Source organism: Sycon ciliatum, chromosome 1, assembly GCF_964019385.1.
Source record: "Sycon ciliatum chromosome 1, ocSycCili1.1, whole genome shotgun sequence".
Lineage (NCBI taxonomy): Eukaryota > Metazoa > Porifera > Calcarea > Leucosolenida > Sycettidae > Sycon > Sycon ciliatum.
The window spans coordinates 53,748,889-53,820,732 of record NC_088643.1 but is presented as its reverse complement, the minus strand read 5'-3'; the positions used below and the strand labels follow the sequence as shown (position 1 = coordinate 53,820,732).

The window sequence follows — 71,844 nt, the reverse complement described above, 5'->3', positions numbered from 1 at the left end:
CAGAATGAACCGGTGCCAAATAGCAAAGCACTAAAATAGTAGTGTTGCACTGATACTAGTCCAATACATGTGTATGTGCTCTAAGATACTGTATGACACACAGAATAGGAAAGACTTTGCTCCTGCTGCTGCTGCTGCTGCTGCTGCTGCCACAGGCAGTTGTCAACAACAGCCCTTCCCCTGCACTGTAGACCATGTTGGAAGAGGCTATGGTGGAGCATAAGGACTGTCATAGAGTGACTGAACAAAGTGAACATTATGCTGATCCACACGCAACAGAACTGAGCAATGAAATGTATAACTTTGAAAAACACTTACTCTCCTGAGTCTAGATTTGGATCACTTCTACCATTCAACCTCTAAAACATGATGCCAGTATCAGCTAATCAAAAATGCACAAGGGGTGAGGCATATCGTCCGGACAATACTAACAGACTTACGTTTGCAAGTTGGAACTGGAGCACTCCAAGAGCCGTTCAAAAGACAGTTCACTGTTACGGATGTCACAGAGAAATTCGCTGCTGAAGATATAAAGAATCCATGTTGACATATGTATGTCCTGTTGCTAGTATATTCCAGACCAAACGACAGCACGCTGCCATTCTGCAGGGTATTGGGTAGGTCGTGACACATGATTGCTGCAACGGGGATCAGGACGGCAAACAGGTTGTAACCAAGTCACACAAAATCTTGGGTACAATGAGTACATGTAGGTTGATTGACTCGTTCACCAAATTCATCGATCACCTTGTATTTGGCTCACTGCAAAAGGAGGACCTGGTCTACATCAAAATTTCACCAGTTGTAGTCTTCGGGGTGGCGAGTCGACTGGTCTTTGTTGAAGGAAGCTGAGATGCTCTCTCCTCCTTTATTCCCAATAAAACTCGCGCACTTCCACCGAAACTAGGTGAGTATGCTCTCTCGTCCTTTATTCCCAATCGAACTCGTGCACTTCAAACCAAAACCAGGTGAGTATGCTCTCTCGTCCTTTATTCCCAATCGAACTCGTGCACTTCCACCAAAACCAGGTGAGTATGCTCTCTCGTCCTTTATTCCCAATCGAACTCGTGCACTTCCACCAAAACCAGGTGAGTATGCTCTCTCGTCCTTTATTCCCAATCGAACTCGTGCACTTCCACCAAAACCAGGTGAGTATGCTCCCCTACTAAATACCCTACTAGACAGGAATTTGTGCGGAAAATTCACTGAAAGCCAAGCACCTATGCTCTTATGTTCTTATGGGAGCACGGATGCACGTGAAACTTCCAGAACAATGTAGTATTCTGGATTCTGAATTGAAAAATCTTGTTCCAAGTAGACTGGGATACAGCGTTCAGCCCTTATTCCCAATCGAACGCGACCAAAGACAGTCCTGTGTGCGACTCTGTATTGATGTGATCACATTCATCCATGCTTTTTTATAAGAACGAATCGGTAGTAAGGCACGCTCGCCCGAGTTTGGTGGAAGTGCGTGAGTTTTATTGGGAATGAAGAAGGAGGGAGCGTCTCAGCTTCCTTCAACAAAGACCAGTCGACTCGCCACCCCGAAGACTACAACTGGTGAAATTTTGATGTAGAGTATACTTCCCCTTTAATTCCATAATCAATTTACAAAATGGTCATGCTTATCCCCCCCCCCCTCCATATGTCTTAGTATATCTGTGAATTAGCTTCTCAGTCTAATAAAACCTTGCTCTTTATGCTTCTGAAGTATGCACACTGTAACTCCTTTCTTCTTTTAAAGTCTTTATTTTAGTTGGAAGCACTCATAACGCTGCTGATGCCACATATCGCCAAGAAGCTTCTAATAATACAGGGTATGCTTGGCTCATGCCACCAGTGATACCCAATGCATTTCGGAAGCGACAAAAAAGAGTAAACCTGCTTGAGCTTATGCATTTCTAACTGCATCGCAACAAGTGGAGCCCACAGTGACTGCATCAAGCTTCTACTACATATTATTTATTATCACAATTCAAATAATTCACACAAATTGAGTGTCAGCATACACACATAACAACCATTTCTATAATAATAATTATACCGCTTGCATGTCTTTATTTCTATACATTTCCTCATATAATTTATAATAGCTATAAAGAGAACAAATTCTGCTGTCGTCGCCACACTACAACAAAGTCATGAAGGTTTACCAAAATCGATTTTCTTGTCACAATCATCAGTGGAAAGCCGTGACTGAAGAATAACCATGCTCATATAATTTACTTCATCTTTCTGTGAGAACCGTACCTATGGGACGGTGAGAAGGCAATCATGCCTGGGCAATTGGTGAAGTAAAACATCAACTCGGAGTAAAAGCATTTTTTCATCCTCTTACTATCGTTTGAGCTAGCTGTGCCTTTCGGTATTGAGCACTGTATTGGACAGCCTGGAACCTCTCTGTTTTATGTGTCAATCCTGAGCTTGACTTACGTAGGCATGTCGGTGCGGTTCCAATCCATGTTCCATTTGGTGCACATTGCACTGTTGCATTGCTGACATTCTGTTCAGCATAACCAGCTACATAATACCCCACATCACATTGGTATGTCACTATACCAGGGTACACCAGCTCTTGGCTCAATATGGAACTATTTGCCAGGGCAGGTGGTGGAGCCATACATGTTATACCTGAAGAAAAAAATAACAGGAGTAGGAGCAAACGAAAACGATAATATGAGCCAGAGTACACTAAAATATGACCACAGTTCAAAAAATTCGATTTTCTGTTTTTTATAAGAAGAAATGGAGACCAAGGGACTACAAGTTTCTAGTACGCTATAATGTCCACTAACACCACCAGTTAGTGGAAATGATAGCGTAACTTGTAGTTCATTGGTCTTCATTTCAGTTTTTGTTCAAAATTGATCAAACACACCTAATGTTCACTGTCTGAAAGTTTTGGATTGATCTGACATGTCTAAGTGTTGCTACGGTGGTATTATATATGATGTGTTGAAATTATGAATTTCTATGTACAGCAACGGGATTGTCATGTTTGTGTACAGTTGATATATCCCTTGGTTCATCCTTTCCGGGTCAGTTCCTCTGTCCAGGGTCTTGTAGCATGAGCTGACAGGTACTCGGCCACATCCAAAGTTTCTATATGCAGCTGAGCTAGGTATCTGAAATACCTCCTGGTTGGAGCACCACTGGAGAGCTGCCAGCGAAAACACGGTCAACACCAGATCCTGTAGACGTCTCCTTTGTCGCCTGCGGTGTGCACCCACATTCCAGTTGATGATGTTAGAGCGTGCTGCATAATGTGAGACTGATCGGGCGTGGAGCACATTGACACCTGTCCTCTTCATAAGAACAGGAAAACTGCAGTTGGTAAGTGTGCATTCACACTTTGAAGAAATTCTCTTTGAGCAAGGTCATCACACGGTTATGTCAACTCCACTACCAGTTGAATATGATAAGTGAATTTTCACTAGCAGCCCAGCCAAACCTAGTCACTGTTATTATTATTATTATTGTTATTATTATTATTGTTATTATTATTATTTGAACAAACGGCGAGGAGACAACAATTTGATAACCGCAATCAGTAATACAAGCTGGATTGACATTTGTGTACACTTTATTCATGTAATGTAGAACTGTGGGGACAATGTGCAATAAAACGATGAAAATGTGAAGAAATTGTGAAGACAAAAAAGGGATTCAAACAAGTTTTCGTACAACACTCATCAGGAATCTTCGTTGTACTAAAGGACACTGAAAACAAAATTGAACTACTATAGAAAATCTAAGTTAGAGAAATAACACTAAGAACAACAGCAGTGAAATTTACAAGTGTGAATTTTAAAAATGAAAGTGAGAGCAATAACGAATGTGTGTACTAACACTAAACTTGCAACTGAAAAATGAACAAAGAAGAGAAAGAAAGAAGGAAGGAAGGACAAAGTGATAACAAATAACAGCAGTACATTACACCTAGAACGTTAATAGCCAAGCTTGGCCGTACAAACATGACGCTTTACTTGAACAATTTCAACCCAATTACACTATCTTTCTGTACACACAAATTAGGCGTATACAGACACTGACAGATGGCTTCCAAAACTTTTAACTGTAGTCCATAACCATGACGACCACTGCACAATACAGTGAAAGAAGAGTCGGAATACGAACTGCAACAATCAGGACTAGCCAACAGATGATTGGACACTGAAGACTTGCTACCACGAAACATACGTACAACACTAACATTCTCACCGGCACTCTCACGATCACTACAATCGTCGCTCTCCGACTCATTGCTCCCTTCACCGCCCGTCCCATCATCTGCTTCCTCTGCGCTCTCTCTGTTATCCCGCCTGACTTGGTCCGTTGAACAGGACTCGGCCGTCACCCTGCTGTCACGTCCCTCCTTATGCCCTTGTCCGTTGAGTGCGTAGTTTCTGTTGTAATTGGCTGTTGATCGTCTTGGTCTTTCAATAGTGGGCTTGGATGGTGGATTAGTTGTGGTTGCTGTAGATTGCATTGTTGGTGATGGTGTGGGAGCTGCTGATACGCAAGGTGGGTCTTTTTGGGTTGGCAATTGTAGTGTTCATCGTTTTATTGCACATTGTCTCCACAGTTCTACATTACATGAATAAAGTGTACACAAATGTCGATCCAGCTTGTATTACTGATTGCGGTTATTATTATTATTATTATTATTATTATTTCAGAACTAAATATTGCGACAGAGCTTTCGGCCATATTTTCAATTCATTGCATTCCCAACTCATCACAACCACGCGCTCTTCAGCCGAACCATACAGACACCAGCAAGGACACTTCCGTTGAGAGATAATAATTATTGCTCCACGCCTCTAGACAGCTGTTTCGCTCCCTGTCGGAGCTCATCAGTAGAGGATGATAATGATGATAATGGAGGAATGATCATTCTTATACACCAGAAATGGCGCAAGTGCGCGCTTTCCACATATATCAATGGCATATGCAAGCTGCTAAAATGGTAAAGTGTGAGAACAGCGATAAATAATCATAGTACGCGCTCATTGGTGGAGAAACACACCACACAGGCGACGAAAATCTTACGCGGAATACTGATGCCAAAGGAAAGTACATGTATGTTGTTTATTATTATGATGTTGCAATGTCCATGTATGCAGGCCAGGCGAGACTCACCGCCGAGATCCCCCAACGCGACAGGCTCGGTTGCCGTTCAGGATTCACACCGACCTGTCCGCCCGTCAACAGGATCGACAGCGGGAGGCCCCACTGATGCCGATGTCGATGCACACCAGGAAACTTGTAGTCGTGAGTCTCGCCTGGCCTGCATACATGGACATTGCAACATCATAATAATAAACAACATACATGTACTTTCCTTTGGCATCAGTATTCCGCGTAAGATTTTCGTCGCCTGTGTGGTGTGTTTCTCCACCAATGAGCGCGTACTATGATTATTTATCGCTGTTCTCACACTTTACCATTTTAGCAGCTTGCATATGCCATTGATATATGTGGAAAGCGCGCACTTGCGCCATTTCTGGTGTATAAGAATGATCATTCCTCCATTATCATCATTATCATCCTCTACTGATGAGCTCTGACAGGGAGCGAAACAGCTGTCTAGAGGCGTGGAGCAATAATTATTATCTCTCAACGGAAGTGTCCTTGCTGGTGTCTGTATGGTTCGGCTGAAGAGCGCGTGGTTGTGATGAGTTGGGAATGCAATGAATTATTATTATTATTATTATTATTATTATTTCGGCTGCATTGCACACCGGACATAACAGGCTCTCAGCTGCAGCTGAGAGCCTGTTATGTACGGTGTGCAATGGAGATATTTTCCGATGTGAAAACTACGCTGCAATGGAGTCTGAGAGTTTTACGGAAACATTATTATTATTATTATTCTCTTTCCCTCAAACCAGTTAATAATAATAATTAATATTATTATCAGCCTTTTCGCGTTGACATCGCCAAGCAAGCTTGGCTAGTCTTCGCTTAGGCCAAATGGAATGAAGAATGAGGAACGAGCGGGGTCAATGAGGTTATGGAGTACTACTGTAGCTTACCTACACATGTTGGCTCTGGAGTAGACCAGTGTCCACTGATGAGACATAGTGATGTGTGACTGGTGATACTCTGATTGCTCTGTCCAGAGATGTAGTATCCCGGATTACATTGGTATGTGATATTGCCAGGGGAAACTACACTGTAATGACTTGTGTATCCGTTGACCAGACTACTGTTGCTACGTGTTGAACATCTTACTAGAGATGCAGAATATAATAGAGAGACAAAGGACATCCAGTCAAGTTGTGACCACCCATCCAGCAGCAACATAGGTCGATCAACAACAATACCGTATGCCAGAGCGAACCACTGAATGACATCATTGTGGAATGACATCATTGTGGAGTGACATCATTGTGCTCACTGAAATCCGACCCGAAGTGCAAAACTGGCGACCTGGACCAGTTTCAATCACATCACTATACGTGTAGATGTGTACGTTCAGCAGCATTCGTACCACTTCCAGGGCATCAAGGGGGTTGCAAGTTGAGGGTGTAGAATATGCACTTTGGGTCGGATTTCATCGAGCACAACTGGATTCTGGTTTCCGGTTTTATACATTGGATGTGCAAGCTCTCTTTTTCAAGATCATTTTGTATTTATTTGCCCAGCCACAGATACCACTTGCTGATCGTAAAGTCACCCGTGGGCAGCTCCATAATTTACTCCGCATCCCGTTCCCACCCAATTCTGCTGGGAGATGTTTTATCCAATTTCTGGGCAGCACAACGTGTGACTCTCTACCCGATGCTCACCGCTCTATAACAAACCTTGTTCATTTCAAAAAAATATCTTTCAAATCATGATCTCACTTCCCGCCATTAACTATTGGCACATTGTTACCTTCTGTCCCCCAGTCCATCATGCACTGTCTATCTCCCATACTATCTACAACCGCAACACACATAAAATACACTGCTGCATGGTATTTTTATTGTAACTGCTGATAGTCATCATGACATCTTATTATTTCCCATACTGTTCATACTTATCGGTATGGTAAAAAAGGAGAAGGGCAAAATGTTACGAGTTATGACTAGATCATAATCATACAGTCAGCGAGTGCGACAAAATGGCACAAAACTGACAAGGAGTACTGAGACATTCGGTGACCTGACACTAGCTTAGCTCCAACACCATCAAACACAGCTGGCCACATACAGCTGGCCACAATATTCAAATAGGGCTTTCAAACGCAAGATCATAACGTGAAGCAACTTTGAAGAATGAGTATGAATGCGAAGTGTATGGGGGATGCATGTAGGGCGATAGTGCGGGTTCGAATCCCAGGTAATGCCTGAAAAAAATAGGAAAATTAAAAAATTTATAACATCCCTATTCTTTTTTTGTCGTCATCAAGGCGGTAGATGGTGTCGTATTACCCTTGACCGTACCTGTCCCGTGCCTGTCCCGTACTGTACCGTACAATCAAAGACGGCTGGCCACAATGCATAATTATTCAAATAGGGCTTTCAAATACAAGATCATAACGTGAAGCAACTTGGAAGAATTAGTATGTATACGAAGTGTATCGGGGGATGCATGCAGGGCGATAGTGCGGGTTCGAATCCCAGGTTATGTCTAAAAACAAAAAGTAGAAATTTATAAGAATTTTTACATCCCTATGCTTTTGTTGTCTAGGTCATCAAGGCAAAAAAGCATAGCGTAGGGCCCTGAGCTTCCAAGCTCTCTCGTCAATCGTACCATTTTATTTTTTCATCATAGCCTACAGTCCATTCAGAAAAAAATGAACTTCTAGCTTTTGGCCATAAATGGGTCAAACGTTGAGTTTTTTAGAATTTTTTCTGCAATCCCATATGGAATCCTCTTCCAATTATGTTTCTGAAGTTTTTTTGTCCAAAAAGCAAGCCATAGCAAGAATAGGATTTCGGCCAGGTTTTGCCCCAAAAGCACTGAATTGGGAAAAACCATCAAAATCCAGGCCGTTTGACCCCGCCTGCAACAGTGCATTCTGCGGTTCGAACCCCAGTTCAGGCACCCTTTTTGGACCCTTTTTCAAATTTCAAAGTTCGCAGCACTGCACTGTGTACGATGAAATCACGAAAAATCGCCAAATACGGGAGCTCGCCAGAGCCAGGACCCATCTTTTTATGAATGGACTGTAGGAGCTGTGGCATCATTCATGATCCACAGCAAGAATGCAGCAATGCCTATAGTAAGGTGAAGTGAAATAAAGTCAAGATAGCATAACATTACATAGCATCAACACACAGTACATTACCTACATCAACACACAGTACATTACCTACATCAACACACAGTACACTGAACTACATCAACACACAGGACACTAACTACATCAACACACAGGACACTGAACTACATCAACACACAGTACATTACCTACATCAACACACAGTACACTGAACTACATCAACACACAGTACATTACCTACATCAACACACAGTACATTACCTACATCAACACACAGTACACTAACTACATCAACACACAGTACACTAACTACATCAACACACAGGACACTAACTACAGTCGTGGCAAGCGAAATCCGACACTTGCCATAGGGGACAGCGCCACAAATGGACATCAATGATGTAATGAGCTGTACCTAATTTGTACATTAGAGCCGCATGCATCGCAAACAGGTCGAAAGGTCACAGCGTAGACACGCACAGTTCAGAGACATGGTACGCATGAGGAGTAGTGGCATCCAGTCCCCATTCATTTTGCCAGCACCTTTGAACCTTTCTTGTGAACCTTGACTGTGATGAGTACGAGTTCTGTCATGAGACAGATAAAAGTAGTTGTATGTAACACATGTACTACGTATGCAGGGCTGCAGGGCTGCAGGGCCTAGGCCAGGGGCTGCACACCAGGGAGCCCTACACATACCATGGTATGTGTAGGGCTCCCTGCTGCACACTGCACGGTACGCGGTGTAGTCTCTTAGGGGCCTATTATATGTGCAACTCCAGCCCGGGCTAGCGAGCGGGCCAGCCCGCCAAGGGTGTTTACATCAGGGAGCCCTACACATGGTATGTGTAGGGCTCCCTGGTTTACATGTGCAAGGCTGAGCTGGTCGCTGAGCACACGCCAGCCCGTTGTGAGTATGCAGCAAACACACTACGACTGTAGTGTGCTGCCCCGGGCTGAAACGCAGTGCTGCAAGCCATACTAGACTCAGGTTATAAACCTAAAAACTTTTTTTCTCACACAATGTAATCTTCTGCTGATTTCTTTTCGCGCTGTAGCACATGTTTGGTGTGTTATAACACCTCGTTTTTCTTCCTGTTTTTCACATTTTTAGCTGTCCATATCAAAGTATTTTGCAAGTAGTTCCCCTTCCATTTTAATGTAAATCATGCATGTCGACAAATAGCCCTTTCCCAAAGATGCTCGCCCTTTTGGCCCTTTTCGGAAAAGCCCGTTTCTTTCGCCCTAAATTTCGGTTTTTTGTGAATATCGCCCTTTTTGAGCTTTTTTAGCGGAAAAAGTGCTAAAATCTGTTTGCTCATGCATGCGATCACAGTTTCCGAGTGCTCGATGCCAACGATGGGCCTTGGCACGCCGCTTTTTTTTGGGGGGGGGGGGGGCAACAAGTTGGTGAAGCTTGTACCCGGTATACAGAATACTGTAAAAAGTGGGTTTTTTGAACTTTATTTCCTGTTTTGCCTTTCGTGGACCCATAAATGGAAGAGCGCGTACTCATTTCTCAGCTTGGGTTCATATCAGAACATGTATCATGGCTATCCTTCACTGCCAAAAGAGCACTTTTTGCCTGTTTTCACTGAAAAAAGAGCACTTTTTCAGCATATTTTGAGGGACGCGAAAAGCACTAAGTGGGAATTAAAAGAGCACCTTTGGGAAAGGGCTATCGGCAAATAAACAGTGCTCACTGCACGTCCTTCTTGTTGCTGTACAAAAAGCTTCATAGATTTTCAAGACAATATCGGGAATCCTCTTTATAACTTCCCTCAAAAGGTAAAAGTACCTATTTTGTAGTATGAACGCAGTGTCGACACCATAATAATACAACTCTGGCCCGGGCTGGTCTGTTTATATGTGCTTTTTCTGGCCCGCCTAGCCGGGATCCCGGGTGCCTCGAGGCGGGATCCCGCCTCGCCGGGCCAGCCCGCTTGCCATGTAAACGCACCACAGGTTTTGTGTGGATTTGTGTACAACCCCGAGATCCCGTTGCAGGCGGGCTGGCCCGCCTGTCGACCAGCCCGGGCTGGAGCTGCACATATAATCACCCCCTAAGGCCCTCTTCAGACTAGGTACAAAACAGCCTATAAGTCACATTTACATAGAAGTTTCCAAGACAACATCAAGAATCTGCGGGAAGCCTAAGAAGCTGCCCAATCCTTTCAGGCAGGGCGCGAACCCTTGTACAAGGCAACTTTCCTGCATTTATCGTACTTTCTCACCAGGTAGTTGTACAAACGTACAGACTTTGAACCCGGGTACGACTGGCGGCTGCTTTCACACATCCCAGGTCCATTGCGCAATAACGTAGGGTCAAAGGTTGCCTGTATATTGCATGTAAAATGTGGAGTCTGAATGCAGGCTTGGAAAAATGTTGCCTTTTAGGTTTTATGTGATTTTGTACTGCATGTTCTATGTACGTAGTCAGCAAAAGTGAAGTGTGGTTGCGTACCGGCTTGTACTGAGATATGCACGAAAATGTGTACTGTGATTTTTACGTAGTGTAGTCGGCCTAAGGCCAAGTGTCAGATTCCGCTTGCCACGACTGTACACCAACACACAGTTCACTGACCTACACCAACACACAGTTCACTGCCTCGGACCTACACCAATACACAGTAGATAGAGGATATTGACCGAGATGAGGTCAACAGGAAATAATTATACCGTATTATCTCTAATATAAGCACGGTCCTTTATTTTTTCAATGTACCTCCGCCCCGTGCTATTAATGGAAACGTTCCTTTATAGAGACTGTTCCATTATTATTTCAACCTTATTTCAGAGGTATGTTGCCATGCCAAATTCATGTCCGACACACACATTTCACGGTTTTTTCGCCGGTACAGATAATGAATTTACACAGTGTGCTTATAATGGAGACTGAGCACTTTATTTTTTGAATGCCGCCCCAAGGTGTTCTATTATTGGAGACGTGCTATTATTGGAGACTGTGCTTATATTAGAGATAATACGGTAGGCCAAGTAAAAGACCTCGGCAGACCTCGATCCTTTACTCAGCCCATACCTAGTGATCCGGGTATGGACAACCTTAATTTTACAGCCAGCAAAAGGAAAATCGTCTAGCAGTGTGCAGCTAGTTTGTACTGTGTCAGAACCTTAGCCCTAAGGTGAATCAGGGTTCTAGCCAGGTCAAGATAGTAGGGGGGGGGGGGGGGGGGGCATGGGAGACAGTTACTGGCCCCGTAATCCTTTTTTTTTTCAATTTCCGAAATTGTCTTGCCATCCAAAATGCAACATATGCCCCCCCCCCCCCCCCCGGACTTCACCCTAGACAAATGTGCCTTTATGAATTCTCCAGTAGTGACTATCGACTGCATTTTTCATTGAATGACATGAAAAACACAAAAATCGACTAATGAGTAGGGGCACCATTCTTCCAGAAGGGGGGGGGGGGGGTTCAATCAGAGTATGAGGGTGCCGTGCCCCCCCCCCCCCCTGCCCTTGTTTAGCTAGAACCATGATAGATTAATCGAGTACGGACTGACTGCACAGAGTGCAATGTGTGCACGAGGTATGTGTCGGCTGAGCTACAGGCAGGACATCGCTCCCCCCCCCCCCCCCACGGCATGACCATGAAATGACGAGTTTGTCGGGCGCCATGGCGGTACTTCACGGTACTAGACGCAACGGTTCCATAGGGAACTCAGATATGTATGCATGAAAGCGTTAACACAGGACTATACATCTTCTATAAACTAGACTAGATATGCTAGGGTAGTTCTATGTTCCTGACCTTGCCTTTGACAAATAAAGCGTCTTAATGTTCCGCAATTTAGATCGTCCCATTTGTCTCCATATGCACGCGGAGGGTAATACCACATTGAAACACAAGTCTGATTGGTTTGGGCGTCAAAACTGGGCTCGCCAGCTTCGAAGTTGGTGTAGCTGAGAGGTAGATTGGTTTCACTCTCTATCCATGAACGATTACGTTCTTCTTCGATGCCAAGCCATACAGAAGTTCGACGTACTAGTCCGGATATGCACGAATTCTCCAAATCATTGCGCGGGACAGCAAGGTACGCTCCTGCATAGTGGCTCTTGCAGAAAGACACTGCCGAGTCATGTGTCAAAAAATCTGAGCCGTGGTACTGATACTCATACATATTGCCGGGACACGTTTTCCAAGCTGCAATAAAAGTGATCACAAAAGTACACACATGTACACCCCCACCATGCACGGACGTACACAGAAGGTACAATAACTTGCCTGCTCACGTTGGTGAAGTAAAATACATATAAACATACAGACAAACATGACACCCACATATGTGCCACATACCCATGCACAAACATGCACACACAACACATGCACACACGCATGCACGCGCGCATGCGTGCGCACACACACACACACACACACACACACACACACACACACACACACACACACACACACACACACACACACTAGGCCCTGGCGGATAATGCCGGCAGAATTTCGAGCAGAATATGGGTTATTTTAGAAAAGGAGCAGAATGAGCAGAATTCGGCAGAAAAGTGCAGAAGAAGGAGCAGATACTCTGCAGAACCAGCTGCAAAGTGCGGAGACTCGGAGAGGGATGCTGGCGCCTATTTACGGCTCTATTATGGTCAAAAGCACGTGAACTCACTTGTACATGGTCCCTTTTTGATACCTTATGCAGTGCTGCCAAACCGTCCAATTTTTCGGACAGTGTCCGATTTTTGAAGGCTCTTCCGAAAACCGGTCCGAAAAAGGAAACGTCCGAAAAACAGCCAAAAGTGTCAGGGATCAGTACCTTCCTATGCAGAAGTCCTGCATTTTCACTTTTCAGCGCAACTGAAGGCACAAATCACTGTACTACATGAAATTATACAATCATGTACATGTACATGTACATGATTGTACAATTTCATGTAAAAAGGCTAGGGCTTGGCCGGCGGCTGTGGAAGTGCAAAAGTAACATGCCTGGGTGGCATGTACAGTGTACAGTGTAGAGGTGAAACGGTTCGGGTTACGAACCGGTTTTGGAACCGCCAGCTGAAAAGAATCGGGTACCCGTTCCGTCAAATTTCGAACCGAAACTCGAAAAATCTTGCTCTCGTGCAAATACGTGTACTGGTACACGTCGGATCTACTCAAGATTTTAATGTCTTTATATATATATATGATCCCTACTCTTCCAAAGGGTTCTCCTGGTCATTATCTTCTTCGCACATGGACTCTCTGATGTCTCCTTCTTGCTTGTAAAAATGTTTTCTAAAAAATAATTGTCACGAATGCATTTTGTCGGTCTGGAGAAAAGACTGCATGGAACCGATACCCGAACCGTGGGAACTATGCTGGCATTAGGGTACCCGAACATGAAAAACCTGGAACCGTTTCACCCATTGTACACTGTACAGTGTGTGACCACACTCATGCATTACAAAATTCATGACAACTTCGGGGTGCCATACCGGTTACCATGGCAACGGAGGGAATTTTCATGGTATTTTGGGCGATATTGTGAATTCTCTGGAAAAAATTTGCTGAGGAGAAAATTTCGCACCCTCGGAGGTACCGGTGAAGGGTGTCCGATTTCGGGCAAAAATTATTTGGCAGCACTGCTTATGGCCGCATTTGATAATTTCGCGTCGTCCACTTCGCGAAAGGGATCTTACTTCACTAGTCTCAGAAAGTCTTGCCGAAAAAGAGTGAGTCCATATGCCGGCGTGCTGTGCGCACACGGATATTATCAAACTGCATGCTCTATGTTGCCCTGATTGCCCTAGTAAAATAATAAATACTACTACAACTACTACTACTACTACTATTACTACTACTCTGCACGTGCGCTTTGCTACAAGTGCGAACCAGGAGTAGTAAAATATCGGTATTTAACTCCTCTATCCGGCAGAATACGAGCAGATCGGGGCAGAATACCGGCAGAATACGAGCAGAATGTCGAGCAGAAAACGCTACTTTTCCGAGCATTATCCATCAGGGCCTAATGGGGTATTCACACGACAGGCAAATCCACGTGCACCGGAAAGTTGCTATGATATTTTACCTGTGAACGAGAAAAGTGGCTGAAAGTGGCTGAAAAGTGCAAGCGAGCTGGGGGCCCATTTTCACGATAATCGTGGCGTGCGCGAGTACATGTACACCAAAAAACGCGAAACAAGACTTGATTTTTTACGCGATAATTATGATAATTATTGTATGTTTCTCTCTCTCTCTTTTTCTCTTTCTCTCTCTCTGTTTCTCTCTCTCTCTCTCTTTCTTTCTCTTCCTCTCTCTCTCTCTATCTATCTCTCTCTCTCTCTCTCTCTCTCTCTCTCTCTCTCTCTCTCTCTCTCTCTCTCTTCTATTGGCGCGCCTGGTTGTGATGAAGCCGAGACCCAAGGTCGGCAGAGCATCCCAGACCACGCCACCACTCCCCTTATTCATGGCTCACACGTGACGGGTTTACGTGGCTCAAGTAAAAAAATGCATGTTTTGAAATTTTGAAATACCCATAAGTGTGTGTGTGTGTGTGTGTGTGTGTGTGTGTGTGTGTGTGTGTGTGTGTGTGTGTGTGTGTGTGTGTGTGTGTGTGTTATAGGGTATTCACACGACAGGCATTTGCACGTTTTACAGAGAGTGACATACGAGAAAAGTGACTGCGTGGATTCACACAGCTGCACTTGACGACAGGCACGTTTGCATTTTTGAATGCTTGACCAGTGTTCACCGACCAGTAGCCATATATAATGAATCCACGCAGTCACTTTTCTCGTATGTCACTCTCTGTAAAACGTGCAAATGCCTGTCGTGTGAATACCCTATAACATACACACACTAACACTTGTACTTGTACTTGTTGATCACTGCCAAAACTGGTCACGTGGGTCTCCCCGGGAGAGGGGAGAGAGACTCAAAAGGAATCTTGGAAAGATGACTCAATTGGCTATTGAACCGCCCAACGTCCGACACCCCCTGAAATCCCCAAAACTCTGGGAGGACTTGATAATGACCCCACTCATGGGCTCACCACACCTCAGCAAGTGGGTGAGGACAAGGTGCAGAAAAGGGATTGACGGCATCAGGGTATCCGTCCAGGGATCCAACTGCAGTTACCCCTGCCCCCAGTGAAGGTAATACTTTACAATCTAGTGTGGGTGACTAAATCAGAGTGGATCTGATATAAGCTTCACTAGCACCATGGATTAAACAAGAGTTAATATAGCCAGAAGCAGTCCGTGGTTAACAGGTATGCATACTTCAAATAGAAAGTATAAGAACCCTGGAACCAACAAAGGTGGCAGGTACAACATTGCACCTTCAAGCAGCCGACACACACACACACACATACGCACGCACATGCACACGAACACACACACACACACACACACACACACACACGCACACACGCACATACACGCACGCACGCATTGGCCTTCTTTAAAATATCAAAATGACTTCCATTGCTTCAGCTAGCGTAGCCTTAAAACGTGGAACCTTACTGAGCCTGGGGGTACAACGTGCACTCTACACTCTACAGAACTGATGGGAGACTATGATTTTTAGCCAGTCCGTGTAGGATACAATTTTCTGGAATAATTATATTCGAGAAATTCACTCTAGGAAAAGCCAAAGAATATACAGTGGAGATTGGATATAACGAAGACTCCCTCGATTTAGGCTAAGGCCTGTGCAGAATCCATAAATGCAAAAACAACAAATACAACGACACTCCTTCGGGAGAAAACAAAATGTCGCTATATTCGATCTGTCACTAAACCCGATCTTCATATTTAGTATTATTACTCAATCTGTGGACATTTTAGTATTATTATGAATGAATTAGGAATGTAGCTATGAATAGGATGAAGGATGCAGGCATCACGCAACTACGTTACTTGTTTGACGTGTATGTGTATTTTATAACAATAATATTATTGAAACCCAGAGTCGATTTTCTCGTTTCTATCATCAGTGGGAAAAATACGGAACTAAAGGATACAAACCAATGAAACTGAAGTTAAGTACTGTAATAGAAAGGTGTTAGAAATACCATGACATAACATCATGATACAAGTGCAATTAGGGATGTGTAACTAGAACAAGCAGATACGATGTTGCATCCTCCCAAGGCACTGAAATCAGGCATGGGAAAATGATCGGCCCTATAGACCTTATTTCTTTAACGTGATTTTTGGACTCGCCTCCAGGGATTTGTCATAAGCTAGGGCACGCGTACGAGAAACGAGTGGCAAGAAAGGCCCATTTCGTTCAAAGGAGTAGTAAAATACCGGTATTTTCTACTCCCATGAGTTCGCACACAGAGTCCACTGTGCACTGAGCGCAGATCTCTTGCCACTCCCTGGTTCCCGGGACCCCGGTTCACGTGATTGTGACGTTTATCCGGAATAAAGTCTATAGGCCATAGGCAACCTGGGGCCGTACCACCCCTCATGGACTCCCTCCGGGCCGGAAATGACGTTCTCTACGTTGTGGAACACGCAGAGAAAACGCGTACTGATCTGCATGAATATCATCAAAATGCAGGCAGAAAACTGCTAAATAACACTCCACGTGATTTCTCTACGTGAACTTAGAGCAGGACAGATTTCCTTTACGTTACGGGAAAGCACAGAGTGTTCCCGGGATTCTTCACGTCCCGCACCCGCAACCCTGGTAACGCAGAGCAGAACAGCACCATTAGACACCCTTACTCGCCTTAACAAACAACGGTAACGCTATTTTTATGGTACTCGTGCCTTGATCACCCATATAGCATTGAAGCTGCAGCATAAAGCAGTTATGGGAGCTGATTTGTCGTTGGTGTTTGGTAAGGTGTTTGGCCAAATATTACGTAGTGCCTACCCATTTCATCGTGTATCGCATATATGGCGCCATAAATCTTAAAATGGTTGTTTCGCAGGAAACAAAACCTATTCTCATGGCAACAGCGTACTAAAAATAGCGTGCATCTAAAGGTCGGACACAAATCTCGGTGTGTTTCCCTTTTACGGTAATAGGGAGGTTCTGCTCTACGTTATGGGAACGCGACGCAAAGAATCACGCGAACTCTCTTCGCGTTCCCGTAACGTAAAGAAATCCTGTTCTGCTCTATGTTCACGTAGAGTAGTCACGTGGAATGTGTACTGGGAATTTCCCCTTCCATATTTGGCAGTTTTCTGCCTGCACTCGAATGATATGATACTAGGGATCTCAGCGCGTGAACTGCGCAGCCAGTCTGCGCAGGTGAGATTTTCGATCCCAAACGCGTCCAGTGCAGAAATCGTGGAAAAGAACATTTTTTTCGAAATAAATCAAGTTGAAGAAGACAGTAGAAATGGCTGAATATTGCGTCCAGGAAAGCACGTTCTACGGCCATTTCCAAGCTACCTATCTCCCAGACACTCTCTCAGAGGAACTATGGAGGGTCAAAGAGCACAATCTTTCACTCTTGGACGCAGCGTGAACACCTCTTCTACTGAGCGCGATGTCTTCTCTCCGAGTGATAATGGCGGCGATGTTCACGATGGCTGATGCACTGAAAATCGAAGTTAGGACAATCTAACCGGAGAAAACGTCTGAATTTTTGACTGAATCCTCTCTGAAGTGGTTTCTTGCCGCATGGAAAATTATAGGAAAATCGACCGGGGCAATATCGCCTTGGCCACGCTGTCCTTCGGCGGGAATTACAAAGTATGTTCGAACGACGATGAAGATGACGATTCCGCTAGTGTCCACCGCGTCCCCTAGTGTCGAAAATCGACCGTCGCCATTTTTCTGCTGTGTCCGCGAGCTGCACTCAAAACTCGATGACGCAATGTATGCGCAAACACCCTGCGCACTGCACGCGCTGAGATCCCTAATGATACCCAGCAGATCCGTACACACTTTTTTATATTTTTAAATGGCAATAAATAAGATAAATTGTGCACTCATAACAACAGCAAAAAATGAAGAAAGTCAAGTTCCACAACGTTTTCTTGTGACTAGGCTCCGTCGGATTATGCTCGCGAAATCATGGAATTATGCTTTCATGGATTCTCTCATTATGCTCGTAAAATCCTCATATTATGCTTTGGCACCCGGGGGATATATATTCACTTTGTTGTACTTATGGAGCCTCAAAGTTCGGAAAATTGTGCCTTTTTCGTACTTGCTTGTTGCAAGTGGCCCATAAGTACAACAAAATACATGAGTATCCCCATACCAAGCTGCAAGGTGTCCATGCATGTTAGAGATCAACATGGAAAAGAGAATACATTAATTCTTCTATTCATCACTTGATTTCTTTTGTACTTCAGTAAAAATATTATTTCATTGCCAAATTAGTTTGAGTTACCATTCAAAATTATCATGTTCAACTCACGGTCTTCATAATCATCATACTCGTCCAACCGATGTCACCCTCACCCTGCGAATAATCAGCTCATCTCTCCCGTAGCTCCACTTCTCCTTCCATCATGACCGAACATCAACTATACATCAATTTCGAGCAATATCCATAGCCTGCAGTCATATCATGGCTGCTAAAATCCAGACTACCAGAGGTCATGACGTCGTAACATGAATAATGTACAAATGTAATGTACATGTACATTTACAGTGTGTGTACATGGAGTTTTGCGGACTACCCGCCACTATCTCGTCCGCTACGTGATACCTATACAGGTCGTCCCCCGTTAATACGAGTCCGGTTAGTACATAAACCCCGTTAGTACATCAGAAATCTCAAGTCCCGGACGAAACGTGGTCACTTCCATACAAATTTTGTCGGTTAGTACATAATTCGTTAGTACATAAACCCCGTTAGTACATAACATTTCTCCGGACCCGCACGCCACCTACCTCAATAATACAGTAGTAGTTTGTTGGTCTTTCAGCCTTCCAGTGGAGGCACATTGTGTTCTAGTTTCTACTTGTGGACGCAATTAGCTCAGAAATCAGAGCGCACATCACAAGCCGAGAAAGCTCTGTTTTTTTTTCGAGTGACTATACAGGCGCGGCTGGCATGCTATCATGTAAACTGTAGAATCTTCGCTGACTGTGACCGTTATAACATAATTTTTATGTTATACTGAGGGAATCAAGAATATCTCGCTCCCTAGTCATGGTAGCAAGAAACACTCAGAAAAGTTGAAAAAAGTGAAAAATTCTGGTACACAATCAAGTTATGTACACTTTCGTTTAGTACATAAACCCCGCTAATACATAACATTTGTCAAGTCCCAGAGATTATGTATTAACAAGGGACGACCTGTATAATGAAGGCTGATTCACTCGCATCTTCTGCTACATGTACTGTATCAGTGTGAGAAAGAACTTTGAAGAAGACGAGTTCGAGCATACAATACCGTGACTGTATTGCCATGATTTCTACCCTGCTTTTCATTGAAAACACTATCTGCATGACCTCCGAACCCTTTGCCATGCATACCACCAGTACTGATCAGGTGCATTGTACACAATTGTATAGCCTACATACTAGAACTGTGGTATAATCGTGTAGTTATGCTCCTACCTCCGAGAGGATGCCAAATTATGCTCCAAATTTTCAACCACCAAATTATGCCAATAATTATGCCGGCATAATCCGCCGGTGCCTACTTGTGACTGTCATCAGTGGAATGCCGTCGCATAAAAATGTAATAACTAAAACACACACTTACATGTAGCTAATATGGTTTCAGGTAGAAATACAGCAGCCAGCAAGTACATAACGTGTTTTGCTACGGGTGTCTATCGTATTATTATACCGGTAATTATAACACTTACCTTGTCTCCTAGCAATTGGCTGTGCTTCGGCACATGTTGTTATACGCATCCCATATAACAATGTGATATACGACAGTAGATTGACGGCTAGGATGTCTACTGCGACCAAGACAAGAGCCGTGCACCTAGCGCGTCGCATTGTCAGTGCTGTTGCCGTCAACTACGTACGGCACTGCTTCCCCTCACTAGGTATTTGAGTTTTCCGAACTAATGCTGTAGTACTAGAAATTGCGTTTCAGCACACTTTGGATATACGCCTGTCGCTCCAAAAGTACACTTCTCCTGCCTCTTTTCGAAGCCGTACAGGATTCAACGTCAGGTCACAAGCAATGAGCAGCGCGATAAGCAGGAGAAAAGAGATTACTGACCAAGCTTGCAAGGGGGCTAAAGATATTTGGCAAGACGTGGAGAATGCGGAAATACAGCTGCGGACATTGACAAAGGAAACCCAATGCTCTGATGACCTGGGCAGCGCCCGAAATGAGACCTTGACTTGAGAGTCCACACAACAAACACCTATTAAATGGCACACCGTAGGTCTACATCATGTACCAAAGCAAGAATATCACCTTACAAATGCGTACCAGATGTACCCAAACCCGGGTAGGGTACGTTTGGTTGGTACGATCTAGAACAGGATCGAACAGCTATAACTGCTGAGGTGCCTCGTGCTGTGGCACTATACCACACCTTGGTCCGCCCTGCGTTGATCCGGCATCGTACTCTCGTACTCTGCTCATGCTGTTGCATGCGCGTTGTGGCCTCGTGGGTACGTCTTACGCTATTTTGCGCTTGCCACGTGCTTATGCGGCTATGGTCCTTTCGTGCCATGAAAGGAACTGCTTCCTACAATAGTAATAATAATAATAGAGATTACAATTGTAGGCGCCATGACGGCATGAGCCCTGCTTGTAGTAAACATTGCATTCCCGTATGTCACGTGATTGTCGCCTTGGAGTTGACCAATGACAGATGAAACAGCGCGGGCTGGAAAGCGCGGTCCTGCCTGCTCAAAGGACATTAGGTGATGGAACTGAATCACTGCCCGTCGTCAAGTGACGACGGGCAGGAACGGATTCCACTGCCCGTCGTCAAGTGACGACGGGCAGGAACGGATTCAGGAACGGAATCCACTGCGTTCATTGGCCAAGTTCGAGCCAATGAACGCAGTGGATTCCGTTCCTGAATCCGTTCCTGCCCGTCGTCACTTGACGACGGGCAGTGGAATCGCTGCAACTGGGCCATATTATGTAGATCTACGACTCGTAGACTTCTGCCACTGGCCTGCCATTCAAGGCTGCTACCTTCCGCAAAGTAACAGTTCCGGCCACATTTGGTGGATGGATGGACTGCGTGTCGAAGAACACGGCAAATCTGCTGCAAAAGCAGAACGTCGCACGCCAATTCCGTGGTAACTGTCATTTGACATGGTAGAGAATGCTTTTTCAGCCCCCGTTCTGCCGAAATATGCTCGACCCCCCAAACAGGCATTTTCTGCCGAAAATTCTGCCGGCATTATCCGCCAAGCCCTAATGAGCTCCTCCGAAAAGTTGAGGGAGAGACTGAAACTTGTATTGCGGAGTCGCTCGCGAAGGAGATCTTGGACGAGCCGGATGAGCCTCAACCAAAGCGCGCAATGCTCAGCAACCTGCAGGATCCGCGCAATTTGCCGAGGTTTCCGATCAAGACGTGGGAAAAATCCGTAGGAACAGAACAGCCAGAATGCCCGATGCCCAGTCGACAATGTCAATAGCACCGCGAGAAAAAAAGCACTATGGTGCAGTATGGACTACTACAAAAAACTGTACCAGAAAACAATCACAAAACACAATGCAGGTGTGTCTGTCATGTATCTCTTTATTTGGCTTGGGTGCACACGGGAAACACGTTCCAGTCACTCATACTCGGCCAGTACCGCTGTTCATCCAGCCCTTGCCGCTATCGCGGCGCGGGCTGGATTCCGCGGTACTGCCCTCGTACTCGTGCAGGAACCTGTACTTCCCGTATGTCACGTGATTGTCGCCTTGGAGTTGACCAATGACAGATCAAACAGCGCGGGCTGGAAAGCGCCGTCCTGCCTGCTCAAAGGTGATGGACCTGGATCCACTGCCCGTCGTCAAGTGACGACGGGCAGGAACGGATTCTACTGCCCGTCGTCAAGTGACGACGGGCAGGAACGGATTCCACTGCCCGTCGTCAAGTGACGACGGGCAGGAACGGATTCCACTGCCCGTCGTCACTTGACGACGGGCAGGAACGGACTGACTCTCTAGTCTAGACACTGGACTGACTCTCTACTTCAAGGTCTTTCATTGGTTACTAATAAAATAACTAAAGCAGAAGAGCGACTGTTTGCAACCACAACTGTCATCATGGCGCTCCAACATTTGATCTGGAACTGGGAGAAAAGAAGCCCCTTTGTTGAACGATATTGGCGATCTGAATGAGCTCCTCCGAAAAGTTGAGGAAGAGACTGAAACTTTTATTGCGGAGTCGCTCGCGAAGGAGATCTTGGACGAGCCAGATGAGCCTCAACCAAAGCGCGCAATGCTCAGCAACCTGCAGGATCCGCGCAATTTGCCGAGGTTTCCGATCAAGACGTGGGAAAAATCCGTAGGAACAGAACAGCCAGAATGCCCGATGCCCAGTCGACAATGTCAATGGCACCGCGAGAAAAAAAGCACTATGGTGCAGTATGGACTACTACAAAAAACTGTACCAGAAAACAATCACAAAACACAATGCAGGTGTGTCTGTCATGTATCTCTTTATTTGGCTTGGGTGCACACGGGAAACACGTTCCAGTCACTCATAGTCATACTCGGCCAGTACCGCTGTTCATCCAGCCCTTGCCGCTATCGCGGCGCGGGCTGGATTCCGCGGTACTGCCCTCGTACTCGTGCAGGAACCTGTACTTCTTGACAGGAGGATGTCCCGATTGGAGGTACATGTACACATCAGGGAGTCGTAAAATACCGGTATTTTACGACTCCCTGGTACACATGCGGAACCAGGCGCAAGACGACACTGAGGCCGTGCTCCTAGCCGATGCATCAAATGCGTTCAATCGTATCAACCGCAACGTATGCATTCGCAACATCCAGCATCTGTGCCCAGAATTCTCCACCACCATCGTCAATACGTACCGGTCCCCATCCCGGCTGTTCGTCGGTGGCGAGACCATTCTCTCCTGTGAAGGAACTACACAAGGCGATCCGCTCGCAATGGCAATGTATGCGTTGGGTACCGTGCCTCTCATCCGTCGTGCTGCCTCTAGCAAAGCCGTACAAGCGTGGTTCGCAGATGATTCCACAGCAGCAAGCACTCTCACCAGGCTTCATAAGTGGTGGTCCATCCTGGAAGAAGAAGGTCCATCCTATGGATACTACATCAACGCCAAAAAGTCGATACTTTTGGTGAAGCCCGAGTGCTTAGATCGAGCCAGGGAAATCTTCCAGGACTCCAGCATAGACATCCGATCGGATGGGTGTCGCCACCTAGGTGCCGTCCTCGGATCACCAACATTCTGTTCGGCATATGTGTCAGGCAAGGTGGATGAGTGGTGTCGCGAAGTGGATGTTCTGGCTGAGTTCGCCCGCACCCAACCACAAGCGGCATTTGCTGCCTTCGGCCAGGGAGTTCGCCATCAGTGGTCCTTTGTCGCCCGGACAGTGCCAAATACGGCCGACCTGCTCGCACCCTTGGAGGAAAGAATCCGTACCAAATTCATCCCTGCCATCATCAACCGCGTCCCGCCAGGAGACATCGAGCGTGCCATCCTGGCCCTACCGTGCAGGGACGGAGGGCTGGGGATCGTCAACCCATCCTCCCTTGCCTCCCAGTTCCAGGACTCTATGCACATTACCAAGTCTCTCGTGCAGAAGATCCTCCAGCAAGATCAGTCAGCAGAAGGCGTCCCAGCTGCCACCATCACAGCGAAGGCAGAGATTGTTTCCCAGTCCCGGCGCCTGGCGAAGGAAGCGGTTGCCTCGGTCATTGCCACCTCCACCAGCACCACAGAGCGCACCCTGAATCTTGCTGCTGAAAAGGGCGCCTCCAGCTGGTTGACCTGTCGGCCCCTTCGTCAGTATGGTTTCAACCTACACAAGCAGGCGTTCTGGGACGCTCTCTGCCTACGGTATGGTTGGACCCCTCCAGGCCTGCCAACAGAATGTGTGTGCGGCAAAGCGTTTTCACCGGAACACGCGCTGTCTTGCCCAACTGGTGGCTACCCCGCCATGCGGCATAATGACCTTCGGGATCTCACCGCATCTCTCCTGCGTGAAGTGGCCCATGATGTCCAGGTCGAGCCACATCTCCAGCCGCTAACCGGTGAGACCTTCCGTCACCGCTCCGCCATCTCCGAGGATGGTGCCCGCCTGGATGTGGCCGCATCGGGTGTCTAGGGTGGACGTTTCGAACGGGCACTACTGGACATCCGGGTATTCAACCCGCACGCCCGCTCCAACCGCCAACAGTCCATCACAGCCACCTACCGGAAGCATGAGGCCGAGAAAAGGCGCGCGTACGAAGAACGCGTCCGGGAAGTTGAACACGCGTCTTTTTCTCCCATTGTGTTCAGCGCTTCCGGCGGCTACGGCAAGTCCGCCTCCGCTTTTTTCAAGCGTGTCGCCTCTATGCTCGCCGACAAGAGAAAGGAGCCCTTCTCCTCACTTCTTGCCTTTATTAGGTCAAGGGTTTCCTTTTCTCTTGTTCGTGCCTCCAATGCCAGCCTCCGTGGTCACCGCAGGCCACGGTCTCAAGATGCCCGCCAGAGAGTCATTGACTCTGATGCTTCTGTGGTCCTTGCTGCTGCAGAGTGCTTTCGGTAACTATCCGTGGTGTGTTTGGCTACTGTTCTGCTTCAGTACCCCCCCCCCCCCACTTTTTCATGATTTTGCATGTTATCGTTTTCTCGGATTCCGGTTTTCCACTCTGTTAAGCGGGATTCACAGAAGCTTTTTTGCGATGCGACACGCGATGCGACAGGCGCGAAACCGGGAAAACCCCAAATCGCAGCCATGTCGCACCCCACGCAACTGACGCAACTGGGCCATCGCATGCCATCGCAGAAGTTGAGCTTGGCTCAACTTTTGCGATGCGATGCGATGCGACAAGCGATTTGGTGTACGATTTTGACCTTTTCTACAGCAAAGTTGTACAAAGGTGCAAGAGTTGCCTTTAAATTTTTACAAGTTGTGTCAAACCGCGCGAATATCATGGTGACGTACCCAAATCAGCAAAACTTTGTCGCATCGCTGACTTCTTCTGTGAATGGTATTTCGCGAGTTCGCATCGCACGCATCCATCGCAGATCGCGTCGCATCGCGTGTCGCATCGCAAAAAAGCTTCTGTGAATCCCGCTTTATGCTCGAATCCATAGTCTGTTTAGGGCGCGTTTGGTTGGTACGAACTAGAACAGGATTCACCAGAACAGCGCGTTTGGTTGGGACTGCACCTGTTCTGGGTCGGCCAGAACATGTTCTGCTTGCTCCGGCCTCGAGGCCGGAGCAGACCGAGCAGTTTCACTTTTTCACAGTGAAACCTGGCGGGAACATCGATTTTGGTCCCAAATGATCACGTGCATACGCTTTTGGGTTGGACTCGTTGTACCGTACAAAGTGACCATGGTGACCCATACACATTTTCTAGTTTCACACATTTTTCCACGAAAATGTGCTCTGTTTCTGGAGTACCGTTTGGTTGGCATGAGGCTGCTCCATGTGCACCAGCTGTTCGATCCTGTTCTAGATCGTACCAACCAAACGCACCCTTAGTCTGTACCAGGGAGTCGTAAAAAGTATTTTACGACTCCCTGGTCTGTACACGATTTGTACGCAACTTCTCATTGTTTTTTTTGTTTTTGTTTTTTTTACCAAGCGTGGGCCATCCCCTGATCATAGGTGCCAAAGACTATGTTTACGACACTCACAACCAGGGAGTAGTACGTATGATTTACTGCACGAGTACAAACGAGTACAAGGGCAATACCGGCTGATACATGACCGAACGGCGCCAGCCGTGAGGTCATGTATCAAGCCGGTATTGCCCGTGTACGAGTGCGTACGAGGCGCAGTAAATCATTTATTGCATGCTTGACCCAAACATTCCAGAAAATGGAGAGAAACCTTTCCGACTTTCTCAGTCTCCCGACACACTTGTTCAGTGGTAAACGTCGTTTGTGGTTTTGAAATTCTCTATTTCTTTACGATATCGATGGTGTTGTTGTTCGTGATTGAGCACTGCGTGTAGGAAGTCCTGGAACAGGAACTGAAACTGGGATGGGCCGAGTCCACAACTTCGTCTCGAACGCATTCAGTTCGTCAAGTTCGTCGGCTGCTCACCAACGCATCGATATCGATGTCAAGGTTGCATTCACCTGCTGAGGCGGCTGGTTCAGGTGGCTGGAACAAGTAAGTTATTGTCAGCTCAGTTACATGCGCGCGCGTGTGGTCTGTCGTTCTCGTGCTTTGTAGTTTGTAGTCAGATCAAGTTAGTTGCTGTTTTGTGTTTCAAATTTAATTTGAAACTCCGAACTGTAGCAACTTGATCTGATCACGAACCACAAAGTACAAGAATGACAGTCCGCATGCGCGTACATGTAACTGAGCGGGCAATAACTTGCCGGGCAATACCGAGAAATACAGACCGCTGAGCAAGAGCGCTCATTGGCTGTAGTACAGGCAACCCTCACGTGACATGCAGTAAAATATACTATATTGTACTACTCCCTGCTCACAACCAAACCGAACCCGGCCTGAACCGAGAGACCGTGAATGGCACTACTCAAGATCTGGTCGAGGAACTACTGAACCAGAAGGGAAGGGAAAACAACGTACTATTGCACGGCGTGGCGGAATGTCAGGGAGAGGACCTCCCCTCACTCGTACGAGCCCTTGTCCCGTCAAACACTCTGATCCAAGAGGTGCTACGTATTGGAAAGCCAAGAGAGGACACAAACGTACGCCCCAGACCAGTCCTCATTAAAACAAACAAATCTGGAAAAGCCTCTCTCCTGAGGAATAAAATGACGCTCCGCCACAATGGTCAACCGGTTTACGTTAGCCACGACCTAACTCCCTCTCAACAGGCACGAAGGAGACAGGTACTCCCCACATTTAAACAATTGCGAGGGCTTGGCACTGCTTGTTCCCTTCCCTACGACAAAATTTTGGTACAAGGGAAACCACTGGATGACGCTGAAATGTGAATTGGCGAGGTTACTTCAGGACAAGCCTGCACAATGACGAGTCCCCGCACAACAGAATACTATTGTCACCAACGCATGCAGCACTCCCCAGAGCATCTCTACCTCTACGCCACAGATAAGTATCACTCATTCAAATGCATGCAATACATTATTACTCTTTAATCTTACTATAGCACATATTAATATCTGCAGCCTATTGAATAAGCTTAGGGACATTCACTATCTTCTGCACAAACACAACATTGATATCCTTGCTGTTGTTGTTGTTGTTTATTTATTTTACATCGCATGGCAAACGGGCAGTTCTGCCCAATATTATGAAAGCGATGACAACCAGTAAGAAGAGTCAGAAATGAAGAGAAAATAAATGAAAATAAAAATACGAAAACGGAAGTAGCAATGAGGGGAGGCAGGGTCAAGACGAGCAGAAAAAATGGATCTCAAATTTACAAGTCGGGTCATCGTAGCATGATTCTATCGAGTCTCATCAGCAGGTTACGAAAGCCATTACATTTAACCGAAGTAGAATACGCGTAGCATGCGTTTGAATTCACGGACAGATACTATGGACTTCATGCAGTCGGGCAGGCCATTCCAGAGTCGGCAGCTGGCTAGAAGCAGTCGGCATGCGCCAGAAGCACTGTGGGCCAGGGGGAGGTTGCGTCCCAATTGACCTCGAGTGGTCATGCCTGTCGGCGGGCCTTTGTTACGGAGACATGACTGACAGCCACCTCGACAAACAGTGCCATCTTTCTACCAGGCTACGACGTCCACAGATTTGACAGGACAAGCAAAAAAGGAGGCGGCGTTTGCTTGTACATCAGAAATAAGTTAAAGTACCGTCAACTAAGAACAATATTTGACATTGAAACTGCAGCAATTCACCTGCGGTTGGATGGAAATCCACTGAATATCATCTGTACATATCGACCACCCTCAACACCAGTGTCGTTTTGGCAAAAACTCACCAACACTGTTGATGACATCGCAGCACAGACACCAAAATCGTCCCACACCATTGTTCTTGGTGACTTCAATGTGAACATACGAGACACTCAGCATCCTCACCACAAGCACCTGCAGACATTCTGCCACACAACCAGTCTCCATAACATAGTGACATCGCCGACTAGACTTCCTACTGAATCCATCTTAGACTTAGTACTAGTGTAGTATCCCTGCCCGACCAATACGGAAGTAGTACGGAACTAATACGGAGCTTTGCCTGATAGTGTATCTCCGTATGTAAGCGTACGGCGTCTGCTGCATAAAAGCTGCTGCGCATTTTTGTATAGATGAGATTTTGATAATAACGAGCTATTCAACCTCCAGGTGTGCACCGGAGAGAAACTCATTTTATTTGCCGCTTCTTCTTTAACTTCTAATATATCCTAGGTGTGTACCTAAGAGAATAATAATAAAAGATAACTCGTGTTAATTGCACCGCGCCTACCACTCGGCTACCTGTTACACTAGTACCCAAGACATTCGACAACACCCACCTATCTCAGACGGCAGCGAGTGGTAACACGCACGTCCAGAGGTGAACTGTACGAAGCTCACAGGGGAGTTCCTCAGAGAGCCACCCTCGGACCTGTGCTCTTTAACCTATCTGTACGCAAATTGCCCTCGGCAGCATCTTCCAGTATGGTGCGCCAGTACGCCGACGATCGATGTTGCCCTGTACCTAGCAGGCCACAACCTACAACAAACTACCGAAGAACTGGCCCGAGATGTGTGCCGTATCAGGGACTTCCTCAGTGAACGAGGACTAACCCTGAATGCCAGCAAGACCCAGTTCATTGTGTTCCACTCCAGATCGAAAAAAGTATGCTCCTCCCACCGACTAACCATTGACACTAGAGAGGTTCAGTGACTCGTTTTTCATGAACGAAACGAATGCTGACACCCGGTCCAGGTTAGAGTCTCGTTGACATCTCGTTCAGAAGACTCGTTTTTACGAATCCGGCCTGTCTGATTCGTGTGCAGCTCCGAGATCGATCTGCCCCAGACAGTGTGAAAACGTTTTGACTTTTTGAAATGTTTTCATCTTTGTTGATTATCGATTCTTTCGTTTTCACTTTCGTTGTGTTTGGTAAGAATTTTTCCTTTCCTTTTCCGCAATGTCAAGTGAAATGCCGGCTTCCCAACGTCCCCCTCCACCCCCGTGTCTCCCTCTGGAGCAACTCCTGTAGAATGCAGAAGAATTCGGAAATTTGGAGTCTTAGATGACATCAAGTTGCTGAATTTGATCTTGTCCTCCGGACATGAAAACGTCTTTGCCTTACCGCAAGGGAACAACACTTGGCAGGACATCGGCAACGCCCTGTCACGGTCGGAACAGTTAGTTCTTGATGATGTGCTGACATGACGTTCGAACGTTCGCGCGTTTGTACTGCAAAAGTCTTTGCGCGAAGAAATTTTGCAGAAAGATCTTTCAAATTTTCTCTCTGCCATATTTACCATAGCAATCATGATGCGACTCGCTGTCTTCTCGTGCACGAGTCACTGAACGTATTTTGGGCACTGCACGAGCCGAATACCAAACGAAATCGAGACATTAGAGAGGTTCAGTGATTCGTTGTCAACTCGTAAACGAAACGAGATCGATTTCGTTTGTAAGTCGCACCACCATGCAGTCGACCGGATGATGGTGAGTGTCCGGCACACATCTTGCTCTGCTGCTCCACCTGCGCATACCTGATACGGTGGTGCGCTTACGGGCGGGCTGCCTGGGCCCCAGATGCCTCCTTGATGCGCCACGGAGTGCCGTCGAAGCACCTGTATCACTTCGGTGATCCAAATGCGAATGCAGCCTTGCCGGTCGCCCGCCGGCCTGCCGCCTACGCGACCAGCCTGAGACTGGCCCTGCCGCATTTGGCGCTTCTAAACGCTGCGATCCGGTAGACAGCTCACTGGGCTGCCAAATACGTGCTTGAGGACAGTTCCATACTGGGCAGGGCGCCCAGCTCAGGTCGCACGCCGTAGCGGCGTGAGCTGGGCGCGGTGAGGGTTGGTGATAACTACAGTTTCCTCCTTCCTCCTCCGGAAACTTACTTCCATTATTGGCACATGGTGCAGGGTAAGATAATTGTACACATTCGCCATTTTATAGTGTGGTTTGGTCTGGTGTGCCATTACAGTTGCGTTTACTTGTAAGCGTTTCTTGTATGGACTCTCAGTCATATCTACACATTTGTAGCTATGTAGGGGCTCTTCTCCGATCTTTGCACTAGATTTCAATGTTCGCAACTGCACTTCCAACTTCCAAGTGGTTCAGAATCTTACAAAATATCATGAGCTCCCTTGGTCGATAACCCCTTTCCTCTTTATCGGGCTGCTCATTACTTTTATCCTCGCGGTAGTCGGTGACAGTCGATGCTGCACGGCTTCGAGAATAGGCAGGAGAAGTGTGAATTTGGAATGACAGCTACGAAGCGGAGGAGACGGCGAATGTTCAAAGTTTACTAGAACGCGCAACTACTTACTTCTAGCACTGCTCGACGGTCACCGGTGAGCTGACGGCTGTTCGCACAATTTGGATGCGGGGCAGTTTCGGAAAATTAAAATACCTAGTGTAGGGAAGCAGTGCTGTACGTGGCTGACGGCAACAGAAATGGCAATGCGACACGCTAGCTCCGCGGCTCTTGTCTTGGTCGCAATGTATATCCTGGCACTCAATCTACTGTCGCGTATCCCCCCAGGTGCTGAAGCCCAGGCGAGCAGTAAGTACTTGTATTTCGGGAATTTTAGGTGCTCAAAACTGTTACGCATCAGGGCAAAATTCCAGGCCAGGTGAACAGAAATAATTTGAGGAACAGAGAAGCAATTCCCTATTGGATTACATGCATGTGGATCAATGTTTGTGAGGCTATCGAAAATGGAATTCTAAGTATGAAAGAGATGCACCGAAAGCACCGAAAAATGAAAGAACACTGAGAATTTGTTAAACTACCGTGTATGAATACAAAAGTCATGTATTTGTGTATTTGCAGTGGATAGCTCGTGAGATATACGCAAATTATGCTGCAGTGGAGAGATGTACCGTACTGGCAATATATGTTGCCGCGTAATGCGTAACGCAGGGGGGTGCGGCGTAACGCGCGACCAGGCTAGTGCGACAAATTTTCGTTGAGTTCGTAACGCGCGTCCGGTGGGGTGCGGTGATCTTTTCATTGCAGTTTGCCCTGCAAAAAAAGGCTTAAAACTGTGAAAGCACGTGTACCGCGTGGTGAAAAGTTCAAAACTGGACGCAGCAGGAAGTACTGACACTCGAAGGCGCATCATTCAGTGGTTGGCGATCTCAATGGTTTCTTCTTTCCCGAGGTCGTTTTGTGAAGAAGAGCGATGTGTTTACCAGTTTCCTTGTCACAATGCAGAAGTCTCTATTCGCCTTCGGGCGTGAAGAAAATCACGCCCAAGCATCATTCAGTGGTTGGCGATCTCAATGGTTTCTTCTTTCCCGAGGTCGTTTTGCGAAGAAGAGCGATGTGTTTACCAGTTTCCTTGTGACAATGCAGAAGTCGGGTTTGTAACAGTTGGATAGCAACTGAATTTCTGTGCCTTCGATGTGGATGAAAAGAAAAAATGATGCGGCAAAAGCAAAAAAATGATGCGGCAATAGCAAAAAAGTGATGCGGCAATAGCAAAAAAAGGACTGCGGCAATATAGAAACCTGTGTAACGGCTCCTGTGCGACTTTGCATGTAACGCCCTGCGTGCGGCAAACATGTGCCAATGTAACGCTTCATGGCCTCACTGCGGCAACATATATTGCCAGTACGGTACTAATTAGTGGTCAAACGGGTACACTAGAAGCTATCGTGCGGCCCCTGGCATTCTGGGGTCGGGTTTTGGGTACCCTATAAGCCGCTCATGCATTACAACACAATCACACCGCTCACCTAACCTAGACCGTGCAATATGCTCAGCGGACTGACACATTGTGAGAAATGTACCTGGCGAGTCATCATGCAGTGTGGCTAGTATGTCACAAGCCAGTGCACAGAATCAGATGCTGTGCACTGGCTCTCACTGACTCCGTGCATTTTGAATGAAAATTAATATCTACCAAGAGAAAAACAAGAGCTTCATGTAACACACCTGCTACGTGTGCATATAACACAAGTACTGAAGTAGAACAAGAGTTGAAAAAGGGGTAGTGGTCGCATTCTCTTGGTTCAGGGAGCCCTACGCACACCATGCATGTACTGCTCGCATTTTTCTTGTCAAAAATGGAAATGCGTAACCTTTCCACGATTCCTTTTGAATCTCTCTCTCTCTTTCTCTCTTCTTCAGGAGCGAACCATGTGATCAGTTTTGGCAGTTAGTGATACAAGTGTGTGTATGTGTGTGTGTGTGTGTGTGTGTGTGTGTGTGTGTGTGTGCGTGTGTGCGCGTGTGCGTGTGTCAACCTGTCGGAAGGCTGCTTTCTTGCCAAGGCATTTGGAAGTTGGACTAGTTTCGGCTCCACAATCCAGTGTGTCGTTACAATTATTATTATTATACGCTTGTTCGCGTTGACATCACCAAGCAAGCTTGGCTAGTCTTCACATAAGCCAAATGAACAAAAGAAATGAGGAACGAGCGAGGCCAATGAGGTGAACACACGCATGCAACCGCAGAATAGTCAAAAGGAATATACATGTAATAAGACAGTCCTAAAAACATACGAACTGTCAACTATTTACTTGAACAAAATTAATAAAAGTGGAAACGGATGAATACTATAAGTATAGCTTTAATGGCTGAGGTTGTTGGTATGTCTGTTGGCTCTGGGTTCTCAGTACTCAGTAGCCGAGGCTGGTTGGTAAAGTAACTCCAATTTCACTTCAAGGTACCAGTACATCTAGTGTCTAGTGCTTCTATCAAAGCAGCGTGTTGTCTATACTGGTTACCCCAGCAAGTGTAGGGTGTGCATAGGTAACTGTCTTGGCCGTCCTATTCCAATGTACTCCGTGTGGTGTAGACCAGGTGTGCATTGGGGGGGTCGATTCACATGGCTTCGCCAGTTGTGTGGATTAGACAGTTATCTGGCGCTTGTCTTGACATGTCTCATTCAGATCTTGTCCGCTATCGTTGCTATAAGAGAAAATCTGTGGGTGCACATCCAGTGCACTTGCAGATTTGCGTGCTTCTCTTGTGACGGGCGTCTACATGGTACATGGTGTGTGTGTGTGTGTGTGTGTGTGTGTGTGTGTGTGTGTGTGTGTGTGTGTGTGTGTGTGTGTGTGTGTGTGTGTGTGTGTGTGCATGGGTGCATGTGTGCACTTTTGCGATCACTTATATTGCAGTTTGGGAACACTGTGCGAACAGTGCATATGAGTATCAGTACAATGACTTTTTGATGACATTCGACAGGGCTGTGGCGTTCTGCAAGACCAAGCTCGGCGGAGCGTACCTTGCCATCCCACGCAATGCTCTGGAAGATAAGTGCATATCCGACCATCACCCGCTCCGCACCAGATGGCTTGGCATCAGAAAACTGAACGGCATATGGACGGATATTAAAGCCAATGTAGAAGTTAACTACACCAACTGGGAAGTCGGCCAGCCCAATATGAACACTGCAGCTGAGGGCACTGAGCCTCAAGAGTGTGTGACACTGTGGTACTACCCTAAACAAAGTGCAAATGGAGACAAGTGGGATAATCTACAGTGTGATCATGCCAAACGTGTTGTCTGTCAAAGACAAGGTCAGTTCAGTGGAACCCGCTGGCACTTACAGGTCTAGTCAAGTTTAGACGAGCTGTAGCGTACTCAGCGTAATGCTTGCTTGCATATCTGAGTTCCCGATCAGTGATATTTGCTACTACAGTATAGTAATCTAAACTTACTTATTATCCTGACTTTAATCTAAACGGACGGCGAGGAGACAACTATTTTATTTATAAAAAGTAAAAAGGACCAAGGAACGACAAGTGGTGTTAGTGGACATTATAGTGTAACTTGTAGTTCCTTGGTCCTTTTTATAAATATTTCCTTGGCTCTCCATCCGAACTATTTTATTATTATTATTATTCTCAATTCATGGATGACATGGTGTCAACCAATATAATGAATGAGGGCTACCAGCCATGGGATAAAAGGAACAAGAAGGCAAAATGCACACGCAAAATATGGCAAGTTTGACAAAAAATAATAAAAGTAAATCAAACCAAAACCGAAATCAATTGTAAAGTTAGCAAATGTGATTTACGTTGGAGTTTGAAGTACCGTATTTTTCCGGTTGTAAGTCGACAGTTTACGACTAAAAATGGAAGGAGAAAGGGTGGGGGTCGACTTACAACCGGGATTCGATTTATAACCGGGAACTATCAGTATCTTACAAAAATGACCTGCACTGCATGCACGAGTGCACCATGTGTACACATTTTTACCAGTTTATTAGCCTTTTTTCAAGGATTGGGACGTTATACCCTCCAATAAGAAATGTTTACATGATCTGTTGATGTGTAAGTAGCAGGGAGTGGTTAGTAGTGCTTCGTTGGGTGAAAACTTTAAAAACCAGAATTGAGACCTCCGGATACGGTGGTCGACCTCTAACCGGGGTCGACTTACAACCGGTAAAACACGGTAATACACAGCGAAAATCGAAATCAACGATTAGTAAATGAAGATTGACGTCTTGCGGAATTCCGGTGAAAACGTGGGGGAGATGGCCATAAAGAATACCGACTACTGAGCTTGCCCGCTTTTCCAGATTCTGGAAATGGTGGGACCAGTCCAATTTGCTATCAAGTGTAACGCCAAGGTGCTTGTGACGAGAGGTTATAGGTATCTGGGTAGGATCATCGGGGGAATGGAAAATAAAAGTTTGAAGATGTGCAACATCTGGTGACGCGTTGAGGACGACACACATGATCTCGGTCTTGGCGGAGTTCGACCGGAGTTTCCACCTTCGCATCCACTTGACCACACAGTCTATTCCTACCTGCAGGTCTTGGTACGCGACGGGGAGCGACCGGTGACTAGCCAGAAGAGTGGTGTCATCCGTATATAGCGAGGTGTTGGGAATCACACCGATATCGTTCGCGTACATTAGAAACAAATTTACAAACGCAATAAATAGGACAACCTGAATCGACATGGACACTTTATTCATGCAGTATCAAACGGTTAAAGCTAGATGCAATAGCAGTGATGAAAGTAAGAGCGAATAGCAAACAGTGCAATAAATGGATTCGAACAAGTTTTTGCACAACACTCACCAGAAGTCTCCGTTGTGCTGATGGACAAAACAACACAACGGAACTCTTGTGGGGAACAACACTTTTGTAAGACAGGTGACACATAATAACAGCACTGAAAACAACTGTGACTTGTAAGAATGAGAGTGAGAACAGCCAACGTGTGCGTACTAACTGCTAGAGTGCAAAGCCAAAAAGCAATATGATCATAATAATATTCACGTCCCCGGACTGGTTACCCCCCCCCCCCCCGAAAATTTAGTGCTGAAACGATTATATCGATTAGGCCTGGCATCTGGGCCTATTTTGAGCATAGACAGGAAAAGCAACTACAGCGTAGTTACTTGTTGGCGCGCCTCAAGTCAGCTCATCCGTCAAAATCCGACGATCTGCACCCCTGGCCGGCTTCTCTGACTTCATCGTCTGAGTCAGCGAAGTCACAGGCGAAGGGCACCATCAGCTCTTGGGTTGCAACCAGTGCGTCGCCTCTGTCTTTTCTGTATTCGTCTGGTCAGTCCGAACAGCTGACGGACTTGCTGCGGGATCATCGGATCTATGCGCCAGCTTTCCGTCGTTGGCTATGTTGGACTCGTAAAATTTTGAAATTCACGGCATGTACCGGTGATCGATGAGTTCTACACTTTTCAAATAACTTCAAACTATCGTAACTTGGTCAATTCTCAGTCGTTTGGAGAGAACGAAATAAGTAGGAAGGGGGACATGTACTGATGTAGTTACAATAATAATCGTTTAGCCGATAAGCCGATCGTTATGGTATCAGCTAAGCCACTAAGGAAAAAGCGTAATCGTTTCAGCACTACTTGAACTTGAAGTTTATCCCATTCCCATTTCAATTAATCACTCGCATTCTTTCACCTCTGCTAGTAATCGCATTCTTTCACCTCTGCTAGTAATCGCATTCTTTCACCGCTGCTAGTACGTTCCAGAAATTGACCGTGGTTGGTCCCCCGGGGTGAGGAAAAAGACCCAAGTGCCATCGGTACGTGTGGCACGTGTTGTGAGCTGCCTTTGCCTTGGAGTGAAGCTGAAAATGCTTGTCAGCGCCTCCTACACAGGGTATGTTCGGCCTGGTTCCATAGCTCAGATGGTTACAGCATTGCTCATGGCAAGCAAGGTCCTGGGTTCGAGTCCTGGTAGGGTCGGCATTTTTTTCTCGCTTTTCTGGCAGTTCACTTCCCCTGACTATTTATACTGTACCTTGAATAATAAAGGTTTGGAGACTCCACTGTAGCCAATACTTGAATCCATACATCCTGTACACACCTTGTACACACTCTCTCTAACGGTCTCTAGGCTACACTGCAATTGATATACATTAGATCAAATTGCCCGAAAATTTGATCTAATGTATATCAATTGCAGTGTAGCCTAGAGACCGTTAGAGAGAGTGTGTGCAAGGTGTGTGTACAGGATGTATGGATTCTTGAATAATAAAAATAAGAAGAAGAAGAAAAGAGGACCAAAGAGCTACAAGTTATGCCATATTATCCACTCTCTGGTCCTCTTTTCTTCTTATAAATTAATTTAAATCCTTGGCTCTCCATCCCGAGTCTAATAATACCGTAAAAGTCCGTAAATAAGCCCACCCTAAATACCGCCCATGTCCGATAATAAGCCCAGTTTTAGGCGGTTTACACTCCAAGTCCGTTTTAATGCCCATGCCTGAAATTAGCCCAGGGCGTAAAGTGGACTCAAAATGACCAGCGCGCGAGCGTGCGTTCGCGTACAAACTGTAGAACAGTTGCAGATCGAGTGCATGCCACCCAACTGCGCGCAGCACAGTGCAGAACTCAACACTGTCACGGCGCGCGAGGACAGCGATGTTCCGTTGGAATGTAGCAAACTGCCAAAAAATGTAGCAAAACATGTCGCGCTTACCTGTACGTAGTGGCTCGTAGTTACGACCAAATTTCCAGCTGTGGTTTGATGTACCTGTACCGCGCTCAGTGTGAATGGTGGTTCACTGAAACTAGTGGGTTGCTGATAGATTGATCTTCTGCAGATAGCGTCCGAAATAACGCCCATGCCCTAAAATAAGCCCATGCCCAAATATACGCCCGGTTTTTGACGCTCTGCAAAGTATACGCCCCGGGGCTTATTAACGGATTTTAAGGTAATAATAAGAGCAGTATATTACGCAGAAACTAGTGCTGGCTCATTTCTGAGAATGACCAGAAACAGCAAATTAAACTATTAAATCACCAAACTTGGCAAGACATATCATTGGCTAAGAAGAAGCCGATATGGCCAAGCCAGCATCAATCCTGACACCACAATAATAAACTTGACCTCAATTGACTTTGCCACCGTGCGAAAATAACTCCTTTGCCGTGGTGCTGATTTTGGCGTTCCACCATCATCTAACAAAAGGGAAGTTATCATGACCGAGTTCGAACTTTTTACCGAAAACTAGAACGTTTAAGCCAATGCCAGAGTCACCAAAAATATACGTGCAACTAAAATCTTTCTCATTTAAAAAAACCATGGACACATGACAGCCCTGCGGGATTTCCGTAAAAAAACACGGACATCATTATCACACGTCCTATTAAAGGCCGGGCTACGGTTCTGATGAATAGAACTGATTGCATTAGTAAGACTGTGTCGGACATCTTGAACGACAACCCGCAGTTCAAGATGATTGGCCCAGTCGAGAACTGAGAACTGTGATGGAACAGAAAAGGTGGAAAAAGAGAACAAGTAACATAAAACAATGTCAACTGGAAGAAGAAAAGCAAATCTCCTGCTGTGAATTTGGTCATAAAAAACCGACAGGCTCTATTTGCCCTAAGCTTTATGGTCTACCAAAACTCCACAAGCCCAGTTGTCCCGTTCGCCCCGCTGTGCCCATGGCAGCTTCACCACAGTATTCTACTTCAAAGTGCATGGTTGTGTACTTACTTACAGCCGGTACAAGACTACTATTGCAAACGCATCGTAAAGGATAGCTTCGATTTTTATTGAAAAGCTCCACAAGAAGCCGGTCCCACCTAACGCACACACACACGTTCATTTGACGCCGCTTGTCTATTTACTAATGTACCGATCGGGGAAACCACCGATATCTACATTGATGTCTTGTACCGTAACAAGAGATGTTGACACTCCGTGATTGTCTGAAATGGCGTGCAGGCGATTGCTGTTGCTGGTTACAACTGGAGTTGAGTTTTACGATTGCTGTTGCTGGTTACAACTGGTGTTGAGTTTTCGTTTAATAACAGTGTGATGTATAAACAGGTGGATGGTGTCGCAATGCCGCACATGAAACCGGATGGTGCCGCAGTGTCATGGAAGCAGTGAATGCCGAGTCAGATCTCGAGGAGGCCAAAGCAACTCGCTTGTGGTCCCACCTGCTAGCACTGCTCGTTCTGCTAAGCGCCAAACGCACGCTGGAGCCATTATGTGGAATAGATTGCCACCAGCAGCAAAATGTTCAAATAGGTATTTGGATTTCAAACCTCAAGCCTTGCAGTGTATATTATCAGCGACATAGGTTTTCCAATGCTCACTGGATTGATATCTGTTTATTGCAACCAACCTTCCGTTTTCTTTCCTTTCTCTTTTCTCTTATATCTTTTCCACAGTATCCTTTAGGGGTCGTCCGCAATTATCGAAAGTTTTTTCCAATCCGTAGTAGCTTCGAAAGTGGGTGGGTGGGTCAAGGCCAGTTACGGATTGAAAAACTTCCGAAATGACACGTGCACGTGCCACGTGTACGTCTACGTGTAGCCCCTGTTTTCCACGCGCGGCTGCGCGCGAACTGTCTACTACAAATATTTTTGTAGTTCTGGCAGTTTCTGCGCCCCCGCGCGCGCTTCCTTGGCTGCTCCTGGGCCGGGGATCATAAAGTTCGGCGCATTCGACGGCGAGTCGACACTTTCTATTTTTGAGTTTCACTGTCTCCTTCGTCCAGAGTACCGTCTTCCATGCACTCCTTTGAAGTCCTTCCGTCTAGCGCTGGCGCTGACGACTGTTATTGACTATGTCCAGACAGGCGACGTTGTTTGGAAAGGCGGTGAAGAAGCAGCCCTTTTTCAAAACCGCTGGTGACTCTGATTATTACAGAACAATAAATTGCTTGTGGCAGTTGTCCTCGAGCTCGAGCTGTATTATGATAGTGCTGCTTGAACATTTCGGTGAACACCAATTAAACATCAATATGGTAGTTGTAATACAATACATGATGTCACTATGACTCATGGACCAGCACTGATTGAGTTTGTTCCATATGTGTTGGGTTGTGTGTCCATCGATAATATTTTATTACGGACTGGGGGGGTGGGTGGGTGGGTGAGGAAAAATTTGAAGCTACTACGGATTGGAAAAAACTTTCGATAATTGCGGACGACCCCTTAACATTTTATTCACAGTGGGTCCAATGTTATTAGGCATTTTGCCTGTTTTAATTTCCACTATAAATAAAGTATACAACAACAACAACAAAGATGGAGCAGTTGGTGACGGGAGCGGTGAGTCGTTGGACAGTGGGGGAGGAGAGTGAGCAGGAGCCTGAGTTGTCGCGGGAGTCAGGGTGCTGTGTGTAAGTTTAGTTCAAGAAAGTCTTCGGTGTGTGATCATCTCGTATCCAGTCCTGATTGTTGCAGATCGTATTCTGATTCCTGTTTCACTGTACATCTAGCCGTGCTGGTCACTCCAACTAGCAACTAAGTTCATCATGTACATGTACATGTGTGGGACATGCTGCCAGCGCATGCATGCATGGAGCACCTGGCGACATACCCATTTGAAGTAATAAGAGATTACTCTGGCAAGAAATGATTAATGATAGATCTAAGCAGCCCCCCCCCCTCCCCCCCCCCTCCCCCCCCCCCTCCCCCCCCCCCCTTCCCGCTCCCTGTTCTCAGTGCTACATATGCACCTCTACCATGGCCATGACCATGGATTCAGGTGCTTTTGCAGGACAGCTACATTAAATAGCTGTCAAGAGCACAGAAAGTCGTTATTCAAGCACTGAATTTGACATCGGGGCACAAAAATCTTGTCGTTACTCGCGAATTGCCATTGCTCAGAAAGTCGTCATAAGTATCCGAAGTTAATTACTCTCGAAAGTGACTGTATTGCTGCTGCTTCTGCTGCTGCAGCTGCTGAATGGGTCGGTCACAACTTGACTGGATGTCCTTTGTCTCTCTATGATATTATTATACTGCCATAGGAAGATGTGCGGCACGTAGCAACAATAGTCTAGTCAACGGATACACAAGTCATTACAGTGTACTCTACCCTGGCAATATCACATACCAATGTAATCCGGGATACTACATCTCTGGACAGAGCAATCAGAGTATCACCAGTCACACATCACTATGTCTCATCAGTGGACACTGGTCTACTCCAGAGCCAACATGTATAGGTAAGCTACAGGAGTACTCCATAACAGATGCACTTTCACTGGATTACTTCATACTACCTGGCAGCGGATTTAAAACCATGTGGTGACTTAGCTCACAGAAAGTCCATCAAATTTGACTGCATACTTGCAAGCAGTAGTTTTCCTTTTTCTTTCGAAAAGGACAGGCGTTTGTATGCTACATACCCGGTCTCATATTCTGCAGCATTGTACTGGAATTACGGCCAGTCTAGATCATTCCGATGGTTCACTCCGATGACCCCATGATCGACTGGAAGTAGAATTAGGTGAGATCTATCATCCACTGGAATTGAAATCAGGCGAGATCGAACCAGTTTTGACTGGGTTCCTTTGTGGACCGTAGATTTAAAATCATTCGAATGATCGATCCATACCATTCCAAGCTATACATGGCTTCCATTTTTTGCTCTCACTCTTTCTTGTTTTTCTTCAGGTATAACATGTGTAGCTCCACCACCTGCCCTGGCAAATAGTTCCATATTGAGCCAAGAGCTGGTGTACCCTGGTATAGTGACATACCAATGTGATGTGGGCTATTATGTAGCTGGTTATGCTGAACGGAATGTCAGCAATGCAACAGTGCAATGTGCTCCCAATGGAACATGGATTGGAACCGCACCGACATGCCTACGTAAGTCAAGAGAAAGAAACTATTGGAAAGTGGTGAGCGATTGCTGCAGCGTCGTACGAATAGAAGCGGTGGAGAGCAGACCTGCTCTTTTCCAATCACACTGCAATCATCCTTCAAAAATGATAAGGGTAATTTTGCCGAAACGCTGTCACGAATAATAATAATAATAATAATACATCATACATACATACATACATACATACATACATACATACATACATACATACATACATACATACATACATACATACATACATACATACATAGTAAGAAGAAGAAGAACAGCTCGCATATTACTCAGAATTGAGCTCTACGCATCTGTGAGTGAAAAGGTTCCGTTCGTGTCTGCACTAATAACTGTACTAAGAAAAGGAGTTTGATGATTGCAGCCTACTTGTAATTGGGAAAGAGAAGGCATGCTTTACACCAATTTTATGTAGTTTTTTTAAAATGCATTTATAATGATTGTATTCTAGACCCTCCAGTAGGTTGTTTCCTAGTTGCATCAACACATTCTTTTACCCTGGTATAGAGAACTAACACTGGACCCACATTTTTTTCAGGAAACGCAATTTGTACCCGATGTTCCACTGCAGTGCGTTTCAAATAATAAGCAATCCTGGCGATCGCACGTCGAGTTTGCCACTTTCCATATGAGGTGCCTGGGAAAACGTGCCGTGAAATCGAAGAAGTATTCTGAACGAAAGAATGAAAAAAATGACATTGTAACTCCCTCTATCCACTACACGTCCAACTCGCAAACACGGCGTCTCTTTCCATGTCTGGCTTACAACAAACGAATCCCTTCCTCGATATGGAGTCACAGAGGACATTTCGAAAGGGTGGTGAACGCTGAAGTGCCACATAGATCTCGTTTCGTTTTGTGACCGTGGGCTGCGATGCAAGCTCCTCTCACCATGTGACGAAAACGGCATGTCATGCCATGCGAAATCACGCAGCTATGCAACATCCACAGAACCTGCTGGGAGAGTACATGCATACTCGAGTCTAATACTGAGCACACTTTTTTCAGCTCCAGTATACAAGTAAAGTGGAACTCACTGACGGCCCATTTACAATACAACTTTTTGCTAAGCGGCATGCAACTCTTCGACTCGCTGCGACCACAATACACGGTTCCCAATCTCTTTGGTGTTTGCGACATCGATATGCACTAGCAGTACTGCATTCGTATGCACATGCCGTGACTGCACATTCACACAGAGTAGAAACTGTACTTCATTTGTGTACGCCGCGCGTCGCATGTTGCAAAAGTTGAACTTCTTCAACTACTGCGACAGGTGCCTTGCGACTGTACGCGACAGCTTGCTACAGGCATTTTCTTGTCGCAACTGTCACAAGTCCCCGTATCGCGTCGCAAAAAGTGGTATTTAGTATGTAGCAGGGAGGGTATTTTCACGGCTCTCCGGTACGACCCGGGTAAGACGTACACCTGGTTGGTGCAGTCCTTTTTCTAGCCAACATCGCGTCTTGAAGATTTTTGATTGCCCTTTTCTGAAGTGTCTAATGTTAGCTATACTCGCAAGAAGAGGGAACATGAAAACAGAGACAATACTTGGCCATCACTATGTGGTCTGGATGATCGTAACGTTGTTATAGCGATTTGGAATATCGGAACACACCATCAAAGCCTGTTGTGCAAGAGTGTTGGTTGTTTTTGGATGTGTATCGATGCATGCTGCCCCACTGTACTACTCTTAAATCAATAATAGTATGGAAAGGCTGGATCAGGAATGCTGGTGCTGTGTTCTTGCTGTCTCTGCAGTATGGCCGGCAGTGGACTTCATTATCACTGCTTCCACCTCAAACATTTCATCATTTTCAACCAGTTACGTGCAAAAATTGACCAGCTTCTCTGCCGCAGACTCTGATCACCATCCAGGACGATGCACTGTAGGATGTGTTCAAAATGGCTACCTCTTTGGAGGAATGGCCAACAGCACCGAGTGCTATTGCACAAGTTTTGCTGTTTCTAAGCTGACGAAAGCAGCTGGACTCACATATGAGTGTACTGGTGCACCTTCATACCAGTGTGGTGGAAATAATTTGATTAGTTTCTATGCTCTAAGGGAAGGTAAGCAGTATCCACACTAATCGACTTCACACCATGGACTGATATTTCCAAGGTGGTTATTAACATTATCCGGACTCAGAGGCAAAGACCAGTTGGAGGAGGGGTGGGGTGGGGTGGGGTGGGGTGGGGAAGCTTAATTTAATCAAAATGTGTTTTAAAATGGTGTTGGCCTTTAGTAGGAGGGTTCAATACGTCTTGTACATTCATCAATCTCTTACCCCCAGTGGAACATGGCCCAAGTCACTATCTATTCATGCAATGATTTTGTGTACCACTCACACTTTTTATATGTATAATTATACATCATCAAGCGACACCTTCTGTGAAACGCCCTATCTACTAGGTAACATTCTTCCCATGTACGTGGAGGTGCTTGAATTTCATCATGTATTTAGGACAAGGAGAGAGTCTTCCGACGCCATACGACTTAGCACGTACATATACTTTCATGGATTCTTTCTCAGTAATGAATGTACTGACTTTTTTATCTTCTTGTGCTGTATCTTGATCTATATGAAGCACCCCCAGTCAAGGCACACATTGGATCTCGTACAGATAAAGCCATCCTCATCAATGGTACATTGTACACTTTGGCGGGAACTACGATCAATCTGGAGTGCACTGTGATAACAGGCACCACTCCACTCGTCTACACCTGGCGCAAAACCGGCTCTGATATGCTGCTCAGCAGCAGTAGTGTGCTTAGCAGGATTGTGACCAGCTCCGATAGTGGTGAGTATGTGTGTACAGTCAATAATCCACGTGTCGCCAAATCACCACACTTCACTCTGCCGCATAACGCATCTTTCAGAACTCAACTCATAGTGCAAGGTGAGTCATACAGGGTACTGAAGGGTCTGTTTCCTGTTGTTGATTTCATGCTGAGCTCTATATGGTTGAAACACAATGAAGCCATTGCCTGAAGCCAATTGAGCAATTTTCTGCATCCAATGTTGAACACATTCCTCCTGCGGATAACTTCAGAAGTGGCACCTTTCTTCTGTGAAATTGGGAAAGCTGTAATGTGCATCGAAAGAGAATGTGCTTCGTAAATAGAAAAGACCAATGGCGTCCACATTATTCGTAGCCGTCAACTTTATGTAACTAAATGTTCAATGCTGTAGACAGCAAGCTGTTTCAGGCATAAAGGCCTCATCAGTACAGCTACACGCTTTTTAATTAAGCAAGCCGAGCTACCAGCCGTGGTGCAAAGGAGGCGCCACAGACATTTTTTTTTAAAGATAGCTCGTCGCTCCAGCGCCAGAGTGCTCTAACTACGAAATACAGCTGGCAATGCGCAATGCAGCAGCACTAGAGCAGGCTACCGAGAGTGCTGCGTCAACAAGACTAATACCGAGGAGCGTAATACCCAATGCTGTAGACAGCTAGCTGTTTTGGCCATAAAGGCCTCATCAGTGCAGCTACGAGCTTTAACTAAATTTGTAACTAAATGTCCGTGTTTTCCCTCCACAGAGCCGATAGACCTATCAATCTCAAGCCCTATCTCTGAGGCTGTGGAAGGAACATCATTCAATGCAACATGCACCGCGAGTCACAGTGCTGGGGTCAGTTTTGTTTGGAAAAAAATTAATCCTGCAACTGGCATAGTCAGCAGCCTTCCAAGTCGAGCATCTTTCAGCATAAAGACTGGAGTTCTCCTGATTCCCAGGCTGCTGATGTCCGACCAAGGAGTGTATTGCTGTGTAGCCTCTAAGCCAACAATTGCCATCCCTGCTAACAGACGAAGTGTAGCCGATCTGATTTTGGTTGTCACAGGTCAGTAATCATGTAACAAGAGCAACAATATTTGGGGGAGGGGGGGGGGGGGAGGTATCCAAATGCATTCAAACTTCAGTTGCCCTCATCTATTGCCTCTCCTGGAAGCTCACGGATTTGCGCATGCCTCTGAACCACTGCCTGCACCCCATAAGACTAGCTATTGACTTCCCATCATTTTGCAAACTGAATTGCCCGTTAGGGTGAAGAGTGGTCGTTCCCGGTCTTCTCCTGTGCATGTTCTTCTCTTTTCAGCTGGAGATGCGTGTGCTGGCGAGTGCAGCCGGCTTTCCAACATGACAGAATGCAACCGCACAACAGGACTGTGTCAATGCCGTAATGGTTTGACTGGCAGTGTTCAGGCAACTTGTACAGGTGAGAGCACTGAGTTAGTTCTAAATAAAAACCTGTATCATAGCGGAAGCTACTCATGTCCTGATAAGGGAGTTCGACAACAATATCACAACAGGTCAACAATGACAGTAGCCTAGTAGTGAGTTGATTGGTATCTGTAGCTCTTCTTTAAAAATCCTAATCCAAATCCGTATCTGTTTCAATTACAAATGAGAGCCCTCCGGCTCTTTTAAATTACAAAAGTGCAAAGCTGATCTCATGCGTGTACACATAACATTGTACAGTCACATGAAGACTACACACCCCCTAGAGTGTGCAACTCCCGCATGCCCGGCTGTCCCGGCAGAATTTTAGGTTCACGTCATTTTTATGATGCAATGGTCCTCGCACCGGTGATTTACGATGTTTGTACGGGGTGTCAACGCATCACATGTGTTTCCGTGTACAAAATCAAACCGGATTCAAGTTGTCCGCCCCAGGTCCAGGATATGTCTCGATATAAGTGTACCACGCACATTGCATCATAAAAATGACGTCGACTTAAAGTTCTGCCGGGACAACACCCATCGTGGAGTTGCATACTTGTGGGGGTTATGTTCTCTTGGTCACATGCATACATTGCACTTACACGTACACACATGTACTGACATCCCAGACCACGCCACCACTCCCCTTATTCATGGCTCACACATGACGGGTTTACGTGGCTCTAGTAAAAAAAATGCATGAACTAATATATAATTACTTAATGAGAAGGCCATGACTTATGGTCTTTCTGAACTTGTCATGACAGTAGGGTGCAAAATTCCACACTTGGATTCCGACGTTGCCGTGGACTGCTGCCAGGGAATGCTGCCATGGAGTCTCGTAATACGCCTTGTAGTGTAGCAAGAAATGGTCACCGGTGTGTGTGTGTGTGTGTGTGTGTGTGTGTGTGTGTGTGTGTGTGTGTGTGTGTGTGTGTGTGTGTGTGTGCGTGTGTGTGTATGTAATATGTATGTGTGTGTATGTGTGTATGTGAGTGTGTGTGTGTGTGTGTGTGTGTGTGTATGTATGTAATATGTATGTGTGTGTGTGTGTGTACGTGTGTGTGTGTGTACGTGTGTGTGTGTGTTAGCCTAATTGGTAGGGCGCTGTACCGGTAAGGCAGAGTTGGTGGGTTCGAATCCCCCCACCCCCCATGGATCCTTCTTTCGCAACAGCAGGATCATGGGTTTTTTTAATTTGGGAAGTGTGTCGTCAGTCCTTTGCCAATTGTCAGGCCGTGCAGCATGCCTGTGTTTGATGGTCTTGCCCGTAGGGCTGCGGCCTCTGTAAGCCATCATTAGTTAGGATCATAGCACCAAGCATCATTTGTGTGCGCTTCACTGTTCCTTCCTGTGCTCTGCCGGTTGTGTCACGCAGGCGCAAGCAAGGAAAACCAACCAGGCTCGCCGGCTGATCTTCAAATACTAGGTATAGGACACTTCCATCTGGTGTGTATGTGCTGTGCTGACTGGCTGCAGCTGCTCTTTGTACACAGTTTATCTCGATGCCCTGACCTTCTCATCACCTTCTATACATTGAAGCAAGAGTAGAGAAGCTCCCAATAGTGTGCAATTCTGCGTACGGGATCTCCGACTGTGGGAACTCACTGGCATCGCGTGTTCCAAGTATGATTTGTACTACGTACATGTACCATGGAGGCCAGCAAGCACGCAGTTTGAATATCTGCCATGATCGTGCTGATGAATCGCATAAGCTGAGTGGGCTTTCTGTCAAGGAGTGCTATTTTTACTTCTGCACTGGTCACTAAAACAGGCTGGGAATGTACATCGGGAACACTATACCATGTGATGTGAGTTTTGCCGTCGGCAGACCCCATAGAAAGGGTATCCAGACTTGCACACTCTTGGGAGCTTATACTGATCATACTCTTGATTGAAGCTACCACAGGTCTTTGGATCAGACCATTTATTGTGTGCCCACTTTCATTTCTCTTTTCTTCGCTGATCAGTATATGCGGGAATCGGTGCTGGAGGCTTCATTGTCATCTTGTTAGTCATTCTCATGGTGGTGAGAGCAAATCACGGAAAGCGGTAAGTGAGTTCTGCCCGTGCATTTTCAAATTGTTCCGGCTCCATCAGCTCTTGGTCGATTGGAGCAATTAAAGTTCCTGCATTGTGAAAATATTATTTTGATCGATCCATTCGGTGTGAATCCCCATCCAAACACATCGGCAAGCATGAGTGAGTGTACATGTGAATGTGAGTAACATCCTGACCAAGATGTTCTCCTGTACCACCATGATGTGCGCAGGGACCGTGTGACAACTAAATACCAAAGTCGAATCAAACTGGTGTCGGGAGAGGGACCATCCACCCAAGAGAGTTATTCTGAAGTCACAGGTAACAGCTAGCCGCTGCTTGTGCGTGTGTGTGTGGGGGGGGGGGGGGGGGTATATTCAATTGTAAAGGGCAGTTGCAATGCAGGGTCATTTTTACTTCTGAATGTATTTCCTACTAAAAGTTGGATAAGAGGCGAACCCCTCAGTAACGGAGAAAGAGTTCATCATGTATGCGCCGAGGTTCGTCTTATCCGAATATCGATTATGCTCGCAAAACCATGGAATTATGCCTGCATTATGCTCGCAAAATCCTCATATTATGCGTTGGCATGCGGTGATACTTATTCACTTCGTTATACAGTATGTATTGCAACAGCACTGTTAATTAGCCTGGCCATAATGATAAGCCTACCCCTGACATGCTTGCCCGCCTACTCGTGTGCACGCATGCATTCTTGCCGGAAATGTCTACCTGTGGCGACAATAATTTTTTTCATGGACTGATCTTCTTTTTTAGTGTTTGCACACTCTTGGCTGCTGCTGTGGCATTTTTGTATTTTCGTACTGCTGCGCTCTGTACGGCTGCACTAGCCGTATCAACTGTCGTACCCATATGCACACATTCAATCCCTGGCTACACTTTGGAACTGTTTTCGTTGCCTATGTCCTCATCTCTCTTCGTTGTGTTTTCGCTGCCTGGGCTCTCATTTATCTTTGCTTGCTTGCTTGCTTGTATTGCTGAGGGAACATATGCTGGTTTGTATTCGTGGGTCCCCATGGTGCATGGGCCACGCATACTCATCCGGCAGATATGTGTGAATAATAATAATAATTGCCTCTAAGGTTGGCGGCTATAGTGATCAACTTCTCAAATTCATTTTCACTCGCCATCACTAAGTATACACAGTTACCGCGTATAGTAATAATCGTCTATAGTAATATATCGCCTATAGTGATTAAATTCAAGTATCAAAAGACCTCTTCAAAATTTTGAAGGACGCTTCACGCAGCTTCATTATACTTGAATTGTTTGCAGGCAACCTGCCTACACTCAAGAGAGCACTGCATTTCACACAAATCCATTGGTATCGTTACAACGTTTCGGTCTTTATGACCATCATCAGGAATGAAGTGGACATGGAAAGAACAGCAGTATAAAAGAAGGAGGCAAGCAAGCAAAGCGCGGTACATAGTGACAGCGCGCGTAGAGAAGTGCAAAGCACGTCATGGCGGGTGTGCATTACTACATATACATGACAACACAAGCACAAACGGCGAGGAAAGTAGATACTGCGCTACAGCAGTGATAACAGCCCAGTTACAGTCTCACACCACCAGTGAGGTGTCTAGAGCCCCGCGCCACTCGCAGTAAGGTGGTGTTATAGCAGATCCCAGCCACTGTTGTTATTAATTTCCGGGGATCGCTCCCTGATATTGATGGCCTCCCGGATCCTCCTCCTGGGGCGGTCACGCTCAGAACCGAGAACCCGGATACCTGAGAAAGCCGTTGCTCCCAATGGCAATGGGTCAGATGCATGCTTGGCCGCGAAATGCTCACCCAGCGCGGTGCCGCTCACTGTGTTGCGTGCGTCGTCGTTGTGTTCTTTTGTCCTGGTAGCGAGGCTGCGGTACGTCTCTCCGACATATTTATCACCACATTTGCACTCGAGGTGGTATACCACGTTTCGCTCTGTGCATGCTTCTGAACCGGACATGCAGGCGACACAAGCAGCCTTGGGCCGCCCCGTTTACGGGGCTTGGACGGGTCTACATACCTGCGGCATGGTGGTTTGCGGAGGGCAGACGTGCAAATCATAGAACTTAGATGGCGGTTCCTGTAAATCAGCTGGGCATTTATCTTGTACTTCCGGAGTAATTTATGAATTTTGTTGTGGATATACTCGGTGTGAAACGGTAGGTTGAGGGTGACACGGTATTCATTCTGCACTCTGACACGTCGGGGGCGCATAGCTCGTTCACGTGCCGAAACTATAACTGACTCTGGGAAGTTGTTGAATTTTAGGATGTTGGTTACTTTTTCTTCACTTCTTTTTAGGGTGTCGGCATCGGAGGATAGGCGGACAGCACGCAGGAACTCAGAGGAAGCAATTGCTTGCGCGCTGTCACTATGTACCGCGCTTTGCTTGCTTGCCTCCTTCTTTTATACTGCTGTTCTTTCCATGTCCACTTCATTCCTGATGATGGTCATAAAGACCGAAACGTTGTAACGATACCAATGGATTTGTGTGAAATGCAGTGCTCTCTTGAGTGTAGGCAGGTTGCCTGCAAACAATTCAAGTATAATGAAGCTGCGTGAAGCGTCCTTCAAAATTTTGAAACGGTTCTCCCCCTCAAGGACTCAGACGCCCTGGTTGTTCGTGAAGTGGGCATGGAAACTAGAGCGGAGTCTTTGTCAGGTGCATTTTCTGCTTCAATGTCGGCGGAAACATTTAGTCCCATATTTTATTCAGCGCAGCGTGCCCCAGCCGATAGGTTCCCGTCCTTCCAGAGCTACCCGTCGCGATGCCTATGTTCGCAACCTTCTGAGGGATGCCATCGAGGACAAATTTCGGTGGAAGTCCCACTGCTATGGACTATTCACAGCGCGGAGGGCCGACCTGTGCTCGTACTCCAAGCAAGACTATATTTGGCTACGTGCCTTGTGCAATGCTGTGTGTCATGCTGAACGACTTGCCTCCCGACGACGGCTCACCCTTAAGCTAGAGCGTCTATGCCAGCAGCAGTCGTTCGTGGGCTTCCCCCATTGCCAGCTGCCTGCAGGTGGTCACCGCAACAATGTCACGACGCAAGACCGCTCTGGATGTGCTCTTGACTTAGACAACTGTGTGTCGAGTGAGGCGCTGGACCTCCTTAGACTCGGGCCGGGCTTTGTTCCGTCGGCTTGCAAAGCCAACCAGAGAGTTATGCAAGACGTCGAGGTGGGCGTCGAAAGAATGGCGTACTCTCTTCGCTGGTGGAGGCAGTCCTCGAAACAGCAGCCATCTATGGCTGACGGAGGTCCCGCCAAATTTGAACCCAAGATCTGGCACCTGAAGGCACATGGTTTCCAGCAGGGCCCTAAACTGTCCAAGGACGAAGAGTACAGCCTGGCGAGCTTCAAGCGCGAAGCAATGGCCCTGTACAAAAACTCGCGAGTGCCGCAGCCGAACCTGTCTCACTCTGATCGTGAGCAGCTCATGAAGGTCGGCAAGGACGAGTCGGTCATCATAAAAAAATCTGATAAAAGCAACAAATTTGTAGCAATGAAAATGACCACTTACCTGGAGAAGGCAGAATCCCTGTTGTCGGACGAGTCCCGGTTTGAGAAGGTTGAGCTTACTATCGACCAGTGGGAGGAGGAGACCCGAAACATACTCCGCCGAGTTTGCGAGGGATCCTTGGAAAAGGATTTATACACAGCCGTGATGCCGGGTGACAACAGCTTCCCTGAAATGTACGGTCTTCCAAAAGACCACAAGTCCAATATTCCTCTCAGACCAGTCGTTGCGGCCTGCGGCAGCCCAGTTACAAACATCTCCATAGTCCTCGAACGCATCCTCAATCAATGTCTCCAGTTCGTGCCAGCACACCTGGAGAACACTGTTGAAGCACTCCAGTGTATGAGGAGCGCGTTTCCCAACCTCAAGGCCCCGCCCGGCACCATCATTGTGACTATGGATGTGGTGGCCCTTTACCCTAGCATCCCGATTAACGATGGCATTGCAGCAGTCATGAGAGTCCTCCGACAACACGAGGGCAGCATCGATCTGTTCGGTTTCCGAATTGGGCAGGTCAAGGAGCTCCTCGCACATGTGCTGAGCTCCAACTACTTCCGGTTTGGAGCGCAGGTGTACCACCAGAAGGATGGTGTGGCTATGGGCAATAACCTAGCGCCCCCCTTTGCCATCCTGTACATGCATGACCTAGAGAGTTCGCTCTTGCGTAGTGCACCTGCCAGCCCAGTTCTGTACAAGCGCTACTTCGATGATGTTTTCATTGTGTGGAACCTCGGTCCGGAACTTCTGCAGAGTTTCCTAGATCACTTCAATAATGCCGATCCTAATATTAAATTCACTCACCAATCCACGGAGTTGACTGGCTCAATCAATTTCATGGACACGACCGTCCATGTCTCGCCAGATGGATCTATATCCTATGAACTATACCGCAAGCCATGTCACAGCGGACTGGTATCAGACTACAACTCGTCAGTTCCCAACCAGCAAAAGAAAGCAATTGCTTCCTCTGAGTTCCTGCGTGCCGTCCGCCTATCCTCCGATGCCGACACCCTAAAAAGAAGTGAAGAAAAAGTAACCAACATCCTAAAATTCAACAACTTCCCAGAGTCAGTTATAGTTTCGGCACGTGAACGAGCTATGCGCCCCCGACGTGTCAGAGTGCAGAATGAATACCGTGTCACCCTCAACCTACCGTTTCACACCGAGTATATCCACAACAAAATTCATAAATTACTCCGGAAGTACAAGATAAATGCCCAGCTGATTTACAGGAACCGCCGTCTAAGTTCTATGATTTGCACGTCTGCCCTCCGCAAACCACCATGCCGCAGGTATGTAGACCCGTCCAAGCCCCGTAAACGGGGGCGGCCCAAGGCTGCTTGTGTCGCCTGCATGTCCGGTTCAGAAGCATGCACAGAGCGAAACGTGGTATACCACCTCGAGTGCAAATGTGGTGATAAATATGTCGGAGAGACGTACCGCAGCCTCGCTACCAGGACAAAAGAACACAACGACGACGCACGCAACACAGTGAGCGGCACCGCGCTGGGTGAGCATTTCGCGGCCAAGCATGCATCTGACCCATTGCCATTGGGAGCAACGGCTTTCTCAGGTATCCGGGTTCTCGGTTCTGAGCGTGACCGCCCCAGGAGGAGGATCCGGGAGGCCATCAATATCAGGGAGCGATCCCCGGAAATTAATAACAACAGTGGCTGGGATCTGCTATAACACCACCTTACTGCGAGTGGCGCGGGGCTCTAGACACCTCACTGGTGGTGTGAGACTGTAACTGGGCTGTTATCACTGCTGTAGCGCAGTATCTACTTTCCTCGCCGTTTGTGCTTGTGTTGTCATGTATATGTAGTAATGCACACCCGCCATGACGTGCTTTGCACTTCTCTACGCGCGCTGTCACTATGTACCGCGCTTTGCTTGCTTGCCTCCTTCTTTTATACTGCTGTTCTTTCCATGTCCACTTCATTCCTGATGATGGTCATAAAGACCGAAACGTTGTAACGATACCAATGGATTTGTGTGAAATGCAGTGCTCTCTTGAGTGTAGGCAGGTTGCCTGCAAACAATTCAAAAGACCTCTATTACACTATTAATTTTTGCATCGGCTTAAGTAATTGATGTGAAATCGAATTGTGTCAGAGGCGAACAGGAAGTTACTGCTTTGTGAAAAATTGTTTCGTGACTTCTATTTGTAGTATTGGGGGGTTAGTTGTGCAAAATGCCGCCATCGTGAGTATATGCTGACGTTGTGTGCCAGGAGCCTTGGCTGCATAGGCATGATAATGCTGCATGTCTCAAAGTAGGAGTACATGTACACAGGATGCAACCGACTATGCACCTCTCCTTCCATCATGCCCGAACATCAACTATGCCTCCTAAATTATTAATTACTAGAGTATTGAAAAATATCAATTGTGCACTCATAACCATGTATAAACAATTAAAATGAAACAATTCCAGAACGTTTTCGTGTGACCATCATCAGTGGAACATCGTCACATAGTAAGAATCACTAAAACAACCAGTTATATAGCTAGAGTAATATGAAAAGAAGCGTGAGAATGCAGCACAGCTAGCGGTTATGCATAACGCGTGTAGTGTGAACCTTTGCAGTGTATCTGAGAATGGTAGCAGTAGATGAATGTGGCAGCTGTGAGAGGGTCACACGAAAACGTTCTGGAATTGTTTCATTTTAACTGTTTATACATGGTTATGAGTGCACAATTGATATTTTTCATTGCTATTTTACGACTGTTGTCTCCTCGTCGGTTATTTAAATACTAGAGTATTATCCACTATATCAAGTTCATACACCGGTATCGATATTTGCAATGGGAGTTGTCAATACGATTATAACCTGCACAGCCACGGCTGCTAAAATCCAAAGGTCATGACTTCAAATCATACATAATGCACGTGTACGCAGAGTTTTGCGGACCACTAGTACCTGTTGATATCTCGTCCGCCCCGCGCCCGAGACACCTAAAAAAGGCTGATTCACTCGCGTCTTCTGCTACATGTACTGTATCAGCGTGAGAAAGAACTTGGAAGAAGACGAGTTCGAGCGTACAACAATGTACTGCCATGATTCCCGAGTACTCTGCTTTTCACTGAACACTGTCTGTATGACCTCCGAACCCTTTGCCATGCAGACCACCAGCACTGATCAAGTGCATTGTGCACAATTGTGTAGCCTGCATATTAGAACTGCAGTACAATCATGCAGCTACATTGCATGCTCCTACCTCCGAAAGGATGCCAAATTATGCTCTAAATTTTCAACCACCAAATTATGCCAATAATTATGCCGGCATAATCCGACGGAGCCTAATAATATAGCCAAAATGTTTAGGGAGTTTTTACACTTAGAGTGACACAATTATAGCAAAATTTGTTTGGTAAAAAAGCAGCACAAGTCACACATGCACACATTTCCTACACCTACATATCCATCCATCACTACAGTGTACTGTCATGTCGGGCACCGAAGAACTGGGGGTCAGGGTTCTAGCCTAGCCCGTTCTTATTTTCAGCGAACACAGCAGTTTCGTTCTTATTCGATGGTACAGTCTTACATGTACATTTTATGCAGAGTTATACGTCAGAGTGTACGTTATGATTATAGTGTATATTGCGGTTTCCGTTCTTATCTGCAAAAAATCCAGCCTACCCCGTTCTTAAAAATGGGTGAAATTCTAGCCTGGCCGTTCTTCGGCAGTCTGTTCTTCGGCAGTCTGTTCTTTGGCGCCCGACAGTACTGTGCCTTTCACAAGCTACATTATACTATTGCCAGTATTGGTTGGCTGGGACCTGGCCTGAAAGTTTGAAAATTTCATCAAATTTTCCAATGAAGGTCTCTTTACTGTGATTCAAACCAATTCATATTACCTTTATTGGAGTTGAGGAGTGAAGTTATATACCGTAAAATTCCGTAAATAAGCCCACCCTAAATAACGCCCATGTCCGATAATAAGCCCAGTTTTAGGCGGTGTACAATTCAAGTCCGTTTTAGCGCCCATGCCCGAAATATATATGTGTAAGTAAGTGGCTGTGTTGGAGTTTCTGGACAAAATAAGAAAAGTTCGTCTTACCCTACTTTATTTTTTTAAGAAATAAAAATTTCTTTTCAACTCGGATGTTGAGCCAAACTTATCATGGATAAAAAGAAAGGACAACATGTTTCTTTTCAGTGGATATAATAAGAACATGGCGGTGGCCATCCCCTGTGAAATTTTTTTATGCAGATTTGCCTTCCGTCTCCTTGTTGAACATGCAATTCTTTGTGTTTGTGTCCAGAGCCCAGCGGGAAAGCTGAAGCTGGAAGACTTGGTGGAGTCAAATTGACACCTTCATGCACCTATAGTTCAGACGGGAAATCACGAATGAGCTTGAAAAGCCATGCAATGGGGAGTGAAACATCATCTCGGGATAGCAGAGAGGAAGACCCTTTCGGCAGGAGTGTGCATGATGCTCGCTTCTACGATAACAAGTCTATGGTAACGCAGTTGCCCAGTACTGGTGATGCTTATGAAATCACGTACGATAATTCGTCCGGTGCCAGTAGGGGCTACATTGGTGGAGAGTATGAAAACAGATACGACTTAGCCCCCCTCAAGGATCAAAGAGAATCAGTAGCATCCACTGCACCTGGTGGGGACACGTATGACTTGCTAAATCGGGACGCCAGTGCAAAGGATCTCCAGCCATCAGACGGCCCGGGAGAGATGTATGATAGCTTGGAAACTGCTCCCTGGCCACAACAGACTGAAGACTTACATGCAGTTCTTAGCAGAGATGCTGCTGGCCCTACTGGTCCTGGAATTGCAAAAAAAGAAGGCAAGAAAACCCACTCTCTGCGGACCCGGGCCTCTGCTCAGTAACTGCCAACGCTGACCAGAGCTAAAAGGTATTCGTCGTTCAAGCAAGCAACGAGGCAGTGCTGCTGTGATGTCGACTGCCCTGTGTCTCCATGCTCAGCCGACTCCCTTCCCACTTACTATTCAGTACTAGTGTAGAATGATGATAGTCTCCACAGGTTAAGGTCTTCTTGCGTAACTTTAGTTCTTCACAAAAATCCTTTCCCTAAGGCATGTGTGCCCCCCCCCCCCCCCCATTGTATTACTTCCTTCGATATACCTAATAACGGTCTTGCACGGAGTAGCCTATAACTATTTCCCTTTTAAAATTCACCCAATGATGTTCTGGCATGGAGTATCTTATACTGTAAGACATGTTATTATAACGAGTTGCAAATTTAACGATTGTGCAAAATTCATAGGTTAACGAGAAGATATATTAACGATCTTGCAGTATTCTGCCATATCCACGCACAGCATATATGAAGCAGTACGGCCTCAACGGATCTTATGATACCGAAGAAATGTCATCCGTTAAAACGTTAGATTTGCTTCCTCGTTATATATACATGTCTTACAGTAACTATGTTTCCTCTAAAACACCCAATACTGGACCTGCTGTTCTTTCACGGAGTGTTCTATAACCATTAGTCCTTTAAAGGGGAAGTTAAGGCAAAAATTAAAATTTCACCAGTTGTAGTCTTCGGGGTGCTGAGTCGAATGGTCGTGGTCCGAGGAAGCTGAGACGCTCCCTTCCTACTTGAATCCCAATCGAACTCGCGCACTTCCACCGAAACTGGGTGACTGCGCCCTACGAGATGGGGATTTGTATGCAAAATGTCACTAAAAGCGCCATTTCGTTCTTATAAAAGCACGGATGACCGCGATTGACCCATATGTTGTAGTCTTTTGGACGCTGAGTCGACTGGTTTTGGTCCGAAAAGGCTGCGATGCAGCGTTCCGCCTTTATTCCCAATCGAACATGGTTGAACAAGCGGTCACGTGCTCCTGCGTACGCCAGTCACCTGGTCACCGTGCCTGCAGGGTACAACTTACTAGCCTGTTTGACCTTTTTTGGGTGCAGTCCTGTCACTCGAGTTGACCCTTGGTAAATTATTTACAATCTTTTAGAAAACGAAATGAAACAAGCTGTGCAGAACTGCAGATGTATGAATTCCCATAGGTTTGTACATGCCTGGTTGGGTGTTCAAACTGTCCATTGTGTGTGGCAGACGATCACCTTTCCAGCTTCATCACTTCGGATAGAGCTAATGACTTAGCAAGATGTTCATCCAAAAAGGGTTGTTGCATGAAATCCTGATATGAAGGGCACGCTTCGTAGTGGAAATGCAGATAACACAATCCGACCCTGTACATTCAGTAGTGTACCCAAAAAAGAAAAAAAACATTTTGAAAGTTGCTTGGACTAGTTTCACTTGGTTTATTAGTGTATTATAGTACTGCACAGTACCCGTACTGTGCATGCTAGCTACATAATCGTATGACTACGAACTAATTTTGGTTTTGCCCGTACAAGAGGCTGATACCGCAAACAAATGGTCAAACTCTCAAAAACTTGAAAGTAGTGTACCCATCCGGGTCTGTAGCTATCTACGCGATTCTACACGATTCTATACTGTAAGACATGTGGAATATTATAACGGGGAAGCAAATCTAACGTTTTAACAGGTGACATTTCTTCGTTAACTTGTTCTGTTGAGGCTGTAAGGCCACATATGTGATATGTGCGGATATGCCTGAAGACTGCAAGATCGTTATCGTTCTCGTTATCCTATGGATTTTGGACAACCATTAAATTTGCGACTCGTTATAATAACATGTCTTTTAGTACGCGATTTCATACTTGAGCACATGACGTCAATGTGCATGGCCGTAATTGTAAGCTAAGACTTATTCAGTTATTGTGGAAGTGTAACGATAATAATTTTTAATTTTTAAGAATTACTGGCTTTGATATTCCATCATCCTACGTCATGTACTTCAAGTAAGTGTAGTCAGGCTGATGACATACTGTAGATGCAAGAGTCCACAACCCCGGGTTTCAATACGGACTCTTCATAGATCTAACTAATGCCAGTAACGCCAGTAATGGGTGTGGATTACAAGATAAAAAGAGGTCTCTGAAGCTCTCTTTGCACAGTCATGTTTGTACAGGCCATCTTACATATCGAGGCTGAGTTGGCATGGTTGGCAGCACAAGGCCGTCAAGGGAATCATGATGGTTGGCACTACAAGTAGCTGCTACATGTGAGCGTCACCTACTACTTCTACAGTAACCTTGAACCACAGGCACAGGCTAGGTCAACAGTGGTCAACGAGAAGGTCCAGTAAAGATCATCTGGTAGAGAGCAGGACCAAAATATTCTAAAAATAAACTTTGAGAAAGCATACTCTGCTGTACTGGTAGGTCTACATGGTACCAAGAGTACATACATGTACATTATGTACTCTTGATGGTACTAGTATACTGGTAAGTGGTATCGACAGAGCGCTTGCGTCAGCGCTTACTGCATGCATAATCATGAGTCCAAACTCCAAACTCGCTGACACTGTCACTGAACTCTTGACATTCAAAAAAGTAGATTGTGTGTACACTACATCATTGTCTACATGGCGCATGTACTCCAGTCTTGAAAGGTTTTCTTTGGAAGTAGATCTACTAGTATTTTATTATAATTTTTTAACAAGTTACTTTAGTTTCATGAGGCAGTTGAGTTGATGTTACCAGCAAGTAGTTCTGTAGTTCCGTCAGTGGAAACTATTGCCATAATTTTTTGAGCTCTTCCACGGTACGTGAGGTATCAGTTGTCCACCAGCACTGGCAGTAGCATTACCTCCTGGCTTCGCAGTGTTTGGTGCGGCTGTCTTGATTTTTCAAGATTTGACCCAGAAATGGAGGAGCACAAAACAAGCAATGTAGTGTGACTCTTTCTCCTTGTTTGTGCGTGTGTGTGTCTGTGTTCGTTGGCCCATACGGCTCGGTATGTCTGGCTTGGTGGGACAATCCAGTCACAGATCTAACACAAGTGCTGCAGAAAGTGATGTGCCTAGTCCTCGAAAGGCACGATGGTCCCAGTCCTCCCTTGAATCATTGTTCTACGATTTGAACAAACCAGGTGTTCAGGTGAAGCGTGCCCACCAATGGACTGTGGAGGAATCTTGCAACGAATTCGTTGGTGCCAGGAGAAGCAAACACACCATAGTGTCCTGGGGAAATGCCATCTTTGTGTTTGGCGGTGACGATGGCCGAAAAATGCTCAACGATTTGCTTCGCTTTGACTTGCTGGACAACTCGTGGGGTCGTGTTGTGACAAAGCATCACCCACCTGCGCCAAGATATCACCATAGTGCTGTGGTCTTCGGTGATAGCATGTTTATATTTGGAGGGTACACTGGAGACTTGAATTCACCAGCCATACTGAGAAATCTGAATGACCTGTTTGAGTTTCGCTTCACCACAAGCCAGTGGATTGAGTGGGACGAGAATGGCCCCGTTTCTTTTCCCTCTCCGCTGCACGTTTCTACCAGCACATCTTTCTGGCAACAGCAAGTTGTCGTCGGTGGTGTTGGATTTGGTGGTGGCGCAGGTAATCAGCTGCAGCAGCAACAACAAATTCAGCAGCTGCAGCAGCAATTGCAACAGCAGCAGCAGTTTCAGGCGGCGCCAGCGCATGCTCAGGCCCACGACGCACACGGTGGTTCAGGGACATCCCATCGGCCACCTGTACGGTCAGCTCATGGCGCTGCTGTGTACGATTCGAAAATGTGGATATTCGCCGGTTACGACGGCAACAAGCGTCTGAATGACATGTGGATGATACCGTTAGACAGTGGTAATCCTGATGTGGCAATCAAATGGACTGAGGTCCAACAATCCGGCGCGCATCCGCCTACCTGCTGCAACTTTCCGGTCGCAGTTCTCGGTGACTCCATGTTCGTGTTCTCCGGGCAATCGGGTGCTCACATCACCAATCACCTTTTCCAGTTCCGTTTCCCGGAACGCCGTTGGATGAGAGTGATAACGCAGCAGCTACTTCCAGGCACGTGCCCACCACCGGCACGGCGCTATGGCCACAGCATGGTAGCCCATGAAAAGAACAACATGTTGTACGTGTTCGGTGGCTGCACGGCTGACAACTTGTCACAGGACTTGCACTGCTTCGACCTCCAGACCTGCTCCTGGAGCGTCATTCCGGCTGCATCCGGCAGCCAGGTTCCTATCGGACGTGTCTTTCACTCGGCTACTGTCGTTGGTGATGCAATGTACGTGTTCGGCGGCACAGGCGCAGACAACACGCGCCACGCTGACATGTACCGATTTCAGTTTGATACACACCCGCGTAGCTCCCTGCAGGACGACTTCCTTCATCTGCTGCAACGTGGAGAGCTGTTCGACGTCTTCTTCCTGGTCGGTGGAAAGGATGGCAAGGAGGCACAGCGCATTGGAGCACACTCTGCCATTCTCTCTGCCCGCTCATCTGTTTTGCGAGCTCGCATTTTGCAAGCATCGGAGAAACTCAGAGCTGAGAAAGGCGACACGGTGGCGACTGAAGTCTCTGAGGCTGCTGTCGAACAAGATGGCGTGGAGCAACCGCTGGTTGAAGTCAGCATGCCTGACTTCACAGCGGATGTGTTCCGCATTGCATTGGTCTTTATGTATTCTGATCGCCTGGTTCCCAGTTCGCATACACTTGGCACTCATCTCAATACATCGGAAATGGGCCTGTTGATGGATGTATACAAGCTGGCAACTGAGCTTCGCCTTGCATTGCTGGAGCGGCTAACTGCATCGCTGATCGAGGGCTCGGTGGACCGGTCTAACGTGATCTTTGCACTGAAGTGCGCTCACGTCCACAACCTTGCATTTGCCAAGGAGTTCTGTCTGCGGTATGTAACGAAGGAAGCGAACTACCGGGAGATTGTCATGTCACCGGCATTTGAGAGCCTCGACCGGCCTCTCATGGTGGAGATAATACGACGCCAGCAAGCTTCCTCAGGTATGTTGATTCGCTATAGTTAGAATTCAGTTGCAAAGTCTTGTGGGAACTTGGAAGCATTGGAATAGCAATATTTGCAGAAAACATGTTGAATGGTTGGGGTTGGGCATGTGTTCACCACTGCGTTCTGATAGTGCGGGCTTTACTTTCTGTGTTATGAGCTACATGTATTAGTGAAAAATGGGTACTGCATGTTTTAGGAGCTGTGAAAGTGGTGACAACCCAGCACATTGCTGGATCTTTATCTTTCAGCAGCCATTTGCCAGTGCGACGTGCGTTGATTTAGTGTACCGATTTGAGATCATTAGCCTGCCTGTGGCCTGTTCAACTGTGAGTGTGTGCTGTTTCGTTTCCATATGAAATCTACAAGTGCCCCGACTTGCTTGTGGTCTCCAAAGCTCCTTGGTTCATCACCTCATCACCTGTGATTTACCCTTGTGATTTGGTCGTGTATGTCATGACAGGCTCTTCGCGTGCACCATCGCCAGACTCGGCGGACATTTCGCCAAGTCACAGCACCGGGCCTGCTCACTGTGGCACTCTCGTCACTGACTTGAAGCAATTGCTTGAGTCTAACCCGGACTGGTGAGCTGACTTTGCATGATTGTGTTCTAACCAGGCAGTAGTAAAATATCCGACGGAGACACGTCACTAATCCTGATTTTTTGGCAAAAGAGATCATCTGTCAAAGAACGTATTGCGTGAAAGGCCCATCCATCTGATGGAACAGCTTTTCTTTTTGCTTTTGTGATGCTCCGGCAGGAATATTCCCAAAGGTTGTGTCCGTAAGGTGCTTGCTTTTTTTTTTCTTCCCATGGCCGGGGGTCATTATGTTGTAGTTACGATCTGTCACGTCAAGCATGAGGAGGTATACAATGTACTATCAACTCACTCTGTGTGTGCTCTGCTCTGCTCATTGTATTATTGTCTTCCTACAGCGCGTTCTTCGATATGATCGTGGCGTGTGGAGAAGTGAGCCTGCCTGCTCACCGCGCCGTCCTGGCGGCTCGCAGCGGCTTCTTTGCGGCACTCTTCCGTAACTCGGTGCCTGGCTTGAACCAGGTCGATGGCGCCATTGGTGACATCATGCTCACGAAATCGGTAAGCACATGATGGTCGATTGTCTTGGTGTCGCTGTGGTGGTGCTGTTTCCTGGTTTTGGCGATTGGCTCTTGCCTTTACATATATCTGTTTACTCCTGCAGCTACTGTATTATAGGGAAGTTTCGCTCTACGTAATTACATATGAAAATAACTGCTAGAAGTAGGGCCGTTCCTCATTCTTGTGTAAGTGCACTAGTATGTTATGTTCTTTCTGCTCACATCCATGTGCGCGCGTGCGTGCGTGTGTGTGTGTGTGTGTGTGTGTGTGTCTACAGGTGCTCAAGGCTTTATTGCGCTTCATCTACTACGACGACGTGTCCATGCAACCAGAGCTTGCGCTGTACCTCTTCTCAGCTCCTCATTATTTCTCCTTTTCCAACAGTCGTCTGCAATCATTTTGCCGAGAAAGCTTGGAGACAAGTATCTCCGCTGCCAATGTTTTGGCGGTGTTGGAGTCTGCCGACAAGATCAAGGCATATGAGATGAAGCGGCATGCTCTCTCGATCATTTCTGCTGAGTTTCCCCGGGTTGTTCGGCTGGATGCACTGCGGCAGCTTGAGAAACCGCTGTTGTTGGACATCTTGGAGGCACTCGGTGAGATGCACTTCTAGTCGGATTATTGTGCTACCCTGCTGGTCAGTGGCTGCTAATGCATGCATGTCTACATGTTTCCTCTTTTTATGCTGTGCCGGGATTTTGTTATGTGTTAGGTTGATTCCCTTGTGTTACATGCAGTGTGCGGGCGTGTGTGTGTGTGCGTCTGTGTGTGTGTGTGTGTGTGTGTGTGTGTGTGTGTGTGTGTGTGTGTGTATGTTGAGTACACATGACTTTTTCCTCTGTTCACTTCCTTGATTCCATGCCAGTGAGCTGGGCTAAGAAGTTGTAGAGAACATTCTCGTTATTTTTTCCCTTTGAGATGTCCATTCTTGTTCTTTCGTTTCAAGCAAATGTCGTACTATTTGATTTTTTATCATATTGGCAGTATTCTGCATTTCACCCCGTTAGGTGCACTCTGATTTAGCCTGTAGATCAGGTCCCCTCCCAGTCTTGCACATAGCAATGGCTTGATTATGACTCTATTCAGCTACTCACCACATCCAGTTCGTTGCCCTCTGATTTAGCCTGTAGATCAGGTCAGGTCCGCTTTACTCATGTGCAATTATGTAAGTGTTACCAGCAGGCCACAGCGCCCGCTCTAGTCTTGTACATAGCAATGGCTTGATTGTGATTCTTCGCGCCGAAAAATCGTGTGAAGCACGCCTCGAATAAATTTGTCCCCACAGGATACCGTGATTCTGCGGACGCGCAATTTTCCGCGTTATTGGCTGTCATCCCCGTTTTCGAGAGATTTTGCATAAAACCCGCGGTTTTCATGGAAATAGTACATGATGTTGAAAATGCACTACAAAGTCGTACCGGTGCATGAGTTTGTACGGCAAAGTTGTATACTTGCATGAAACCAAGAGTAGATAAACAAGAGTGTGCAACTCGCGGATGGGTAGGCCCACGGCGGAATTTTTGTTGACGTAATCTTTTCGACGACGCACGCGCTGCGAGGCTTTCGGAAAGTTTTCCCTCGTGCTCTTGCAGCATGTGCTCTCACACTGCTCTGCGGCAAAATGCGCGTTTCTCTGAAAAAAGGTGACGTCAACAAAAAATTCCGCCATGGGCGGGGGTATCTGCAGATTGTGCAGGAGAGATCCGGAGTTGCACACTCTTGTTTATCTACTCTTGATGAAACTGTATGCTAAAGTAACTTGTAGAGTAGAACCCGGGTCAGGGATCCACCTAACTCTGCGCGGACATACATGTAGCTGGACTCAGTTGTACAGGGATGGGCATAAAGGTGTGCAAAACGACGACTTTTTGTGAGTAGATGGACCCCGGAAAAAAAGTTTGGAGCGAAAAAAGTTACGGCTTCCTCGGAAACCGACGGGGACCCCCCCCCCCTTGGGCCGGGAATTAAATCCCGGTATGAGGATCACCCGCACAATGTACTAGTACATGCCAAGTGCCCCCTGGCTCCGATCTCTAATCCGGTGTGGCCCTTAACCCGGGTTCTACTCTACAAATGACAGAGAACTCGTGCATAATGACCGCATAATGGCCTGTTTTAGCCCGCATAATTATGCGCATAATTTTAGTAGTTCGTCCGCGTTATTCTGTGGCCCGGGGACAGATAAATCCATAGCGCTCATACGAATTTTGGCACAGAAAATCGTACCCCAGAACCTCTGATGCTGCAGCTGTTGCTCCAGGTACATGTACATGTATGTGCTGAATCAAAGTGGGGAAGTCCGCACTGCATGCCTCGTGGCATTAAAAGTGAGTGATTAATTAACTAAAGAGAAATGGAGTGAGAAGAAACAACACCTATGAAAATGATAATCCTAGCACTAAGGTTTACCCACCTGGTCCACATTTTTTTTAACTAGCCCAGGTTGAAAATGCTCCTGTAAACCTCTATACTTGTCACGGCAGTGGGCCACCCGGGGGTACCGGTATGACTCGTATTACCTTCACATGATAGACTCCACAGCAGTACAGTGCGACCATATGCTTTTAATTCAGGTTATCATACTGCCCGGGCCAACCCTCACCCCGGCTACCCCCTTTTGGGGCCTCTCTGGGGGAGGGCTCAGACTTTTGGAGCTAGAATTGTAAGACTGAGGCCGAGATAGCCAGCCGCGTTGAAGAGACAGTAACTAACTGAGCATTGTGTGAGCAACTCCCCCAGCCTTCACTAGGCTAGTAAGTTACTACTCTTGACACGCCGGATAGATGCCCCGCTCCAAGGCTACTGACAGACTCAGTACTCTTGACTTAGCAACAGTCCGCGTACAATGTAGATGTGTGATCAGCTATTATTATTTTTTTTTTATAGACTATGTCACGTGCATGACTGCTTGCCAAAATCAGGCTACGTAATTCATGATGTCAACTTTTTTTAATTTTCGGGGGAAAAAAGGAAAGAAAAATCTCGATGAAAGGAAACAATGAAACCAGTACAATCTGACATGTACCATGTGTAATAGTTCGTCTTCTTTTCTAGTTCTGTTCTTCATTGGGCGGATTGGAAGTGCTGCCCCACTCCTCTGTCCTGTTGTTTGAAGAAGAAACTGTGCTGCATCTCCTGATCTGAGTGCGCTTTCAAACCAGCCACCATTTGGGCACGTGTGAACCTTACGCATACGGTACTCACGGTATTCCACGTCCACATGCTTCCTGAACTTCCGGCGCTCCATTTGAAAAGGTGCCCGATCAATTCTTCTTCACTGTAGGGTTGTCGGCGACCAGCGGAGTTTTTCATTTTGTGGACTCTAGAAGGTGTTTGGCAATTCCCCAGACCGGACCCTGCCATGCTCAGCAGCATATTTCGCTGCTTCTGCGGAGTTGTATTCTTTTGTGCTGTTTCATCGTCGCTCCGACATGCTACTATTAGAAGCAAGAGAGCCCTCACATGGTCAGGGGACTTGCTAAAGGAATGTCCAAAAGACACAATTCCACCAGCTGCGTTGGAAGTGCCAACCTACCAGGTACACGTGCTTTACGTTCTTATGTCCTATGTTTCCATTTCTCTTGAAACATTTCGAAATGGCACGGTGACATGTCAGCTCCGTGGAGTATTTATCATACAGCTTCACGTGCCGAACGAATGTTGAATGTGTGTACACGGCCGTGTTGTACTGCTGCAGTTGCGCATTGCTTCAGTCAGTTTGTGAGGAATGGGCGCGCGCGCGCTCCTTCATCTTTTTCATGTGCCTGAGCTGAGAGCTACAGAAATTTCTCTTTAGACAGAAAACTGATCCAATTACCAAGGCCACGCTCATTGCAGACTTGAACAATGCATTGGTGATGTATTTTTTCAGTGTATGGAACCAAGAGTGTGCTTGATTGGGTTGCTGTCATGGTAAAATAATTCCTGGATACATCTTTTTAGTGATGAAAGTGTGTGCAACTTACAGGCAGAATACCCAAGCTGGTCTCATGCTGCGTATCTGCACAAATTAGGATGTTGTCCAGGAATTTTGCCATGACAGACACCCATGAAGGAATAGTTAGAAAGTGGCACATTCTTATTTCCGTGTAACATTCCATGTATCTTGGTTTGATCTGGAAGGTTGGCTTGTCATTCCTGTTGACTGCAGGTAAAAGAAATACAATCCTCTTTTTTCTTTCACATTTTGTTCTCTCCTTTTGTAGTTTTCGTTCGACGATGACATCCACCAGTCAATTGATCTGCATTGGCTGGGCAAAGACTCTAAGGTACAGTGTTGTGTGCGTGCATGCATGCGTGCGTGTGTGTGTGTGTGTGTGTGTGTGTGCGTGTGTGTGTGTGTGTGTGTGTGTGTGTGTGCATGCATGCGCGCGTGTGTGTGTATGCACGTGTGTGTGTGTGTGTGTGCATGTGTGTCGTGTGGTGCATAGTGTGACTACACGCACACAGTGCAAGCGCATGTGCGAAGCTAAACTTTTTCAGCTCAGTGTTGTAACATGGCCTCACATGGTATAGTAAGTTAACAATTTCATTGGTATAGCATCCTGCTTGACCAGGCTTTCAGTGCTCCCTGTGATGTTGCCGTGCATCATGTCTTCCCATTGACTGTGCCGATTATCTCTGCAGTCTGTCCTCATGCTCTCAACCACCACTGCAATCTCCTTATTTGGCAGAGTTCATACTCCATCGTCCTTGTGGAGGAGGTCAGCTAAGTAATAGTTGACATTGAATTTCTAATACTTTGTACCTGAGATATGCGCTCTTGGTGTTGGACAACAGGACTTGAACTTCTTTTTTTTAATTCTATTTTCACCAGGTCATGCCCGTTGATTGGACTATCACAGGATTATTAGTGGCTCAACTCAGGTGCAGTGTATGTTGTAAAAGCCTTTCACTAGCACGGGATACACCGATGGCCATTATTGGTTTCTCGTATTTTCTTCGGCGTGGCCATGGACTGTTGATGGTGGTGACGGTGGTGAGGAAAATGGGGAGGGTGTTGTTGTTGTCAGTTCCGGTGCCTTTATTCATTGCCCAAGTGTGTATTCTCTTGCTTTGCTTGTGTCTATAGTTCTGATGGCGGTCGCCACTACGAGAATATTACATCGCAAATTAACGCTGACCCTATTTCCAGCGCTAGTGGCTTTACAAAGAATCCTGTGGATCCCAACATGGTATGGCTTGTTTTCTTACTGTGAAGCTCTGTTCCCTATGTACATTGGCTTGATGATCATCGCTGCATGTGTGGGAGTCCACACATCCTTTTGAAACTGAGGAGTTTGGCCCTGTTCACAAAGTAGCACAGTGCCATTCAAGTTGCCAGGCGCGTGCGCCGGTGCCCTTCAAGAGGGGGGACCTCCCCCAGGAAAATTTTCAAAAAATTAAGCAAAATCCTGCATTTTGAGCGAAAGGGGGGGGGGTTCCGGGCACCCAGGAACCCATACGGGGCACGCGCCTGGTTGCTATGCCAATTGTTTGGTAGTTCTGTGCATTCTTGACTGGCATACTTTGTTCTGCTTTTGAGGAGATTTGAATTCTGATTAGATTTTCCAGGAAAATGCCGATGTCAGCTTGATTGTACATGTACTTGGTCCATGCTGATAGAATTGTGCACTGCATGTGTGTGTATCCGTTGTCCTGGTCAGGCAATCATTGTTGCAGCTGCTGTTTACAAGCGTCCCCGCAGCCACATATATGTAACGCTAAATGGAGGTGCCACCTGGAAACGTGTCTACACACCGTTCAAGCTGGTGTCGATGCGCTTCAACACGTTTAAGTCGAACCTCATACTGGCGGACTCCTCCACGGAAGGGTCACTTGGACGCAATGGAACGGTATGTTCAGAGCAGTTGGATTTATTCGCGAAGCTATGCAAAATACGGTACGAATAATAGCGCCTGGCGCTAGCCGGGGTCTACAACTCTTTCATGTGTGTAACAGTTATGTGGGCCGGCCGTCATCACGTGGCACGGCGCACAGGCCGCAGCCTGCCAGGCCAGGCGCGCCATCTCATACATGTCCCGTACCATGCCGTCACAGCCAGCTGGCAACCTCGCGCTCACCAACATATTCGAATCATGGAGTAGTACAGTACCGTATGGGAGTACTCCTTGATTCGAATATGGCTTTCACCAGCAGGGTCATGACGTGAAGCAACTTGGTAAAATGTGCATGTATGCGACGTGTATCGAGGGACTGGTTCGAATCCTGAGTTACAATAAAAGGAGCAAAAAAAAGCTAGGACCAAAGCTTAACTAGGTAGAAGGTACAGCCAAACCGATAAGACATACCCAGAAGGGAACACAGAAAAAATACTTGGTAGCCAAAGTACTTACTAACCCCACGCTGCTATCGAGTGTGCCAATCTTTCGTCAACTGTAAAAAGTATGCACGTACACCCTGTGCGTACTGTACTTCAAACTAAACGGTTTTGACTGTGTACGTAAATGTCTGGGATATGGCGAGGGTCTAGATGCGCAGTATTTGTGAAGGTTTGAATCCCGAGTTTTGTGTTATACCATTGAGCAGATGCAGTGCGCATGCACAGGTGCTTGCGCTCCTCACACAGAGCCAAACACAGATACTAAAGGCCGATTCACAACACAACTTTCTGCGACGCGATTTGCGACAGTTGCGACAAGAAACTGCCTGCCGCAAGCTGTCGCAAGGCACCTGTCGCAGAAGTTAAAGAAAGTTCAACTTTTGCGACATACACAAATGGAGTACAGTTTCGACCCTGGGTGCACGTGCATAGCACTACTATACTTGTAGTGCATAAGGATGTCGCAAACATGAAAAAGATTGTGAACCGTGTGTCGTTGTCGCAGCTCGTCGCATGTCGCGTCGCAAGAAGTTGTACTGTGAATCGGCGGGTTGCAGTCCACCGAAGCTGCCCCGCCACACAAGGGTAACATGATAACTGCCCATACCGCTTGGCTGGCATTGCCCAGATCATCTCCAGGATGTAGCCATATGTCCCACGTGTGGGCACTGCAAGGCCTAGCAACTGGTTGGCTTATCCGTCCAGTGTCGGAGGCAGGAGGTGCTCTCTGGCAACTAAGGTGCTGTTGGCTTGTCGTTGGTGCCAGTCGGTGGAATCAAGCCATCTAGCAGGTATTCGTCAGAAGACTGCTCACGTGCTATGCAGTGGAGGATAACATTCTTGGGCCGATCATGCAGGTGTCGGGGTATGGTGTCGTTGTACCTTCAGAACGAGCTCAGCTGAGTGACATTGCTGACGGGCGCTGAGTCGCATATTCTGCCGCTGAGCAGGAAGAAAATACTTTACAATGATAAGACGCACTTTATTTTATTTTCTTCATTAATACAAGCTCCCCACCATCTGGACATGGTATTGCAGAATGGCTATTACAAATTTTCACTTGGGGTCCTCTTTTTCCGTTGCTGAGAACACTCTTCAGAAAGGAATACTTCAGGACCTTGTTTTGTGCCTCGACTCCACGTTGAGCTGATAATCATGTGCTGTCCGCACTCTGGACCACCGCTCTGGAATGGATAGCCATTTGCCATTGAGCCAATTTCGCACTTGCTTATTGTTGCACCACACATGAAGACCTCTCGCCTTCAGAAAGGAATATTTGAGGACCTTGTTTTGTGCCTCGACTCCATTGCTTGTAAAGACGTTGAGCTGATAATCATGTGCTGTCCGCACTCTGGACCACCGCTCTGGAATGGATAGCCATTTGCCATTGAGCCAGTTTCGCACTTGCTTATTGTTGCACCATACATCAAGACCTCTCGTCTTCAGAAAGGAATATTTCAGGACCTTGTTTTGTGCCTCGACTCCATTGCTTGTATACACGTTGAGCTGATAATCATGTGCAGTCCGCACTCTGGACCACCGCTCTGGAATGGATAGCCATTTGCCATTGAGCCAATTTCGCACTTGCTTATTGTTGCACCACACATGAAGACCTCTCGCCTTCAGAAAGGAATATTTGAGGACCTTGTTTTGTGCCTCGACTCCATTGCTTGTAAAGACGTTGAGCTGATAATCATGTGCTGTCCGCACTCTGGACCACCGCTCTGGAATGGATAGCCAATTGCCATTGAGCCAATTTCGCACTTGCTTATTGTTGCACCATACATGAAGACCTCTCGTCTTCAGAAAGGAATATTTCAGGACCTTGTTTTGTGCCTCGACTCCATTGCTTGTAATGACGTTGAGCTGATAATCATGTGCTGTCCGCACTCTGGACCACCGCTCTGGAATGGATAGCCATTTGCCATTGAGCCAATTTCGCACTTGCTTATTGTTGCACCACACATGAAGACCTCTCGTCTTCAGAAAGGAATATTTCAGGACCTTGTTTTGTGCCTCGACTCCATTGCTTGTAAAGACGTTGAGCTGATAATCATGTGCTGTCCGCACTCTGGACCACCGCTCTGGAATGGATAGCCATTTGCCATTGAGCCAGTTTCGCACTTGCTTATTGCTGCACCACACATCAAGACCTCTCGTCTTCAGAAAGGAATACTTCAGGACCTTGTTTTGTGCCTCGACTCCATTGCTTGTAAAGACGTTGAGCTGATAATCATGTGCAGTCCGCACTCTGGACCACCGCTCTGGAATGGATAGCCATTTTGCCATTGAGCCAATTTCGCACTTGCTTATTGTTGCACCACACATGAAGACCTCTCGTCTTCAGAAAGGAATATTTGAGGACCTTGTTTTGTGCCTCGACTCCATTGCTTGTAAAGACGTTGAACTGATAATCATGTGCTGTCCGCACTCTGGACCACCGCTCTGGAATGGATAGCCATTTGCCATTGAGCCAGTTTCGCACTTGCTTATTGTTGCACCACACATCAAGACCTCTCGTCTTCAGAAAGGAATACTTCAGGACCTTGTTTTGTGCCTCGACTCCATTGCTTGTAAAGACGTTGAGCTGATAATCATGTGCTGTCCGCACTCTGGACCACCGCTCTGGAATGGATAGCCATTTGCCATTGAGCCGATTTCGCACTTGCTTATTGTTGCACCACACATGAAGACCTCTCGTCTTCAGAAAGGAATATTTGAGGACCTTGTTTTGTGCCTCGACTCCATTGCTTGTAAAGACGTTAAGCTGATAATCACTTGCTTATTGTTGCACCACACATCAAGACTGTGCAGCTTGGATTCTGCTTCACGGTAATGTTTGTCGGGATATCTTCCGTCCTCTCGGCATGGTGGGACGTAAGCGAGGTTTCGCAAGCGTGTCAACACTATTGCTGCTTCATCATCACTCAAACCACGATGGCGACCTTTCGTCCATCGCTGCCAGGATTGCTTTCTATGGAAATCAGAGAGAAAGATTGTACTGTGAGGGAAGACCTCCTCTGAGGCAAACATCTCAGCCTTGGGATAGTCCCGTCATGAATAATTTCAGCTGTCATGATGGAGTTTGTTGCCTGATAACAGTGAGGGCATCAGCTATATCAGCATGCCTCTCCGGTTGTACACAGAATTCTGCCACGGCAACATAACTTGTAGTAGTGTTAGGTGCCTCGGCGGCGAGCAGGGCGGTAGCGGAATCAGCAGGGCGGCGGCCATTTGTTCTTCTGGAGAGAGAGACATGTTTGCTAGGTGGATGCGGAATGAAACACAACACCCAGGACGAGAACAAACAAAGCCAAACAGTAGTGTGCACAGCCA

General features: G+C 46.5%; 4 protein-coding genes across 6 annotated transcripts in view; 3 read left to right on the top strand and 1 right to left on the bottom strand.

Moving 5' to 3' along the window:
• LOC135805564 (sushi, von Willebrand factor type A, EGF and pentraxin domain-containing protein 1-like) overlaps window positions 1–6,901 on the bottom strand; it is a 22,457-nt gene extending 15,556 nt beyond the window's left edge. The window contains exons 1-4 of the mRNA XM_065319623.1: window positions 6,883–6,901; window positions 6,039–6,236; window positions 2,434–2,631; window positions 441–638 (exon numbers count right to left, since the gene is read on the bottom strand). Of these exons, the coding sequence (XP_065175695.1) occupies window positions 441–638; window positions 2,434–2,631; window positions 6,039–6,236; window positions 6,883–6,901 (613 nt within the window). The remainder of the gene's footprint in view (window positions 1–440; window positions 639–2,433; window positions 2,632–6,038; window positions 6,237–6,882) is intronic.
• Window positions 6,902–30,253: 23,352 nt separating this feature from the next.
• LOC135831040 (uncharacterized) lies at window positions 30,254–56,534 on the top strand. Of its 2 annotated transcripts, none has more exons than XM_065343288.1 (12): window positions 30,254–30,902; window positions 33,470–33,871; window positions 40,560–40,757; window positions 41,209–41,406; window positions 43,193–43,501; window positions 44,021–44,233; window positions 44,975–45,277; window positions 45,533–45,652; window positions 47,036–47,086; window positions 47,628–47,709; window positions 47,930–48,018; window positions 55,508–56,534. In XM_065343288.1, the coding sequence occupies exons 1-12, from the start codon at window positions 30,794–30,796 to the stop codon at window positions 56,089–56,091; spliced, it is 2,658 nt and encodes an 885-aa protein (XP_065199360.1). In that variant the 5' UTR covers window positions 30,254–30,793; the 3' UTR covers window positions 56,092–56,534. The 2 variants fall into 2 exon arrangements, with proteins under 2 accessions (XP_065199360.1, XP_065199359.1); XM_065343287.1 differs by having other exon boundaries at window positions 44,021–44,332; window positions 55,508–56,533.
• A 2,246-nt stretch (window positions 56,535–58,780) lies between these two features.
• LOC135831039 (leucine-zipper-like transcriptional regulator 1) lies at window positions 58,781–63,394 on the top strand. Its single transcript, XM_065343286.1, has 4 exons — window positions 58,781–61,085; window positions 61,550–61,670; window positions 62,024–62,186; window positions 62,464–63,394. The coding sequence occupies exons 1-4, from the start codon at window positions 59,072–59,074 to the stop codon at window positions 62,797–62,799; spliced, it is 2,634 nt and encodes an 877-aa protein (XP_065199358.1). The 5' UTR covers window positions 58,781–59,071; the 3' UTR covers window positions 62,800–63,394.
• Window positions 63,395–65,192: 1,798 nt separating this feature from the next.
• Window positions 65,193–71,844, top strand: part of LOC135831037 (sortilin-like) — a 27,082-nt gene continuing 20,430 nt past the window's right edge. For both annotated transcript variants that reach the window (XR_010556145.1, XM_065343283.1), the window contains exons 1-5: window positions 65,193–65,724; window positions 66,392–66,454; window positions 66,813–66,889; window positions 67,258–67,360; window positions 67,832–68,020. Coding sequence is in view for 1 of the 2 variants with exons in the window: in XM_065343283.1 (XP_065199355.1) it covers window positions 65,548–65,724; window positions 66,392–66,454; window positions 66,813–66,889; window positions 67,258–67,360; window positions 67,832–68,020 (609 nt within the window). In the remaining variant the exon portion in view is untranslated. The remainder of the gene's footprint in view (window positions 65,725–66,391; window positions 66,455–66,812; window positions 66,890–67,257; window positions 67,361–67,831; window positions 68,021–71,844) is intronic.

What these genes read in the sequence shown, in the direction of transcription:
- LOC135831040 (XM_065343287.1), top strand. Translation starts at nt 30,794, where the DNA reads ATGGCAATGCGACACGCTAGCTCCGCGGCTCTTGTCTTGGTCGCAATG. An exon ending in AACCGCACCGACATGCCTAC is followed by an intron (nt 41,407 to 43,192) that starts GTAAGTCAAGAG and finishes CTGTCTCTGCAG; the next exon opens with TATGGCCGGCAGTGGACTTC. An exon ending in GGCTGATCTTCAAATACTAG is followed by an intron (nt 47,087 to 47,627) that starts GTATAGGACACT and finishes TTCGCTGATCAG; the next exon opens with TATATGCGGGAATCGGTGCT.
- LOC135831039 (XM_065343286.1), top strand. Translation starts at nt 59,072, where the DNA reads ATGTCTGGCTTGGTGGGACAATCCAGTCACAGATCTAACACAAGTGCT. An exon ending in ACGCCAGCAAGCTTCCTCAG is followed by an intron (nt 61,086 to 61,549) that starts GTATGTTGATTC and finishes ATGTCATGACAG; the next exon opens with GCTCTTCGCGTGCACCATCG. An exon ending in ACATCATGCTCACGAAATCG is followed by an intron (nt 62,187 to 62,463) that starts GTAAGCACATGA and finishes GTGTGTCTACAG; the next exon opens with GTGCTCAAGGCTTTATTGCG.